Raw genomic sequence first — 72,089 nt, 5'->3', positions numbered from 1 at the left:
TGTGGTTGAAGTGGAGTTCCCATTTCATGAAGATGTTAGAAAACAGACAAAAAGTGAAAATCAGCTTTTGCTTTATACAGTAGCTAAACATTTAGGACTATATGACAAATGAGTGTCACAAACCGCTCTGTTCTAGCCTTACTCTATCTAACCTAGTTTCTGCCAATTCTATCCAAGTACATACAGGTTCCTGGTACATAACAGTTCAAGCACAGATCAGACACTTAAATAACAGTGATCAAATGAAGAAACACCTTGGTGTGCTATGTCACAATGTTACAATCTTTAAAGGAAAAATCTCTGAGAATACTGTGTTCTCCAAAATTCTTCTGCAGCCAGCCCACATAGCCTAAGAAAAATTCTAGTTTTCCCTTCTGGTTCATAGAGCAGATCCCTTCAATACCATCACTGGGCTAAGGCAAATATGTCTCTTTCATATTTCTGCTGTATGACTCTATATTATCACAGTGTATTCTGCCTAAATCTTAGCTGCAAATAAGAGCTCACGTGAGAGTTAGTTAAGCACAATAATGTTTGTGTTCCCTACTACAGTGAATTTCACTGTTGTGAGGAAGAAAAGCTACATGCATTATCACTGGAAGTCTTTAAAGACTGGTTTTAAAATCTAAATTATGTATTTTTTTAGCTCAAGTTGAATATTCGTAACTTGTAAATGTGTGCAGAACTGTAAACCTTTGTTTACATTTTTAAACCTACATATTCCACATTTTCCAGATTTTCATGTCAGCATCTTCAGGATTCTCAGTGCTATTCAAGTTTGCATTCAAGGTATACGAACCAGTGTAATTAATTATTGTTCCTTTATATCTACTTCAAGAGGCTGCAGAAATGACAGGAAGTCTTAGACTCTGTTGTAGATTTAGAAATGAGCCTACTATTCCATTCCTGCCTACACAGATCCTGGGTTTAATTCATACAAGAACCCATCAAGTGTAAGGTCTCAGTGAATGAATAGGCTAACGTCATGTGGTTAAAACAAGGCTCATACTATACTATGGAGTCTGTCAAATTAGTGTCATGAAAAGCTACTCATAGGTGTATGGTCTCTCACACATCAAGTCCTTTTTTCATCATCATTGTAGGCACAATACAGAAACTAGACTAGCTGAATTGTAAAAACCTTTGGTGACTTCATATATATTCAACTCTAACACAGACATAATAACAGTGTAGCTATCATTCCCCATAGTACTGCTAGTGATCTCCAACTAATCATTATGTAAGATACTTCCACCTTTTATATATTGATGGCCAGCTATCAAGAAGCTGAGTTATTGGAAAGATATTAAAATCTTCAAAAGCTCTTCTTGGGTTCAAATGAAGCAAAGCATTCAAGCATACACTAAATTTTAAGAGAGGTTGCTACATGCTCATGTGCTTTGGCAGTTAGTGTTGGAATTACCCATATGGTTAAAAATCCTGTGTATTCTAAGTGCCTTACTGAATTAGAGGTTTTATTTCAAATAGCCTTTATAAATTTTCTTTTTCTTTTTTTTTTTTTTTTTTTTTTTAAATTAAATTACTTCTAAAACTGCAGTCCTTTCATTTACTTTCTGGAATTTATCACCATTACCAGAGCAAGCAGATTAGAAATAGGTTCTTAAAGGCGACATGTTAATATCAGCCCTAGGTAAAAGGAATCCAGTGATAACTGGTCAACCTATGCAGGTGTCTACTTTGTAGCCTAATACCAGGAAGATTGCTGATTGCCGTGTTATTAAAATTTTAAATAATAAATTAAGTATATGCTCATGTAATGAAAGGAAAGACAAGTTTTTATCAGTTTTTTTGCGGAAGATGATTAATCTTTTGCAATTTCTGGAGTAAATGTTATTTTACAGTCTTGCATTCCAAATTGCCTACTATCATCAGTGCTATCACAAAATTGCATGGTTTGAGTTTGCTCAAAAGGTCATTTCTTTCTTTGAATGAATTTCTCTACCATGGTGTGCAAAAACCCCTATAATAATTGCTATACCCATTTAATTTCAAATAAATGTGTTTATTAGGGGATAAGTGTATGATTTATTAGGTGAACAGGACTTCTCTTTTTCAAAGGAAACTTTTTAGCTCTTTTTGTCCTTTTTGTTTTGGAAATTAGGGTTAGTCTGTCATCTTCTTCTTGCATTTCTTGTAAAAAATTCAGTTTATATAAGTGGAAGAAAAAAATTAAACATCAGTGATTACGCATCACTTAAAAGGGTGTGGAGTGTGGGCTGTGGAGGCAGATGGGGGAGTGAGGAGTGCTAGTAGAAGGAAGTGGCTGGGGAGGACGAAAATTAGGTGAGGTCATAGAATACAGCCAGGAAACATAATGTAGAAGTTGCATGCTGTAATCACTTCCACCCAGTGGCTTCATGACTATTTTCTGCCTCAAGATAAATGCTGTGAGGGGATATACTTTCCAATTTGTAAAGCAGTGGCTAAGAGATACTGTTTTTCTACAGTACTTAAAAGCTGTTGAGAACTAGCTTTGGCTGATAGTGGTGTTGGTAAGAAAATTAAACCAGAGTGGAATAACCCAAAATCCCAACACTTCCCAGCAAGTCTGAGAACAATCTCTTCTTTGGTAATACAGCTTAGATATTGAAACAATAAATTATTGGTGGGTATTTTCATGAGCACCAAACAATTTGTTTCACTTGATTTTCAATGTCTACTATTATTGCAGTAAAGGTACCCCAGCAACATGGGATATTTGAGCAGGAGATTACTTCAGGCAGATTATCTCAGATATAATATCTCAGGGCTGACACATGGAATCTAAGGAAAGTGATACGTGCGAAATTATATACAGTATAGAAAGGCGTTTTAAAAACATTTTTGTTCTGTTGGTCTGTTATTCTCCCAGCAATTCTCTGCTTAGTTTTACATGCTCCATTACACTCAAATAATGTCTCTACCACATCTACCAATGAAGTCTATGCTTTTCATCTCTCCTTGTAGCATATATATTAACCATAAACCTCCTGCCCAAATGACAGCACCCCTTGGATTGAAAAAGACAAATGCATTGATTGCATACAGAAGACCAAAAGCTATGGAAAAAAGGTACTTTGACTCAGTTTGATCAGCACCCCGAGGGTTTTGCCACCTTTACATGTTAGAAAGTAAGGCGCTTAAATTAGGTTAAAGATGCCTTTCAAAATTAATAGAACTCTTAGGTATCCGCAGCTGTTTTTAATGATTCCCGCATTATTATTAATCTCTGTAATTTAAGATAACATCCTTAGAAGTCTGTTTGCTTTGTAGTACACTGTGTAGTACACTTTCTAGTGCGCTTTGTACTGGGACACAAGTAAGCTAAAGCAAAGATAGTATTCAATTTTGGCATGTGTGTTGCAAGCTACTGATGTGTTCTCGGGGCCAGCTTTGCTCTATGTCAGATATGGTTGTATTGCCCTGACAAGGAAGTACTGCTTATTGTTCTGCTTTGTCCACCTACCTTTCTAAGCTATTAGCAACATGCTTGTCACAGAAAGGCATCTTCCAGTGGGCCTGGGTCAGAGATCATTGGAATTTGATTATTTTGATCTCCACTATGCTAGTATTTATAATTGATTCTACAGTGAGAAAAATCTGACAAACCGTACAAGGAAATATTGTTACTAAGAATACCTCTCTGGAACATGGTTATCTTAAATGCCACAGGCAAAAAAATGTAGCCATACAAATATTTGGTTGCTTGCAATTGTTTGGAGTGAAGTCCTATTTCTAAGTGAAAATCTATGCCATAACACTATGATCTCACTGGCACTTGGATTTAATCTTTAAAGTCTTAAGTACTTAAGTTATATTTGAAACTGGAACTTGGACATCAAAGTGATGCAGGTGCTGTTAAAATGGTCAGCCTTCAGGGAACATAAAAAATACAGTTTAAAGCACTCCATAAATGAAGTTCTTCCTTCAAAAATAATAATAAAAAAATAAATCAAAGACTAAAAGCTATGGGTGAAAATGGACAGTTGCCTGCTGCTAGCAAAGAATAGCAAATGACTTTTTTTTGTGTGTCATGCATTACTTAAAACACTGAACATCCCTTTGAGAAAATATTAACATCAAATTCTAACTGGCATATGTTTCTAAGGGGATTGTTGGAATCATAGAATCATAGAATCATTTAGGTTGGAAAAGACCCTTAAGATCATTGAGTCCAATGCTCAATAGTGAACCTAACACTGCCAAGTCCGCTGCTAAACCATCTCCCTCAGCAGCACATCTATGAGATGCAGTCATAGACATTGCTTGTTAATATTGAGTATTTTTCCTTTCATTTGTGTCTATCAGTGTCACTAAACAACCATTACACTTTAGAAAGCTATGGTTTTTTTCTCATTTTAAAACACTGAATTGTATTTTCCAACAGCTATACTCTGTATCTGCCAAATGTGGAACACCTCCACTGCTAATGGGGCACATAAAAAAAAATAATTTCAATGTAAAAAGTATGTGATAGGAAAAAATATATATTTTGGGAAAGTTATGGTTTCAGCACTCCAGAGGAACCACCTGTATTTTGAATATAATCACTGCTATCCACTATGCTGCCAAGCACTGCTCATGTGATCAGGCAGTGACAGCAATGGAAACCTAAAGAAACCTATTGTCGTTTATCATTGTGGTTTCTTTGCTTGTAGATGAGGAAGGCCGTCACTACAAGATCACAGGATGAAAAATTAAGAAAAAGTTATTTAATGAACCATTTACCACATGAACTCATGTATTGTCTTGTTTTTATACTGTACTGATGACAATAAAGTATCAATATTTTTTCTAGAAATGTTTCTTAAATGAAACACATTAGGTACAAACTCTCCATGTTTTCTATATTAAATGGCTTTCAGAGGTAAGTAGTTTTTTATAAATATTTTTCTATGATCTGTGCTGCTTGAAGCATAAAATCCTTTAGTACATATTTCTTAGCCACTGAAAGGCTCAAAGCACTGTTTAAGTCATAAAAAAGTTATTGTATGCTAATATTAATACTATGAACAAAAGTAAATTCCAGACTATATATCTACAAGGCAAATAGTTATTTTAAAATACAGGGATAAGTGGCATAAAACTGCTGAGCCGTCACATAAGAGTAATCTTTATTTACTGGGACCCTGCAGGAGGCAAATCTCCCCCACAGGGTTTCCTCAGGGCAAAATTTTACCTTTTTTTGTTCATGTTGAGAATAGTCTATATGGGAAGGATGACTTTGTAATTTTAATGGGACTTTTTACTGTGTACGAAAGTGGAGGCAGTGGATTATGAAGATAGATGCATTATACAGCTTTGGTGGAAAGCTGAGGCAATGTTGTCTGTTTCTTGAGCTATGAGCTACAAGGGGTTGTAATGTAGCTTGGAATGCCTAGTGCATTTGCCCCTGACTTTACACTTCAGTGACTGTACAAGGCATAAAATACATTCTTTACTGAAACTGCAAATATATTTTAAAAAATTTCTTCAGGGTTATGACTTCACAGGCAAAAAACGATGGTTTTGTAACACAGTGAAATTGCATTAGAAATCCAATATGGAGATTTTTCTTTATGATGAAGGCAGACAACTCAGAACAGATTACGTTTTTAACTATTTACATGGAGGAAAATTGTCTTTAGGCTTTTTTCCCACTAAAATTTACATGGAAAGAAGCTAGTTGGATATAAAAATCTATTGTGATTGGCAGAAAGAACACACTACTAGACAGCCACTACAAAAAAAATATTGTTGGTCACTGAATGGGAAACAAGGTATGAAAACTGGCTTTCCAAGATTTTTTTCCTTTAGTGAAGAAGGGAAGAATTTGTCACGAAAAGAACACTTAAAAAATCTGCAAATATTTTGGATTTCAACAGCCTTCTAATACAAGCTGCCTTCTTTCCCCAGCCAGTGTCAATGTTAGGAGTGCTTTTGCAATTGTGTACCTGTGAGTTGGTATGGCTAGCAGGGGTGCCAGATTTTATTCATTTTTTTCTGAGAATGACTCGCCTATAAGCTCTTATCTAAATATTCATGTTAGATTCTCTTATCTAAGCACCTAGGAGAAGTCTTCAGTTTTGCCTTGGAGAATTGACAAAGGTTCATGACTGACAGCCAGGGTCTAGAAGGGCACGCTTCTCTCTCTACTGATTCCTACGTTAAAAGAATAGTTGCCACTCTCCGTTGGCTCCTTGTTCTCACGTTGCTGAAAGCAGAAGGCAGTGCAAACTGCAGGAGACTGTCTTGGAGTTTACACTGCATCATCTGAGAGCAGAAGTAGTCCTGTAGGGGAAGGAGAGAAGGGAAGACCTTGAAGGATCAATCATGATGCTCTGCAGGGCCAGTGGCAGTTTTTAGCCCACGTGGACTCCAGACTGACAGAGGCTTGGGAGTGTGAGGCTCTGGAGAGTTGGCAGGAAGCTTTCTGTCTCCATCCAGAGTCATCACTGTTCTGATGGGTTAGCTGCAGATCAGCTGGAGGAGAAGAGAAAAAGAGGGTTGAATCCAACCACTACACAGTTGGTGCCAACTGAAAGTTTTACAACTTTAGCTGTTTGTATGGGTTAGCACTTCTGAAATCTTAACAACTCAAAAAAACGCCCCAAAACCCAACACTTAATTGCAATTGTTAAATCACTTGAAAAGAGATTCCAAAGATTAAAAAGGCACTTTCATAGTGCCAGCTACCCTCTTATGCCTCAGAAACTGTTTTTCAGGCTACATGGACAGACTTATTCTGAATACTCTCTGTTCCTAAATGGAGAGTTTTAGACTCTGCAAATTCCAGATAAACCATAAAAAATGAGAAGGTCTGTGAAGAACAAAGTAGCAGTCATAGTAGAGGTAGTTGCAGCTAGGATTCAGGGACCATGCACCTTAACATATAAATATTGATAATGTATGAATGGAAAGAGGATGTCTTAGAAATAAATATGGACGATTGCATTAGGATGACTGCAAACTTCACCCCAGACACCGCAAGGCTCCCTGTCTGAGAGTGCCACGTGGAGTAAGCACTGTCAAGAAATGCAAGTGATGCACATCTCCAGTTACATGTGTTATGCAAGGGGCTTCCCCAGCTATTCTCCCGCTGTACAAGGTTTCTGATCCATGCACAGGTAGGAGACTGATGCAGGCTCTCTCATACAACTGAGCCAAGCAGCTGGGGTTGAATGCAGAAGGCAGATCAAGGTTCAGCTCCAAGGCAGCCTGCTGGGAAACATGTTCATTCTAGGACATGGCACCTCTAAAATCAGGTGACTAGAAGCACCTATTGCGTGACCCATTGTGTGTATCTCTCTCATGCATCTAGCTTCATATACAGAGTCCAGTCATTCCTCTCCTGAGAGATGTGCCTTTATCTTCTGTTATGTTTTACTTGTCTTTGATTTCTCTTACTTCTTCTGCTCTTTTCAACTTTCAAAGTTTGTCGTGGTCTAACCTCAGCCAGCAATAAAGCACCACACAGCCACTCACTCACTTCCCCCCAGTGCGATGGGAAAGAGAATTGGAAGAGTAAAAATGAGAAAACTCATGGGCTGAGATAAAGGCACTTTAATAGGTAAAGCAAAAGCTGTGCACACAGGCAAAGCTAAACAAGAAATTCATTCACTTATTCCGATCGGCAGGCAGGTGTTCAGCCATCTCCAGGACAGCAGGGCTCCATCACGCGTAACAGTTACTTGGGAAGACAAATGCCATCACTCCCTTCCTTCTTCTTCCCCCAGCTTTATATACTGACCATGATGTCATATGGTCTGGAATACCCCTTGGGTCAGCTGGGGTCAGCTGTCCCGGCTGTGTCCCCCCCCAACTCCTTGTGCACCCCCAGCCTGCTCGCTGGTGGGCTGGGGTGAGGAGCAGAAAAGGCCTTGGCTACCGGTAAGCACTGCTCAACAACAACAAAAACATCCCTGTGTTATCAACACGGGTTCCAGCACAAATCCCAAACACAGCCCCATACTAGCTCGTGGGAAGAAAATTAACTCTGTCCCAGCCAAAACCAGCACAATGCATTAAGTAATAATGCCTTTTAGACTGTTGTCTTACTTTATAGAAACATATAGAGCAATTCCAAGGGAAAATCCATAGCTCCCAGAGAATCATTAGCAATTAATAAGCCTTTTCACAGGTAGCAGTAAGGTCAGAGCAGATGAGCTACTGATCCTATATGTGACTTGGGCTGAGCAAACTGAATATTTTTCCTAATATTATTCCAGTATTTGAAGTCTACCTTGAAGTCCAGCTTTGTGAAAAATTATACTGCCTCTCATAACTGCAACAGCCTTGACAACTCTATATTGCTTAAATCCTTTTCTAACGATTCAAGGAACAATAATATAGACAAATCAAATGTTGACATAGAAAACTTTGTCAGAGCAATATTGTTTTGCTAGTAGCTTGACTTTTCATAAGCAAACAAGAAGTAAGGCAACTAATTTATTAACTACCATTTGGCTTGCTGATCAGATTTAAGATGTATATACACACAAAAACCCCATCTATGTTCACACATACACAAGTCACTGTTTACATTTTTAGCTAGTAGGAGTTTCTTTCTCAAGCAGATGCTTTCCATTTTCAAAGTCACACACAAAAAAATAAATCACATTTGAGTTCTGTGTAACAACTTAGGACAATACTGATACAAAAAGCTGAAGCTTAACTTTTATGCAGTGTCTCATCTCACTATTGCTTCCTGCCCTTGGGATACTTAAGTTGAAAACATTGCAGAGCAATAAATTTTGCTTCGCAATATAATCAACATTATCTTTGCATTTACTGTACTGTTAGAGGGAAGAAGAGAAAATTAAGATCTCGGAGAAAACAAACACATCCTGCCCTTACCCTTGACTTCAAACATGTTTAAAATGTTCCAATGCAATTCTGAGATTGTCTACAGAGACCCCAGGCCAGGTGCTAAGGAAGTGGATCAAACAGATTTTCCCCAAATTGCACCTCAGAGATGACTCAAAGCATCTTGGTTCCAAGGAAGCAAGCCATGGTGCTGGGTTTGTGCGGAAAAAAATCTCATTAACTTATTGAAAGTTCATTGCCTGGGAAAAAAATGATTCCTATAGTTACTTTTATAAATATAGGTTTTATAAAATGGGTTGTAGCTTACATGCTTGAAATGAACATTGAGATAGGCTCAGCACTCAAATCCTGCTTTTAAAATTTACACTTCTTAAATTAAGAATGTGAGAGTAAAAAGCACACAGATCTTTTAAGAACCTAGTAGTGCTAGTGATTGGCAGAAAGATCAGATGTTAACCATACAAAGGTAATGATTTCACTTGTTTATCAAGCCCATATGCCTGGATTCTATGTCTGAGAAATGAGAAGAATGAAAAGTCATTTAACATTAACAGATGATATTGGCATTTTGTCCAGTCTCCTTAGTGTGCCTCATAGAACTGTTTCTCAAGGATCAGTGATTTAAGGATCAGTTTGATTTTTTGGTTTGCTGTCAGGATTCAGTTCCAGTTCTCTGATGCGCAGTCTTGAGCGACACAAAGGACTGTGTATTCAACAACTGCTCTGTTAGAAAAAATATGGTTTTATATTATTATACAGTAAGAAACTTTTCTCTTTACATTGCAGAGCCATGGTTTGATCTGTGGTCTAGCTCTCAATTTTTAATTACACAGTAAAAAAAAATCAGTTTATTTAGCTCAAAGGCAAGAAGGTTAAGGTGACTTAATTAGTTTATAATTACTTTGAGAGTAGAAAGTATCTAGTACTATAAAGCTTTTTTGTAGTAGTCAAAAGCATTTACAGATTTAATGGCTGAAAGTTAAATTCCTTAAAGTTGAACTAGAAAGAAAATTAAAATTATTAACAGAACACAATTGACAAGGGTGCTTTAAAAGGTGTATCATTTGAACTCAATCAGCAGTCTATCTCTTCCTAAAATAGAATCTTCAACTTAGAAAGAACTGTTGAGCAAGATGGGGAAATATTGGGTAAAATTTGTTGGTCTGTATTTTTCAGATTAGATTAAGTAATTAAAAATATCCTTTATGTCTTTAAAGTTATTGAATACTCAAATCTTTCAATTTAAGCAAAGACAAAATCATAAGAGATAACAATGAGACAAAGTTATGAGAAGAAGGCCAAAATAATACACTATGAATAGGCAAGAAATTTATATCTTGATAGTTATGATTCTTTAAGATAATGCAGAGGTGTAAATATGAAAATAATAATGGAAAATGCATTTAAATTATTTAGAAGAAAGAAGACTACTAAAAAAAGTAGAAGGAAACATAGGACCCGAGGTAGGAAGATACTTGATAGTGTCTGGCAGAAACGAGTGGCTGAGGTTTGGAATGAACTAGTTAGGGTAGTAACAGGATGATCTGTAGAAAGCCACATGTTACAAAGGGTGGTACAGTCAGGGCTTGTCTTAACTGACAAGTCAATGGCTATATAATGTAAGAAAGACATATGGCTGTGTTCATAAGAATATAGGCAAGGTCAACTGCAAGCAGGAATTCTGTTGCTGACCTCACTTAATCACTGAGATCTATGCTTCCAACAGCTTGTCTTGCTCTAGTGATTTAACAGCAGGATAATTTTGCCTTGTTTATCAACCCTGACCTTCTGAGAAGTGAAAGAAAGGTTTTCCTGGATACAATTTTAGCAGAGCTCTAAAAGACAGACTTAGTAATAGTACGTACCTCAGGGACCCATCTAGGGACCTAATTAGTTTTTGTAAAACTTGTAGAAACAGGGAAATTTAAAATCCTATCTTTTAATTGACAGGTAGCTTGTAACTACAGATTTTATTCTCACAATGTGACAGCACATAAAAGAGTGTAGCAAGATGGATTTTTTCCTAGTACTCCTAGTTTAAACCAAAAAACACCAAAGCGCAGCAAGGGAGATTTCAGTCTCACACAATCTGGTTTTTTCAAGAGATAGAATCAAAAGAAACAAGCTTGAATTCTTTTCTAACATGGTGCCTATTTGCAAGTAGTGAATGTGTGTCACACTTCAAATCAACTTATCACCTGAAAAAATAGTCAGGACTGTAAGACTGTTTACATATGAACATAAATCTTTTCTCCAAATATAGGTGTCTTTTCTTCTTTATTCTCTCCAAATATAAGAACATTCTAATGAACATTTTAAAAAATCTTATATCTACCATGACAGAATGCCATGAAAACTTTTCTGCTTTCCTGTGCTGCTTTGTATTTTGACTTAAATGAGGAAGAATTTTTATATAATGATCTGTTAAATGCATATGAAGGTGTAATTTGCAATTTTCTTTTTTCATTAAAACATGTGGCACAGGTTAGGATATATACTTCAACTCTATACATGGATTTTTATGAAAGCGACAGATAAACATGCAACAGATATCTAACAAATACCTTCCAGATTTTTTTCTCCTATCGAAAATGCCCACTCTTGTCGTATATTTTTATTTATCTTCCATTGTCTATGGAAATTTTGTTGTGCTTATTCATCTTCCTGAAGTTACAGTGCAACATCATTTAGACATTCTGCTAGACAGCTTTAAAAAGGCCCCAGTCTTTAACATTATCACAAGAACTTGGCTGCTTTGGTAAAAACAAACTCTACATAACCTATAAAATATGAAGGTAGTACTAGTCAGAAATATTCTCTTCAAGCTATAATATTATTCGAGAACGGCAGATAACATCTAGTTTGTGTTAATGGGAGTTACAGAGGAGAAAGCTGTGAACGCATCTGGTCTGGTCTTTTCTGGTCAGGTCACAAACAGTGAATGAATGTCCACAGTAACTTGCATCAGCTATTTACAACACCTATCTTCCATTTGGGGCATGTCATGGAAAGGAAGGAAGCTCACTGGAGCTTGATAGCCCATGCCGATTCCTTCCTTGGTAAGGCCCCTCAGGAATCCAGAAATCAAGAATGTTCCCTTAAACTAGCACTAACCAAACTTCAAACCCAGTTCTCACCAGACTACAGTAGCGGTCAAAATGGGTCTGGTGAGAGTGGGACAAATCATTGCGTATGCATAAACAGGAGGTTTAATGGAGGCAAACCACTGATTCCCTTCAGTATTTCTCATGGAGTCTTTCACAAGCAAGGAGGATGATTTTCTTCACTTCTCTCCTCTGGGAGTGCTGCTAGAGCTTGCTTCCAGAGCTGTTGTAGTCACATACAGAAAGTGCCCCAACACTCCTGTGGACCTGGCTTTGGGCACTGCCCTATACTCCTGATACGGTGGCTTACATGGACCTTCATGGGCAGTGCAGGAGAATCTCATCTCTGCATCCAAGCACATGCAAATTGTCTTTTAAATGATAAAGAAGTTATTCCTGTAAATAAAGATACTCATAGACATGTGTCTTTTTATAACCCAATGTATCCTGCAGATCACAATCATACCTGCTTTTCAATTAGGAAAATAGTGGTTGTAATTGATTCCAGCAGCTTCACTCTGTTCCTTTTTTCTCTCGTTAAAAGCACATTCCTTCTTTGTTAACTACCGCTTATTCTGTAGCTACACAGGTAACTGCACCACACATCCTCACTGATTTCAATTTGAATCAAAAATATTCAGTTTAAATGTGTACACTCTTTGGATATTCCAGTTTATTCCAGACATTAAATTTTCATGAAGGCTACAAAACGCAATGAATGCGCATCTCAGGTAACAGCAGAAAGGTGCAGTTGGTACTTGTGCTACCAAATTTATTCAAAACAGAACTTGCTTTGTAAGACAGATGAAAGTTTCAAGTTCTTTGGGAACACTTACAAAGGAAAGAGATATAAAACTCAAAATACAATGACATTGAGAAGACAGCAGCGTTATGTGTTTCTAGAATGCAGAATTTTTTTGAGTGATTTCACAAGTCACCAAGATTTTTATTATGTAGCTAACAATCACTGCTAAATTATCATTTCAGTTGAAATTTGAGAAAATATGCATGGAAAACAGTTGTTATGTCACTATTACGTCAACATCAGTATTTCACTTTCCTGAAGTCTCAGAATACTATTAAGAACCCTGTGAGATTGTCTATTTTTTCCCCCCTGTAATTTGTTGTGCATTAAACTTGAGAAAGATGACTGCTTAAGGGAATTAGCTGTTAGAAGTTACTGCTGTAAGGAATTAGTACAGAGCTGGATTTTAATATCCTGACTTCATAAATTGCCTTCAGTAGAACTGCTCACAATGAAAAACATTCAGTATCAGGAAGACTATCACAATGAACTCTGAAGTACTCTGCTTGTACGGTGTGTTCTATTATATATGGTGTATGAATTGTGATGTTTGTTTCCTACCATGTACTATAGACAAGAAATTAAAAATATAGGTAATACAGAGTGTTCTCTGCAGAGTGGCACTATTTTTACCTCTGAGCAAACAGAACGTGTCATGCTACCCTGAAGAATCTACCTTTCCGCATTAAAGGTAAACTCAACTGTTTTTGTAAGACAAGCGACTTAATGCTGTTTTTTTCTGACCAAGTGCTCACAGTAGAACAATAACAAAAGTTGAATCATCCTTTTGCTAGTTTGAAAAGATTGTATTAGCATTTTTGCTTTTCCAGTTGTATAACATTATAACAAGTGACTTGACTTTTTAAAAATCATCTACAGTACATCCACACACTTTGGACACATACTAGAGTATTGTAATAGAATATGCATGTAATTTATTTTTGGGTGAAATTTTGATGGCATTGATTAATTCTTCGGACAACTAAAGTAATTTCCTCTTTGGTGTTCTACTTACAAGGGCACAGGAATCAATAGTACGTACCCCTAAATCCTGTAACTTTAATAATCTGTAAAAGATTGCAGCTATTGCAGTTTAGCAGATTATGTGTTCTTATGATGTCCTTCAATAGCTGAAGAAATATTCTGACTTTTGAATTCCTGAGATTTTGAAAGCTGACCAATAGCTTTTATTGCTATGCAGACAGCAAAACAAGGCGTAATATTTTGTCAAAATCTTCAAAACCAATGGTAATATCAGATCATTTAAACGAGTACAGATACAGTAGTAATAGCACAGAGGATAAACTCTGATTAGTGCATTACAAGACAGGTAATAATAAATATAAACGAATTTTTAGCATATATAGAGAAGCTATACATGCTTAGAATGGATTTACAGAGAAGCTAAACACACTGTGGTCCAATGTTGCTTAGCTGGGACCACTCTTCTGTCTTTTAAAATTGACCTTCCTGGATCTGAAATCATTACCTTCACTTGTTCCTCTACTGTATCTCCCATACCTGATCTCCCAGTCAACAAAGTTTTTAAATGTATGAATAACAGAATGCCTTTGAAGTTTCAGTGATTGGAATGAAAAGTCACTTTGGCTTAGCTGTATAAGTATCAAGTGAAATAAATGCAGAAAACCAGCAGTGGAAATGTTTAATAGATTATTTGACCTGTATTTAAAGGTAGACACATGCTTACACTTTTGTTGAATTGAACCTGATAATTATATCAGCCTTAAGGAAAAATAAAGGCAGATTGTTCCCTGTGAAATAGCTTGATTTTCTGTAATAAGCAGTTTCAATTCAATAGTCTGGGAATAAAATGGAAAGCCCGCCATTCAAAAAAGCTGTGCAAGTTAAAAGAAGTTGGATATTGTTCCTATTTTGCAAACCAGTATCTGTAAAAGTGATATTTTGAAAATTAAGTATCCATTGTTGCCCCTGGATAGACTTTCAGAAAACTTTTTTTTTTTCCTTTTTAGGCATTTTCTTCTCTATTCCTATTTCTATCACTGGTTTTGGCTTGTCAACAGGTTCTCCACCTTCCCCTGTGCATTGATCCTGACTGCAAGACCATTGCATAGCGAGGAGTTAGTGATCCACAGAAAAGTTACCCTGAGTGTGGCCAGGCCTGTGCTGCGCTGCACATCCAGCACGGCCTTCAGGACTGCGTGGTGCGGCACAAATCCCTTGCCCGCAGGATGACCTCGGCCAGCTCCCACTCGGTGCTGGTGACGACACCACCTGCGTGGCCTTGCCTTTATCTAAAAGCACAGCAAGAAGTTCTCATGTGAACATCACTTCTGTTTGACTGTAGAAATGACAGAGTGAGTCATTTCCTTGTAAGAACAGCCAATAATAGCTCAAATGACCACAAGAGGAGAATCTCTTCTATGGACGGGGTCTGCATTGCACGCTGCAGGTGGGTTCCCAGCAGCTAAGGGGACGTAAGATTATCTATGCTATTCTCTTCTTATAGTTTTAGCTCTGATAAAAGGCATTTAAAATGATACCTTACAGAGTCTGGGTGCCTTTCTTACGGGGACCATAATGGACCAGCACCTCCCATTGCAGAACACCCTGTAAGACAAGAATTCTATTTGCACTTTTTCCCAGGATTACCTTAAAGGAATAAACTATAAACAATTATTTTAAAGATAAACGTAGTTGGAGTGTGCCAACTTTCAAGAAATCACTTAAGGGGAAAGTTAAGAGAGAGATTAAAAATCTTAGCAAAAAAAAAGCATTTACTTCTAGAAAGTAGTAAGACAGTAAGGAAAAAGGAGATCCCACATCACTCCTGTTGAAATGGGAATTGATTCAAGCCTCAAGACACGTAAGTTACTCAGATATGTAACACGTATTTCCACAAATGCAAGGGGAAAGCTGTGTGATAAGGTATGGCTATATTGCATGTCTTTCTGTATGACTACTGTGAAATACTGAAGAATTTCCAGGATTTGGGCTGTTCTTGTAAGATGCTAACTCAGCTAACAGAGATTGGTACAACCTACTTTAACTTTTCTAGTAGAGGAAACTGTGTCAAATGCCCCAGGAAGGGAAAGTCTAGGCTTCCACACTTGTACCAGTTAAATGAAGGACTAGAAATCAGTTCCTTCTCAGGCCAGCAATAAAGTCCATTACATGCCTATTCCCCTTGGGGTTCTGTTGTGAACTTGTAATTCTGTGCTGAGGCCACAAATTGTCCTCCCCTGCCCCCAAGTAATTCTCAAAAGTTGTCTTTTCTTATTAACAGCCTGTCTAGGGGTTTTTGTTTGCTTGTTCATTTAGTGACTTTGAGGGAAAAAATGAGTAGAGAACATCTTTAAATCAAATGTGGTAATTGTGCATAGCTGGCAACCTTTTAATAACATGCAAAGTGGATTTTCCATCCACGTTTACACTCTTCTAGTGTTAAAACAGGACAAAGCAGGCACAGCTGATGTTATTTTTAGATCTGGAGCAGGCCTTGCAGAGTGTACTGTAGAGCCGAGACTGCCACAAACTGAGGAATAATTGCAATCAAGCTCATGAAATTTTAACACAGAAGTGGCTGCATTATTTAGAACATGAATGTGGTTTCAGGAAAAAAGTAATTACTGGTTATCTATTGCCAGAGACATCATTTGCTGTCTAACTCCAGGGGTGCTGTTTATGTAGGAATTAATGCAAATCGTTTCAAATATTTTAAGTCAATCTACAGTAAATATTTTTTTGTGTGCTTCAACTGTCTTTGGTTGAAGAAACTGGACTGGTACCAAACAGAATACACGCAATTTCTCCCTAATTATGGTGAATCATATTTCTTTCAGTTTTCTAAAGTGATTTACATTGAAGAATTTCCCCCATTATAACAAATTCCTCCATAAATCTGTTAGCATGCCAAGCTGAGAAAAATCTTGGGCTGCTCAATGCATGAGGCTGTATCAGCAATAAGAAAAAAAACAATAGGTAGCTACTCCCACTTGCAGATTTTGGCCACTTGAAAGATGAAGAAAATGTGTCCTTCCTCATATTTTTGTGGTTTAGAGCAACTTCCAAAGCACAGCAAGAGATTTAAAAGTTTGGAATATATGGAATTAGTCCATGTGCCTGCACCTGGGTGTGGGGTGAGAGAGGGAGAAAGAGATGCTGCAGGGTTCTCTCTTCATCTCAAAGAAGAAAGGTCCAAGAACAAACAGTGTAGCAAGATAGCTGTTTTGATAAGATAGAATACAAATGTTGATAGTGAATAAATCTTACCTTGCCTCACGTGCTGGGAACCCCATGTTCCTGTAGCACCAGATGGACCCTGAACGGCTTTCCCATGGCATGCTGCACAGATCTCCATGGAGAGGAGCTCCTCCGTTTTGGTCATTCAAGCTATTACACAAGTTTCACACAAGGAAACAACTCTATTCATAAAGGATGTTTGCATGAAGACCTCTTACTGCACTTTTAAATAAAACCAAGGGCATTTTTATCTAAAAACAAGGCCGTGCATGCTCAAGTCCCCATGCTTACATTTGACAGTTACATGGGACAAATGTGAAGTCACTGTTTTCCTTATGTCCTTGCTTGAACTGGCAGCTAAGACTGCCAGGTGTGCAGCAGTGAGCACGCTTCCCAGGGAACTACTCCCAGCACCCACGGAATAGCCGCTGGACCAGGCTTCTGTGACATGAAACTCTAAGCTGTTGCATCACTGCTAATTTCAGTTTAGACACCACAAAATGAGCTTCTGTATTTTTAGTAAATATGTATCTGATGTGTGCCTGACCCAGTTAGAAGTACTGTACTGCAGCTTCTGTTCTACATACTAGAAAGTTGACAGATCTTGTTCTAGACCTTTCTTATCTTTCTTTTTTTACATTTTTTTTCTTCATTAACACTATTTGTAATCTAATGAAAAGAATGAAGAATTATGATGTTAAGAAAATACCACCCCCCCCAGCACTGGCTAGAGCTGCTTGAAAACACTACATTGGAGAGGTTTCCATTAGAAATTGCTGATGTGTTAAACAAAAACATTCCAAGGGAACATGTCAATTCAGATAAAGTCAGAAGTAAATTAAGCTTATTGCCTGTTGGAAACACATTTTGATTCCTGATTAGATCTAATGTCAATAACATTATGACTTTCTTAAATTATGCATTACTTTATTTTTATAGTGGCCTAACTGAGCTCATTTTGTTATTGCAGGTGGCTTTTATTAACGTCAGATAGCATACACTAAATGTGGGTAGTGAAGCAGTTCATAAAAGGATTTCCAGTTTTCCACTCCTTGTCCCAGAAGCATACTACAATTTATTTTTTTTTTTAATTTCCCATTGAAAAGAATGTTTTTTAATTTTTTTCTTAATACTGCTTCAGCTGTATTGGTCTCCATTAAATAAATATGTAACCTAACAGTAGCAAAACTGTGAAAAATCCCTGCTCTTCAGTAGAGATAATTTTTTATATGTTTTAATTTTTTAGCATCAAATTGTCTTGAAATTTGACACGCAAAATTTTTTGCCTGAAACTTACTTTCCACTCTGGCCTCTGATGCTATGTTTTAGAGATCCAAACAAAGAATGGTAATGTTCTTGAGTCAAAAAATTAGTTAACATTGAACATTCTCTGTGCAGCTGGAATCTAGTGTTTGTCCTCTCTTATTTTGAAAAAAGTTTACTGCTGGTAGGTAAAACATGCATTAAAGATGATATGAAGCTGTAGAGAATATAAACAAGAAAGGAGAAAAGTGGCACAGAAGGACGATGAGGAGTCTGAAACTTAAGTGTTATTCAGCTTCATTTAAAGTATGCCCTGTAAAGTGATCTGCATTATGTAAAGCTGCTACACAGTTTAACAGATAGTTCCACAGAGATCTTCAGTGAGTTTAAATGTGCAGTTACTTAATAAAAGGAGGTATAAATGATGAAACCAAAGTTCATCACTAACTGTTCATCAGATTACAGCATTAAAATGTCGCATAAGTAATAGACACGTAAGAATTTAAACTGGCCTATAATGATTTAGACTAGCTACAGATGCACCAGCAGAACTGATTAAGCCCCTGCCAAGAATTACTTGCATCACCCATTTCGTTGTGCTAACACACCAGTTTTTACATCTGCATGGTGAACAGTCAGGGAACAGTCAGGGTTATATTGAAAAATAACCTAGTGAGAAAGAAAAAAGAAAAATGTAATTTCCTGATTTTGTTTATGATGAGGTCTTAGAAATTGTTCCAGAAAAACAGAGGAAATTGGGATTTATTAAACCAGTCTTTCTGCAAAAAAACCTTCCGCATATCTGCAACCGTGCAGAAATATTCCGTTGTAGGATTTGACTGCAACAGAACTCTTCTTCACTTCTGACACTGCATTGTTAACACTTATGTTCTTATTACTCATCTTGTGAGTCTTAAAGCACCCCTTGGATGCATCTAACAGATTCTCAACTTTACTGTATTAAAAGGAGATTTTCTCAGTCCTTATGGCTTTATAAAAATTAAGCTCAGCTGAAGAATATTGAATCCTAAGAGCAACGCTGAAAAATAAAAGATTATTCAAAAACTCCTTGAAAACTGACTTGGTATTTCTGGACATTTAGAGCTGGCAATACTGCTGATGCTCATATGTGGGTGAACAGTTAGGTCAGAGCTATTTTATGGACTGGCTACTATGACAGCTTTATACCACCTGGAGAGTTTCTTTCTGCCAACTGCCTGCTGACAGCACAACTTGACAGGAACAAAGGACTAAAGTCTCATTCCTCATTTTAGCCAATTTAACCAAAAAACTGCTGTAACATCTTCACTGAATGGAAAACTCCTCTGTGACACTCTCCCCAAAAGATTATTATTTTTTTTTTTTTAAAAGCAGAATGCTAATGAAATACAATGATAGTTGCAAGCTATTGAACATTTTTTTGCCTTTATGTTGCATGAAGAAAGCAATAGGTGACCCAATTATTTTGGAACTTTAGCCTTCTGTGAACTCTGAGGAAGAAATGATTATGCTGATGCTAATTCCAATAACCAGGCTTAAAGACTTCATCTAAGTTACTAATTAATTTAACCAAAGTGAACCTTCTGACAATTCTTGCTGTTTAATTGTATTACTGACTGTGTATACACAACAGTATTATGAAGATTTTGGTTACAATTCTGTAGCAAAAGGTATTATCAGTCTTTATCCTTGTGTTTTATCTTTCAAGTTAGTCCTAAATAATTTTCTTAAACTGTAAATGGTGAAATCTGGTATCTGTTTTAACGTGAGTGAGTAAGATTTTCAGAACCCGACTCTGTGGTGCTCTAACAGACCAGAAGTGGAGCAGTATGTTAGAAACATTTTTCCTGAAGCCATTAAAGTTTAAGTGCTATCACAACCCTTTTGAGCAAAGGTGGCTGGTAAGGCAGACAAATGAACCTTGACATAAGAGGGAATGACGAAAGAAAGAGTTTTGAAGAAGGAAGAGAAAAATATTTTGGTATCTTAGATGAGACTGAAGGTCAAAAGCTGTAGAAGAGACCCTCTCTGTACCTCACGTTACATGGTCTCATATTGAGCTGGTCATCAGATATTGCATAGTCATAGAAGACTGATAGTCTCTTAGAAAATACTCAAGAACTGTGCAGGAATTGTCCATATATTATTGTTGACTTTATCTACATCTTTATAGCATACTTGTAAGAAAGAACACTCCAGCTATGCTTTCATATTACAATTTTGGCCTCCACACATAGAACTTGAACACATCTAATATCTGGACCAGCATACAATGAAGCAAATCCACACAGATATTTTTTTCATTGTCTCATGTACAGACTTGAAGTTGGCTGGATGAGTCTGATCTGCAAACCAAAGGGCCTGTACCCATTTAACACGGAGAGCTCACAGCTAACAATGTTAGAAAGGAACTTCTGACATCATGTGCCAAGAAACTCAGGGCACAGCGGAGGCTGGTCTTTGTGAGAGACAGGAAAGCTGCAAGCAGATGGAGTCCATTGGATGGAACTCAAATGCTACAGATGATTGACTACCTAAAAATGAGTCTTTGGCCAGGGCTTTGACAAATTTGCAGACAACTTTTCACTGAATAGCTTATTTTGATCCCTGTCATTTTATCTTTCTTAAAGGATTGCATTTTTTTGGCTACAGTTATGCTTAGTAACACTAACATTTTATCTTCTTTTGTAAGATTCTGGATGTATAGACTAAAAAGTGTTTGCATGGAAAACCCCCGTACTCTTCTATTAAAATCAAAAGCAAGTTTGCATGCATTTTGACTTCTAATGAAAAATATGTTCTAGAATGTAAAAAAACCTGTTCATGAAATTATCATATGCTAACATAGTAGACATTTTCAATGATTTCTGAAAGTGAAGTACTATTTTCCTACAGCTATAAGCTGTAGTAATCTCCTCTGTCAAAAAAACCACATTTGTCAGTTAGAAAATAATATTTTATGTCAAATTCATGTTTACAGAAGAAAAAAAGCTTTTTCATCCAAGTTGCTATATAAAGGATTCATTCTGATCACACCTCATGACCTTTTGGGATCTTTGGGAGATTTTCTTTCCTAGGCAGTTAAAAATGAGAGATGTGTTGTAAAAGCAGTAGCAAAATGAAGAAGCAGGAAGGGATCCTGTGACATGTTAACTCAAATGGGTGCTTTCAGGAGGTATTGAGTTATGCTAAAGACACCTACCCATATGCTGTATGCACATTTCTAAATAAAGTACTGGAGAAGACACTATTTTTCTACAGATTAAATCTGTTTTACACTTATGGCATGCTGCTCCATAAATTATTTTGCCTGGTAGCATTGCTGATTAATGAATTATTTTCACCCCTGACTCCATTGGAAAGACTTTAGAGTTCGTAGACACCATTTTGCTGTTGAAGTGATAGGAAAATATCTGACAAATAAAAGAATATGTCATCTTTCTTATTAAAGGTTTATGAATAAAAGAGTACTGAATGACTGAAATATATTAAGCACATTATAGAAAATCGTAGCAGATTATAAAGCATTTAGAAGTATAAAAGTAGAAAGTTTTACAAATATTAGAAGCCGTGGGTGTTAACCGATTAGATACAGAGAATTCCGAATATGTTACATAAACTGGCTCATTCAGTAGTATTTTCAGTATCTTTAGATTACTGCACTCTGCCAAGTTAGTGTACATTCAAACCTTTTTAGGCTGAGAGATGTGTGTATGTGTATAGAACATTTTGTTTGGGGTGTTAGATGGTCCTTTAACTCTATGGTGTACATGTATTACAAGGAATTAGTTTAGAATATACATCAGGCTTCAGCAATAGTCTTGAAAAGACTTGGACATCCCCTGGCTATGCTCCTTTTGCTAGCAGCTGGAACAAAAGTATGGTTAAATAAGCTTCAGCTGTAGACTAGGAAAGTAAATATATTTGAACACAGTTCTCATTTTGTAGTTAGAAATGCAAATTGAGACACTCTAATTATGGTTACCATATGACACAGATTTCCATTAATGATAATTTTAGGGGTTTGTTTTTGTTGAATTAATATTAATAAATCATGACTTATTCTTGCAGAGAGCATTAAGTATCAGACAGTTGCTTTTGGTATCATTATTGTTCTGATGCAATGATTTACAGTTAAAAACCAAATGTCCCACCTGCCCTCCCACTGGGTCTGGTTCCCAGTATCTATCTATACATAACTAGATAAAAGAGGGTTAACCTAAGCAATAGCACTTAAATAAAGCTATGCTTTCCAGAATCGTTATGGTGCTGTGTCTTGCAGCACTCCTTGACAGCACATGCTCTATATTGCATGCTGATGTGCACAGGCATACCCAGACTGGGTTGACTGATGCTGGGTAAAGGAGGAGTTCCTGGAAGCCTCAGGTTTGCACTGTACTCATGATTCCTTCTTTCTGCTTTTATTGCAGTTGATTAAACTGGCAGACTAATTTTACAGAAGATCTGGCATATTGACAGTAGCTCATTTCAATGAAGAATCACTCCTTTCATGGTGAGTTTACGTTGTAGTAACTTTTACTATTACAATTTGATATCACTGCAGGTTAATACTAGAAATAGTTTGGACCCGGTACTTAAGTGCGATTTCTTTGTTTCGTTTGCTTGGGTTTTGGTGTTTTTTTTGGTTTGGGTTTTTTTGTTGATTTGGTTTTGGGTTTTTTTTGGGGGGGGGGGTGTTTTGGGTTTTTGGTTTTTTTTTTTTGGGGGGGGGGGTCGTTTGTTTGTTTTTTTTTAACTGATGCCATTAGTTGAACAATCACTAAGGAGAAAAGTAATTTAAGTAGAAGAGTAACATGTAAGTGGGTTCTTGAGTTAAATATAGGCTCTCGAAGACTACCTTAACCGTCATAGGTTGCTTTCACTGTTTTCCAGCTACTTTTCTGTAACTGTCTAGACTCGGTGGCTTGCTGTAGTGGATGGAATGAATGACCTAAACTAGCTCTGCATGGCTCATTTCAACCTACATTGTTGGTGACAACGGAAAGAAAGCCTCAGGAACTTTTGGAAAAAAAAAAAAAAAAAAAAGGCAGTTTATATCTTTCTTTTCTGATCCAGTTATGTTATCTCTTTGTAAAAGAGACATTTTTCTTTAATTATGAACATTTCTAAATATTTGAGCTGGTATTTTAGTTAAGATAACTAGGGAATTCATATAATTTTTATGAATATATGAAATCTGGGTGAGCAACACTAAGAAGAGAAAATTAGGTATTTTAAAATCATGTCTTTCTAAGGAATAGGAAACTTGTTTTCATGAATAAATTGTAAATTGTGTGAATGACTGTAAACTTAATTTCTCTCAAAATGAAAGGTTTTTGATCTCTAAAGAAGTGTCAGAATTTGAGCACAGATGTACAAGAAACAGGTTTTGACTTGACTGTGGAGTTATTCATTGATACAGGGAAAAACCTGTGAATCAGAAAGCTCATCATAGAATGGTTACATGAGTATCTTCTTCCATGACAAAAAGTAGAAACACAATCAATCAAGTCAGTCCCTTTTGTCTGATTAGGCTTGTTCTGAATTCAGCATAATTGCTTATTCGTTATTAGACACTTGACTTAGTAGACTTATTTCAATATGTACTTGCCACTATTGGGTAAGAAGCTCTCTACGGTAATGAAGGTATGCAATGAACTTCTTTTATATAATATATTAGTGCTCTAAATCTCGTGTGTGAATAAAGACACTTTGCAAGGTTACTGTGTTTGGAAAAGCACTGCAAATGTTTTGACTTTGAAATTTGTCTATAAAAAATACATAATCTACCTCATCCACTTCCTAGTATACTGAAAACTGTTACACCATGATATAGTCTAAATCTTTCTCTCACTGAATTTCACCTGAAATGACAACAGTATTAGACCTCATCTATTAAGGAAGTTTAAAATCTAGTATTTCTGTAGAACATAGAATAGATTCAGGTAGCACCCTCCTTTCTCCTGGACAAGTTCCAAAAGATCCTGAGACAGTTACAGGTATTTCACTTATGAAGAGAATATGAAAAATTATTTCATCTGGAGGTCCAAGAGTGGAATATCAAAGGGAACAGCATAAAACAAGGCTGTGGTATGTGGAGGCAGGTTGCGGTTTAAACGTCAGAAAAAAAATTTCTGGTATCTATCATAGTTTGGAAAAAATGTAATTAACTGTAAATATTGACTTGCCTGGAAGATCCAAACAAAGCAAAAGACCTTTGAGTCCCTTTAGAAAAGGCCCGGGTTGAAATTTATTTGGAAAATAGCAGTGTTTCAGCTTGCACAAGTTTTATGGAATTAATATTTCAATTAATGCTTCATTTCTAAGGTTAAATATTCCTTAGAAAAAATCCCAAGCTTTTCTGATGAAATAGGTAAAAACCCCAAGGACTGCAGTCTAGCGTGCAAATTTTTTCATAGAACACTGTGAATGAAAATATCTCACTCCATCCTTAGGAGGAATAGGAGCTTCTTTAGAAAGATTAAACAGACGATTCAAGTACTTCAGGATTTCAGGATTCAGAAATTATTTTTTAGCTTGAGGAAAAAATCTGACCTCATTCCTTTCCCATGATACTTTAATCAGGGTTTTTTGGGGGTTTGGGTTTGTAGGGGGGAAAGTTTAGTATATGTAGAGCATAGAAAGTTCTTCCACAGTTAGACTGCTACTATGGTATCATAATGCCATACTTCAAAATTCCTGGTTGGTATAAAAAGATGAGGAGAAGAATTTCAGTCTGATGTAGGAATATAAAAGTGCTCTTTTGCTAGGAACTTAATTAATACATTGCTTTGTCATGAATAGTAAAGGCAATTTTCTTGAGCAAGTGACAGAAATAAACAAATGAATCTAAACTTTTGCATCTCTTTCATGTAAAACATGTTGAGTTAAATTATGCTGAGGAAAGACTAAAAAAATTAAAAAATAAACCAAACCAAAAAAGATTTAACAAGACAGAAATAAATTGATGAAATGCTTTTAAGAATGCTTTCTACCACAGTGTCTACTGGTTACTGTTGATATCTGTCAGATTTTACTCTGACAGGACATTACCTGACCTGAGAGTAGCATTTCGGGTTGCCTAGTCATGCATTAGTTAGTCTAGCTTGAGAGACACCCTTGAAGGCTATAAGTGGTGTCAATGTAATGGTATTTTTCCATTATTTGGACTAGACATTGCAGCTAACAAATTAATGTATTTTTCCAGGAATGTTTATTATTTGTACAATAAGATAGCTAAAATGAAGATATTTTGTTTCTTTCTATATTTTGGGATTGATGAGGTATTTGCTTCATACCCGTTTACTAAATGGGGAAAAAAATGAGGACTATTAGAAGACAGATTGTGTTTCTTTTCATCCAGGCTTGTAGTTCTCAATATCAAATATTTTACTAAAAACGTTCTGAAATCAGTGTTATCTCTAATTAAGTCCAACCTGGAGGTTTGTGTTTTTGAAGAGTCACTTTGACTGTAAAATATATATATTCCTTTCCACTGGAGGAAATATATGTTCTTAATAGTCAGCATGTATTTTCAAGGTACTCTCAACATTTAGTACTCAGTCACTTTTCTGCAGAAATGAGATTCTGCATAATTTTGCATTCAGTGTTTCCTTTATTAAATTTGACCAATTTATCACTGTCTGTTCTCATTGTAGTGCAAACAGCTTTTAGCTATATACTGGCCATGCAGTGATTATCAGTCTATTCAGTAGCAAGCATTAGAAGCAACCATTATACTAATTTAAGAAATAGAAAAGGTTTTAGAATTTTCATTGAACTACTATTTTTAGCAAAACTAATTTTTTGAAGAAATTATACTCTTTGCAATAAGTCTACTGCAAGTGATATCTAGAAACCCATTTGGTAACTTTAGCTCCAGAAGAAAGAAAACCTTTGCTTGAAAATTACATTCTTTGGATAGGCATTTTGTTGCTTTATATTACTGTCAGTATTTTTCCATTTTTTCATAATGTCTTAGTTGCAAATTGTTGCGGATGGAGTGATGCACTTCACTCACAAGAAAGAAGCAATGATGCATTTTATTGATATAGGGCAGTTAGTTAATAGGAGTTAACAAAGTTCAATGGTAAATGTGACAGTGGTTTAACAAGATTCGATGGCAAGGTACACTTGATTATTTGCTGCATAGAAAACAGGGTCAGACAAAACTGTCAGGGAGACCTTCCCGTTGAGGCATGAGGTTTGGAAAGGACCCCCTTGTGTTCTAAACTCCTTCTCAGAGGGAGTTTAGGTGCAAGTGGATCCAGACTTAGTCCCAGACTTGGTCAACAGTTTATGTCTAAAGGATTATATGTGCACAATCAATCCTTGATATCGCTTAGCTAAGATTTCAAAGTTTCAGCATGCTTATTCCGAATTCGCTTGCTGAGTATCTGATGCGATAAGGATTCTCTCAGCCTCGAGAAGTAACCTTGAGAGGCATCCCTACTCAAGGGGAGATCCTGGTGTGCAACCTGTCGCCATGCAGGAGAGCTCAGTGGGTCCTGGGCTGTCCATTGTTTGTGGAGTAATATAATTGACTTATGGCCATATTTACATAGCGACTACAGGTGTTATTTCTTCCAAATTTGGCTTGAGTTGGACATTGACCAGCACTGTGGTGAGGTGGGTGGGTGCATTCTTCAAATTGGCCCTTGGTTATTGTATTGTTATCTGTGTCCCCCAAATCCACTTTGAGACAGATGCAGTCATCACAACCAGACGCAGCCGTTAAGGGTCGCCACTGGCTTTATCAGGATTATGGGAAATACAGGTCAGATTGTGGTGGGCGAGAGAGCACACCGCCACACAAGTGCATATAGTAACTATCATGTCACTTTATGTCCTATGGTATAAATTTGGAATCAATCTATTTCAAAACATGAATGGTTCCCACAAACAGAAACTCTTAGTCTCACTTAAGTCTAATTACAAGTGTAAAATGCATTCAATATTTTTTTTTCTTTTACAGGGAATAAAATTGGATAATAATATATAATTAATAATGGAGCATCCATCTCCTATACCGCATAAAACATTGTAGTTTTATATACCTAATGAGGAGGAGAAAGGTAATTTCTGCTTGCACAAGGAGAAAGATGATGTGGAAATATTGGGGGAATTTCTGAGGATAATGGAATTGCAAAATCCAGAGTTGACCCTAACGGACTGCTGAGGTTGGACCCTTAATGCATACTGCTGTCTCCATGCCTCTACATTCATTTCTCTTTTTCCAAACAACATGTGTCCAACAGAAACTATACTTTAAACAGGATTTCCATTCCACTGTATTTTTGTTGACATTGGTTTTACATCTTCAGCAGTACAGCTGTTATTTTAATTCTGCTACCAATGGCCTTGCATAAGCATACAAACCTTCCAGCTGTTTCCCTGGGCTTCATCTGACATTCTAACCTGACGGAGTACTGATTCACTCAGTCTGTTTTCTACCTTACTACTTCTCTCAACAGCATTACTTATGTTGCCTATATATCTATTATTTGTTCCTTTCCTGATCCACCTGTTTTAATTTTCTTAAAAGCAGCATGGAAATTACAGAAAAACCTCTTCCTCTCCTTTTCCAGATTCTATCAGTGGTGTCAACCTCTATTCAAAGTATGAACCCAGGTGATAAATTTCTAATTAATCCTGGTGACATTATCCATAAAGATGAGATCCTTTTTTTCCCACTCATTTCCCAAATAACTCCTTAAAGCTTTCTCGGAGCATCAACCTTTAATCTTATTCTTCATGCTAATCTTCATGTTCATGCAATGTTTTTTTCATTTTTTTTTTTTTCTTTAGGGAAAGAAGGCAAAAAATGAAAATAATTCACGGGACATTTTATCCACCTTGACCTAGTCATCCTTCATCTGGCCAAGTAGTGTTTTGCACAAAGGTGAGGGAAAATCAGTAGATCTTTTTCCAGGTCCCAGTATGTTTTTTAAGACTCATGGCTATACCTGCAAATGTTCTTCTGGTCACTCACCACATATTCCCTTTCATGAGCTTCAAATGTAAATATTTTTTGTTAAGTGCCCACTAGCATACTTAGGAATCTCTCCTTTGTTCTTTCACATGACAACAGTAACAGTGCCTGTGTTGTTATTACAATGTTTAAATGCAGTAGCAAAAAACCAAAGAGTCAACAGAATTAATTTAAAACGCATCACGATAGTGCAGAAGAATGTACCTTGGCATCTTGACTCCTCACGTCAACGTTCTGCACTGGGGGTGAGTGAGGGAGAGACATGGTGCAGGGTTTTTATGAGATCTCAACAAGAAAAGCCTGACAACAAATGGCATAACAAAATTACCATTTTACTAAGAGACAATAAAAAGAGAAGTATAGATAGCAAATAATTCTTATGTCCTTTCAGATGCTGGGAATCCTGCATTTGTGCAGCATCAGACAGACCCCACATGATTTTTCCACGGCACGCTGTGCAGATCCCATCCGTGAAAAGTTTCCTCCTCCCTCCTATACTGTGGTACCTTTTATTCTGTGTAACAGACAAAATCATATGTTTTCTCCTGACAGGTGGGAACGCCGTCTCTGCCATAACAGCCACCAGCGTGTAGCACAGGCCAGCGTGGGGTGTTCCAGCAGGCTCCCTTACAGCAGCTGCTCGTGTTAACAGGCTTCTCAAGCCTGAAGTACGAGGCCCAATAGAACAGGCATGGTTTGCTCAAGATCACTGATTCCTCGAATACAATGAATTCCACAAAGCTCCAATTATGAAATTTTCATTTTATAGACCATTTTGTGAGAAATAAGTTTTCTCAGCTTTTTTTTCTTTCTTTTTTTTTTTCCTGACAGTATCAAAATGGAACTCAATCATTTTGTGCAAATTTAACACTCTAGCGATGGGTATTCAATAGCCCCTTTTTTCAGTACTCAGACAATTAGTTGAGCTAGCATTGTCTAAAACTATTAAAGGCATAGGACAATTGATATGCTTGCTTCTATTAGACAGTTCTTCCATTGGGCTAACTTTGGCTATATTCACTTTGACTTTTTCATTTCACTGTTAGTGGTACGGAGAAGTGTTTAGTACAATGGAATAAATAAGTGACCTGGTACTTTAGATTTGTACATGTTTCTATAAATTTTAATGGTCCAAGCAGTATTCAGAGAAAAAACAGGAGTAAATCCTCTGGGAAAGAGCTCTTTAACTTCCTTCCTTCCTTCCTTCCTTCCTTCCTTCCTTCCTTCCTTCCTTCCTTCCTTCCTTCCTTCCTTCCTTCCTTCCTTCCTTCCAGAAATGGCTTTAAGGGAGCTGTATGCTCAGATGCACCTAACAAAAACAGGCACTCTCAATGGAATTAAGTATTCTGGGCTACTTAATTAGTTTTTAAATGCAGGAGTTGTGTATTCAATTTAAATGAGTCACACTGGCAGGCAGATAGATTTCTTTAGAAATGTGGGAAAGAACTTTAGAATACAAGAACACATATACATGAAACGATGAGAGGATGAGAGGAAATGGCCTCAGGTTGTGCCAGGGGAGGTTTAGATTGGCTATTAGAAAAAATTTCTTTACTGAAAGGATTGTCAGCCATTGGAACAGGCTGCCCAAGGAAGTGGTGAAGTCACCATCCCTGGAGGTGTTCAAAAAACACTTAGAAGTGGCACTTCAGGACATGGTTTAGTGGGCATGGTGGTGTTGGGTTGGCTGTTGGACTCGATGACCTTAAAGGTCTTTTCCAAGCTAATCGATTCTATGATTCTATGAAAATGGGAGGATGTGAAAATTATGTGTGTTTCTTTTTTCTTTTAGACACCAGGCAGGATTTTTGAGTGAGTCAATGGAAAAAGAATGGAAAGGGAAAACAGGGACCTTCAGCAAGGGAAGTAATGCTTTAAAATGTGGAAGGATAAGAAGAAACCATGAATGCAAAGTATCTTGCTGAGTTATACATTGCTTTTTTGTTTGTTTGTTTGGGGGAGGGTGTTGGTTTTTTTAAAGAATAGCACAAGCTCTGTTAGTCTTAAAAAAATCTGAAAAGGACAAAGATAGGATAAGTTTAAAAGCACATCTAAGACTAAAACCCAATCTTATAGTAGGACTTCAGAACAACTTTTAAAGGAAATTAAGAAATTCCGTGGAGGTAGCTGGAGAATGGACTAAACTGAAGTTGGAGTTTATTAAAGCAGAAGTCCACAGAAAAAATGTAAGGCACAGAAGACAGTAGAATAAATCATGTTGTACTGAAAAGGGAGTTGAGTAGAAGGTTACTTCTGGGAACCATTATACAACTTTCACTAATCACATTGGCTGAAAACCTGGGATCTTATCAGTTAGAAATGACAGATAATCTAATTATCCTAAATGCGCCAGCACTGATGGCAGAGGTCAGTGGCAAAGAAGAAAAAGGTTTACTATGGGGAACTTGTGATGAAAGTAAATTAATTTTAAAACTCTAGATGAACAAATCATCAATGAATGCATTTATCTTTAAGCAAAGAAATAAGTCCTATCTGAAGTTAAATCTTCAATTAGGTAGGTAGTTAAATAGTACTAATGAGACAGAAGTAGGAAGGAATTTACAGAGCTGTAGACATTGGTAAAGGGGAAAAAAATCTGTACGAGCTCCAGAAAGGCTCTGAGCGAATGAACTGGGTTCCTTCTGTGGACAAAGAGCCTTAACTGTCTCACCGATGATGTAAGTAGTCCTCTTCTTTTCAATAAAACATGAACAGTTTGAAGCCTCCCTCCCCTTTAACTTTCCCAGTGCCTATTCATACTCTGTGTGCTTTGTATACAAAATATATTTTGAATTCTGAATGTATTTATTTGTTGTCGGCACAAATTTTCTGTATACTTATCAGATTTATCAACATAACATATTTTAAAACAAGAGTCTGAAAACTTAATTGGATAATGCACTGATCTCTAAAAACATATATCTGATACTTGATTTCAAATTGCAATTGATAGCCTGGACTGAAATCTTAACTGCCTTCCAGGGAACACTACTTTTTTTTTTCAGTTAGGGTTACCAAATATAGATGACAGCCATTATTTATTAGCTGTTATTAATTGCTGTGTATTTCAGTTCAGAGATCTCTGGAGATGGGGATTTTTAATTCAGCATTTATTAGACATGACAGATGCTAGAGGTGTTTGCCATTACTGTTTCAGGAAATCTACTGATAATGACTCTGCAATTATAACACACCACCTTGGGGAAGATTTTACTAATAAAAAAGCAGGAAACCTCTGCAACATGATGATGTACTAGTCATTAACAAAGAATGAAGTTCTTTTCTATGTTTCTACATATATCTATAAGATTTAGATGTTGTAGCTTGCTCATAAGACTTCAGCATGAACTGGTATGCGTTGTAAAAAACCTGTGCAAAGCGTTTGACACTGTCCACATGACAACCTTGTCTCTAGATTGGAGAGACGTGGATCTGACAGATGGACCACTTGGTGGATAAGGAATTGCCTGGATGGTCACAGTCAAAGAGTTGTGGTCAACGGCTTGATGTCCAAGTGGAGACCAGTGACGAGAGGTGTTCCTCAGGGGTTGCCTGTTGCAACTGGTGCTGTTTAAGATCTTTTTTGGCAACATGGACAGTGGCATTGTGTGCACCCTCAGAATGTTTGCCAATGACACCAAGCTGTGCGGTGCGGTCAACGTGCTGGACGGAAGGGATGGCATCCAGAGGGACCTTGACAGGCTTGAGAGGTGGGACTGTGCAAAACTCTTGAAGTTCAACAAGGCCAAGTGCAACGTCTCACATGTGGGTTGGGGCAACCCCAAGCACAAATACAGGCTGGGCAGAGAATGGATTGAGAGCAGCCCTGAGAAGGACTTGGGAGTGTTGGTTGATGAGAAACTCAGCATGACCCAGCAATATGTGTTTGCAGCCCAGAAAGCCAACTGTATCCTGGGCTGCATCAAAAGAAGCATGACCAGCAGGCCAAGCAAGGTGGTTCTCCCCCTCTACTCTGCTCTCATGAGACCCCACCTGCGCTACTACATTCAGCTCTGGGGCTCCCAACATAAGAAGGATATTGACCTGTTGGAGTGAGTCCAGAGGAGGGCCACAATGGTGATTAGAGAGCTGGAGCACACCTCCTACCTCCATAGGAAGCCATAAAAATGGTCAAGGGGCTGGAGCACCTCCCCTGTGAAGACAGGCTGACAGAGTTGGGATTGTTCAGCCTGGAGAAGAGAAGGCTCCAGGGAGACCTTATAGCAGCCTTCCAGTACCTAAAGGGACCTACAAGAAAGCTGGAGAGGGAGTTTTTACAAGGGCATGTAGTGATAGGACAAGGGGTAATGGCTTTAAACTGAAAGAGGGTAGATTTAGATGAGATATTAAGAATAAATTTTTTACTGTCAGGGTGGTGAGGCACTGGAGCAGGTTGCCCAGAGTGGTTGTGGATGCCCCATCCCTGGCAGTGTTCCAGGCCAGGGTGGATGGGGCTTTGAGCAACCTCATCTAATGAAAGATGTCCCTGCCCATGGCAGGGGGGTTGGAACTAGATGATCTTTAAGGTCCCTTCCAACACAAACCATTCTATGATTCTATAATTTTCACCATCAGCTTTCCTATCTCTGCAAACTTGCTTGCTTTCTGCTAGAGTATGAGACAAAAGCTGTTAACGGACCCACAAAGGAACACAGAGCGACAACAGCAGGTGGGGGAGCTGAAGTAATACCATGCCCTGGCTCCTCCCAGGCCCACCATAGGAGCCACCTGCCATCCAAGGTGCATCTCCACCAGCCGAGAGGAGCACGTTTACATTGGACCTTAGGGAACTTTCATACATTGGGTAATATATCCATACCATAGTTTAATATGACAGAAGCCAGACTATTAAATGCCAGACTTAGATCAAAGGTTCTCAGTAATGTGAAAACAGTTTTGCAGTGTTAGAAGCAGCAGTCATCCTCCACAAGCATTTTGGGAGCCCAAGACACGAGGCCCGAAGAGCTTCTTGACCTTAATATGGGGCTGACAAAGTTCTGTTGCCAGTATTCAAGTCCCACTCTGCACCTGTGCTCCTGACCAGGCATACAAGATTATCTATGTCTTCCTCATGTCTGCTGGAATTTGCGATTTTACTTTCTATTAGCTACTGTACTCAGTTGCCCACTTTTCCAGTACCTAAGACCAGTCTTATTATAACCAGCATATAAGTAATATAAGTAAGCTGGATGATTTAAATAATATGCCCAACGTCCCAAAGCTAGGAGTGGAAGCAATGATTATGTGAATCCCAGTCAAGTGCTTCAACCACATCATTATATTCTACATGTTTTCAAAACAATATTGAAGTTAACATCACATTAATGATATCTTTGGAGGCTATTATGTAATTCCATTGATATAGGAAATGAAACTTACCTCTGAGCTTCTTTGCTTTCTGTGGCTTAAAACAACCTGTTTGTTGGAGGCAGAAATTTGCTTAGAAAGTAAATAAATTCAGTGAATGCAAAAAAAAAAAAAAAAAAAAAAAAAGGCTTACTTCATCAAAGATCATACAGCAGAGTGCATAAGTCCATTCTTTTGATGTAAAATTTTTGAAAGTTCCCTCTTTCAGCTTTTCAGCTTCTGAATATTGGAACTATAATAATCAGCACATAGGGTGAAAAGAATAACTGAGCACAATTTTTCAGAAGAGAAAGAAACTGTAAATTAAAAAGGCATTGGTAAATAATGGCATTCTGAAGAGGATAATTATGACATGAGAAAAGAGAGGTAATATTATTTTAATAATATCCTAAAAATAGAAAAATATCATTACTAATGGCATTTAAGCCAAAAGCTACCCTACGGAGGAATATTTCATTATTTAGCTGTACCAGTAGTTGTACATAACAATATGCAGTCCAAATATGACCTGTAAAAAGGACTACATGCTTCAGAACATACCAATGTGATAGTTGAATTCAGGCACAGAGCAAATGCTGGTTTCATCCAAACCAGCAGGTAACTGACACAGGAAGGCACATGAATTGCATCAAATGGCATAAAGGAACCAAAATCCTCTGAATATTTCAGGATCGACCATTATCACTTTATCTCCTTCTTTGTTATGGTCTTCATTCAAAGTACATCAGCATTTGCCAAGGTGTTTGCCCTAATTACAGTTACCATCAGAAGAATTCCTAAATCAGCTGGTGGTTATAATGGATCCTGCTGAAAACACAAAAACCCCTAGTCATAAAGCACTAGTGGGAAAGAAAGAAGTTGTTGCTGGAAATTTGTCTTTAAGCATCTGTCCGATGATAACCAAAACTTGCTCTGTAACAATGGGAACCAGCCAGATTGTTATTCTTCCTGGTGAAAGTGCATTCAGCAGAAGAGTATGACAACAGCTATAGCTTGATTAGAAATCACATGATATGGTGAAAATGAGCAATATATCGCTACTTAAAAGCTTTAGGAGCACTTGTCTCTTGTTTTGGGGCATGGCTCTGAGATTTCTGAAAGAGCAGTGATGTATAAATTCACCATCATGGCTGTGTTCGGGTTCAGTGTCTGTGCTCTTAGTGCTAGCTGTGTTCTGTAAGAAATAACCCTTTATTCTGGATATGCTGACAAATAAGTGCCTACAGTAAGAAGAAAGTGAATACATCTGCACTGCATCTTAGAGACTTCATTCAGGCAGTCCTCAATATCAGGATCATGTGCCATATAGATGATAAGCCTATAAGCATGGTCCCAGGCATGGCTAGAGGCTTCTTTCAATAGCAAATGAGACTCCATGTACATGGAAGACTAACACTGTAAAAGACAGCAAGTAGGTAGGTTTCAAAGTATATTCTACATATAACTCCTTCTTTCTGCCAATCAAATGCTGTCTAGGTACACTTTGGAGTGCCTAATTTTTCCATCCAGGGCATTGGCATAATTTGTCCTCAGCAATTCATGTTGTCTTAATAATAACAGCGAAGTTGTCCAATTGATTTGTTTTTTCCCCTAGCTGGTATGAAGTATTTTAGCACTGCAGTCACCATTTTATTAGATAATTTACAATCTGATACAATTTCTTTTCAGAATTGTTAGTATCTGTAAAACAGTGAGGGTAATTAATAACTGACACAGCCATGTTCTTCATTACTTGGTGACTTTAATTAAAACTGGATTTCTTTCTAGAAGTACGGAAGTAAATTTTCAACACACTTACAGCACTTAGACTCCTGATTTCCAGTTTTGAAACTCTTGTGCACTCTAGTGGGGGGAATATCAAATGTTTTGACAGCACCACAGACAGTCTGATTGACTGGTGCCAATCAGAAAAAAGTGTCAGGCTGCTTCAAGTGATTGCTGCTACTGTCAGCTGAACCGTGAAACAGACTATAACACCAATGTAAAACTTAACGTTCAGCTATGTGCTTGACTCCTGGACTGTACTTCTTTGATTTCACATCTTATATTGTGAAGTAAGATGTGAAATTATGAACATTAACTGACACTCTCTGAAGACACTTAAACAGTTAAATCTGGAAATGTGAACTGCCTCATTTATCTCAATCAGGGACTTGGTATCTTGTTTACCAGCCAAGTTTTTCTGTCCAGCTGGTATAAGCATCAATTACAAGTAAGCACGTTTTGTTTCTCTCAGCTGCCAGAGTCCAAGTGCATAACCTTTGCCAAGGCTCAAAAGCCCCCTGTCTATATAGGATACAAGGAAGTTTCTGGCATGTTTCAATGATCACTACAGGACAGATATGACCACATTTCTTCAGTCTTTAAGTCTGGAGAGGAGAAATAAGTTCTTGCCAAACTGTGTTTTAACTAAGACTTGATAGTAATTTATTCCCAGTAGTTTCCACATGCAATCACAGAATGGTTGAGGTTGGAAGGGACACCTGGAGAACCTGTAGTCCAACCCAACTGGCTCAACCAGTGTCAGCTATAGCAGGTTGCCCAGGACTGTATCCAACTGAGTTTTGAACATCTCCAAGGATGGAGACTCCACAACCTCTCTGGGCAACTTCTTCCAGTGTTGGACCATCCTTACAGTTTTTTTCTTAAGTTTAAATGGAATTTCCTGGTTTTCAGTTTGTACCCATTGCCTCTTGTCCTCTCACTGTGTACCACTGAGAAAAATCTGGTGGTATCATTTTTTCTTAGTCCTTTTTGGTACCTACACACATTGATAAGTGCCTCCCCTTTCCCAGAGATGTCCTCTCCGAGTTAAAAAATCCCTGTCCCTTCAGCCTCTCCTTATATGACAGTTGCTCCAATCCCCTAATCATTTTAGTGGCCCTATGTGTATACGCTTTCTCCTGTAATGGCTCTGCCTTTATCCCTCACAGCAGTTGTTCATTTTGTACCAGAACTTTGAAAAGAAAGGTGGTGTTCTCAGTCAATAAATCATTCGTGTGGCCAAAAATGGTTCAAAGCATTGGTTCCACACAACCTGCATCTCTATTAATTTTGGACTATTTTCACAAAGCATTGACCCTTAAGTAAAAAGCCTCTATGAATTATTTATTTCTGTGCTTGCAGAGAAAGTTGAGATGGCATATTGGCATGTTGTAAGTAATGGAGAAATGCATCTAAGTATAGAATTAATGTAATTTCTGTTGTAGGACTTGAAAAATGCACTAGAAGTTTCTCATGTATAACACCAAAAATAACTCATAATTTGAAAGGAAATTTTTTAAATCTTTAGCCTTCTGAAGCATGGTTGTCTTGTTCATATATTCACTCACATGCAGAATCACAGTCATCACTTATGCTCAAGAAGTGAACCACATGAGAAAGGAACTTCTGATTCAAAACTGTATGGATAATTGGAACTGTGTCATTGCAGCTTCCAAGGACTTATTTTGCTTTTCAGCTGAAACCTGTATTATCTTTTTGTCTGTTTGTTTAAGTGGTGGTAGGCTTGTTTTGAAAATATTTGGAATTTTTTTTAACATCTCACAAGGAACTGAATCCCAAAGTATTCAGGGTCAAACTATATCTTCCTCCTTAGTCATATTTTCAATAGCTTTTATAGACAGTGTTGTGTCAGGAAATTCTACTTTGGCAAGGACAACTATCATTATACATTTTGAAAGATAGTTTCCAACCAAATTGCTGTTACCAAGCAACCTGGCAGTTTTTCCCCGTTTCATAAAGCGTTTCTTATAAAATTTTTTAACAAAAACAAAAACCCACCAAAATGCTTTGAAAGCAAATTCTTACCAGCTTATGGTTTTGAAGTTCAAATGATTTAATTAAAAGCTTCAGTTTATAAATTTGATTTGGAATAAACATAATGACATATAATACAATTCTGAAATAACTTTCATAGTAATTCCGTTAAACTGGCTTTCTTTCTCAGATATTTTGATTCTACTTTGGGTTGAAATGGTTGAATCTCACACTTGTATTTTTCTGTAATCAATATGTGCATTCTTTGGCTGTTTGTCCTAAGTTCCGTATGTAATCTTTATGTTGATGAACTTTTTTCTTAATGACTATCAAGAAGCTTTTTATATTGAACTTCCTTGGAGGCAAAGCATGGCTATTTGTCTTGTTGGCAGACAGCAGAACCTGTTATAAAATTCTAGTATTGAGTATAACTCCTCATTTGAAGTAAGATCTAACCAGATTGTATTCTGAAAAGGGGGAAGGATGGGAACATCTCAGGTGCTCATAGTGCAAACACCAATCACCATAAACGGTGGTATGTTTTATGTTACATTTAACCAATAAAGTCTGCAGGTGCTAGTGAATAAAATAGCATATAGAAAACAGTGCCAGGTCTGGAAATGAAGAGCTGAATCTGCTAAGGAGTGATTTTCCTGCCCTATTTCTTGCTTTGAAAGGTCAAGCATACCAAGGAGTCACCACACCCCATGGACACAAAGAAAAGCAGTGTTGAAGGGATAATGTTCAAAGGAAGATGAACGTGAAGGATTCCAGAGCCAAAGGATGTCCTCTGTAGCTGTACTGAGCTCCTCTATCTATGTGCAACTTGGTGCACCTCTTGTTGAAGATAGTGAGAGCATATGAGACACATCAAATAAATCTACGGTGAGATGCAAGACTGCCTGACCTCCTGCAGGCACTGTTGCAACACTCTTTGCACAAAGGTCATGGTGTAAGAATTGAAATGAACTCCCTGTTCCCCTTCCTGTGCTCACTGCATTGTCTCTCCTCTTCATAACCTACTGCAAGTGTGCCTTCAAACAGTGGGCCTCAACAGGCTTTCTTTGCAATCAGTAATATGCCAGTGTTGGCAAGGCTCTATAATTGCCTCCTGCTCTGCTATGAGACAGGAAGGCTTTATCCATACAGCAGAATTACCACCACAGAGAATGGTGGCTTCGAGCGACATGACAGTATAGTTGCAGTATTTAATTTCCTTCTCCCGTACATTTAGTTCAGGGTGACAACCATTCAGAACAAGGAGGATGAAAGCTTGGCTCCTGACTATTCATTTACAGTAGCTCATTCCATTTCCCTTCATCCCGTTTTAGCTTCTTAGCTATAATGAAACCCCATCCTGGGTAAGAAGAAAAGAGCTGTCAGTAATAACATGACTTTAAAAAGTGGAAGGAGAAGAAAAATTAAAAACTGAAGCAGAAACTCCAGCAAGAGCAGATGGCTATGAATCCTTTATCTGGATTTGACTTAGAAAGGAAAAAAACATGGAAACTAATAATCTTTTAATCCAAGGGTTCTAAGGATCACTAAGAGTGAGATTTTTTTCAATTCTTTTTCTCACTGGCAAATATATAAATAAATATTGAATAAGCACTATTTTATATGATACTGTAGGAAGTTATAGTGATGTAGATTTGGAGTAACACTGATGTTGCACCATGGCACCAATGTTACAACTGAAAATACAATGAGGATTCTTTATGTAGACCCATAGTAGCCTAGTTTAATTCCTTGAATATTGCAATGAGTATTTCTTTTTATATACTCAATTACAACATTAGTTAGATTTTTCTTTAATTTTATGAATTTTGACATTACCGTTGGAAGTATAGCATAGCTCGGGTTGCCTTCTTGTACTCAAAGAGGCTGTGTAACAAACAAATTTGCCTTGAAGACTGAGTTGATATCGTAGTGGAAAATAATCACTCCAATGATTAACTGCTGTGAAATGGACCCGCTGTTTTTTGGAAAGGAATTTCTAGAGGTCATTAAACAAATATTTGGGTTTCCAGTATGCTATGTAACTCTCAAGGCAAGAAGCAATACTAATAAGAAAGGCAAACCCATATCTGCTAAAAATGGTCCATTAAAATAAAAATATACACTTATCTGGAAGATTTTTTTGAGTTCCTGTGCATAAAGGCCAGATAATATTTCCACATTTTTCCATTTTCCCAGGAAAATTCAAGTTTTTAATCCTACCAAACAAAAAAATCTTTTAAGGTTCAATGATTTTTTTTTTTCTTTTGTTTCTGTTAAGGCACATGAAGTTGGCCCCTCAGTCTCTGGGAATATTATACAGCATCAGAGAGAAATTAGAACAGGTCCAGATTTGGCTCTGATATGACATGTTTACTTTGAATCACAGTGAACAGAGACAAACCACTGTAATATGTTCTTCATCTATGTCCTTTGTCTTCTCCATCTTCCATCTCCATATATTTGGCTTCTCCTCTGTCTGAGAGGATCTGAGCAATATGTGGTAGACTTCTTACATATCAGCTCTGTACTGAAGATATTTTCTCAGCAGGGAACTATTCTTGCTCTTCTTCAGACACCTATATACCATTAAACTTGTATAAAAGAACAGCAACATAACAGAGAATTAGCTCTTCAGTCTTTTGACGTAGATAAGTAGATACGTAGGTAAGTAGATATGAATAAAGTAAAAATTGGTACTGACTTGCTCTTTGGATATGGTTCAAATCAGACCCTTGAGATTAAATGAAGGCTGCTGCACTTTTCTAAAAAAAAATAATAATAATAATAAAAAATAATACTATTCCTCTGCTCTGGTTTTGGCTGAGATCAGAACATGAAATTTTAAGGGACTCCTGAGCCATATTCCCAGCTTAATCCAAAGCCAATATGTACTACAGCATCTGTAAAAAACCTCTCTTTGTGGGATTGTAACCATTTTAAAATGTAACTGTATCAGATCTATTTCCAGAACTGTTGAGCTTTGTCCATGAGTTCTTGTACCCGGGATATAAGAAAAAAACAAAAGGAAAAAAAAAGGGAAGAAGAAGAAAATAGGATGGTGATGGTCATCTTATTCAATATGAGAAAAATATGCATGATGAAATTGCCAGACTGTAAAGCACAATGGAGTAAAGAAAGACTTTTGCCAAGTTTTACCGTTGAACAAAGAATTCATTACCATATGCTCTGATTTAACTGTTACTAACAAGGTTTATTTTGGTCTAATAAAAGAATAGTTTTGGAACTTCAGACTGCAGGAAAAATATGATGAATATGAGTCCCTACATTTTATTCAGGTTAATTACTTTAATCTTGCTTGAATCTGTCTGAAAAATATAGAAAATTATAATAGTTGACACCAAAAAGAAAATTCTCGAGGAATGTAGGAGTTCAGGAAATAAATATAAGAGATTTTGACCAGTATGAGAAACTATTTTCTGCAAAGGTACATATTTGGGTACAAAAAACTCCATTCAGGCTTCTGGTTATTGGTTCATTCTTTACTGTATACTTTTTGTTTTGATTTGTAACCCGGAACAGGGATGGGCTATTTCTAGAAAAGGGGCATTAGACATTATGGACTATTATTGTTGCCTTTTCCAAACTTAAAAATTGGAATGGTTAATCAAATTACTTAAACTAACCAGAACACTGCTCCAAAATACCTATGTGAACATGGTTGAAGTATTTCCTTTTGCAAGTTAAGATTCACATGTTTGGACTGGTTCATGTTCTTGTGTAAAGGACTGCTGCCTTTCAAACTCAATGAAATACTTTTTCTAACTAACTTTTCAAACATTTGACTATTTCTCAATACCAAATTTCCATGAGCAACATTCCACATTTGTTTCAGCCTCTTGAAGGTTTGCAATTGTTAGCTGATCTGCTTTTCATCATAAGCCTTAATCAATGCATCTCATCAGCTGGAGAAAGAAAAAAAAGGATCTCTTAAGACAAATTAAGGATCCCAAAATTGCAGTATGTGATTGAGTTCATAATTTCACACAATGTAAAGTTCCCCTGAGAAATTTCAGCTCAGAATATTGCACTATGACACAAAAGATATCTTTTCCATCTATCCAACTACTATTCAAACAACACAGAAATCATTTGTGTTCTGGAAATTGACTCTTCTGCAATCAATGATATGAGTGATGGACTGTATGAATGAGCTGTAACTGCATAGAGTCATCACGTAATCACTGATTGCAGTTGGAAGATGGAGAAGCAATCCAATTAGCTTCAGAGAAGTTAAACATTAAAGTTTGTATTAACAGCTTCTTTAGCCAATAGAGAAAGTGTAGCAGCACTCTTAGAAACTTAAGAGGTTCTTGTGTCAGAACTTATAAATAGAGTGATTATTATAAAAATAAAGGAGAAAAAATTTATTATGGAGAAAAATCTGTGTGAGCCCTCTCTATTGGCCAGGCTAACATTAATAGCAAGTGCTTCAAACCAGAAAGTTGTTAAATCTGTTAAACAGAAAGACTGTGTTCTAGGAACACAAGAGTGACACACGCAACTCCATCCTGGTAGACCAGGTATACATGTTTGCATAACATTTTAGTCAGAGCATGCATCAGGAAGTGGGGATAAGATCATTGTTCATCCTTTCCCAAATTTGCATTGCAGGGACCACAGCAGGGATAGATGTGCTTCATGCCTCACTACAGCCATAAGTAGGTGGCACCATTTCTTGCCAGAAATGACTCTGGAAGCTGGGGAAGGTTCTCAGCAGGAACAGGGCAGTGGTGCAGAGAAGTGCTATAGCATTTGGAATAGAATTGCTCTGGTACTGCTCATCTTAAGCATTCAAAAGTCATGACGAAAGTTGCGTAGAAATCATGAGAAGGCATAAAATAATCAGATACAAACAAACAAGCAAACAGCTTGTAGAAGTGGATGGAATTTTAATTAGCCCCCTGCCTGGGAATCTTTCAGGTTCACTGAGGTCATGTAGTCTAGCTTATTTTGGCAGCTGCAGAAGCTAAAAACACTTTTTAAAATGAAAACTTATGTATTCATACAGGCAGCAACTGCCTTGAGGGGTTCAGCCTTAAGTAATACACAAGCAGTTTGCAAGGAATACTAACAGTTTTTCTTACTCTAGTATTTTGTTCAGTATAGAAGAGAAATACTCTTTTTCCCTTGCTTTCCTCACAGCTGATGTTGGCAAAGAACGTCCTTGCATCATTTAAAAAGGAGTGTTAATTGCCTTTAAATAAGCTTTCTGAACAACTCTGGTCATCTTCTGCCTGTCTCTGTCCTCCACAGGCAGATTCTTTCAGGCATCTGTCTCCTGGGTATGAAAGAAGCAGCACTTGATTCTCTCTCTAGATAGTGCATTGCTGTATTTCAAAAAGTATAAAGAGCTACTGAAGTGTATGTTACTGGGAATGTTTCTCCTTATGGAAGTTTAAAATGAATAATAATAAAAGAATTGAATAGTTGATTTCTCTAGATGCAGATGAAAACATGTCTGGAAACTGCTGAAAAGTTACTTACTTTCCTGTTTTTGTTTTTTTTTGTTTGTTTGTTTGTTTTTGTTTTTTTTTTGTTTTGTTTTTGTTTTTTTTTTTTAATAATTTCTTTACACTGTTTTATAAATGTCAATTGTTCATGTACTCTAATGAAAATTCAGGAAGGTACCAAATCACTGTGTTTCTGTAGTGTATAATTCTTTATACACTTCTCAGTGGCATCTGTAGTGGCATTTATGTATCATACATTAGACAAACAGATCCTTCAATTTTCAATATGTAATACTTCTGTTAGGCCACAACTACCATCACAAAATGGGGAAATCTCTTTCTATTGGTCTCTACTGCACAGTAGAGTGTTTTCTAAAAAAAAAAACAAACCAGGAAAAATTAAAAGAAGATTTCCCAACACTTTGCAAGTAAATGATGATTTTAACAAACGGGAAGAACTATACAAGATAAAGAACTGAAAATACTCAAACCCCTATTATCCCCTCTCCCTCTTTACTGAAGTATATTACTAATACTTTGAGTCCTTTTTCCATGTGTTACTGCTTATGTAAGTGGGTTTCTGCCTTCTGCTGGCTGGGGTTAAATGATGACATTTCTCTATATTCTATAAATTTCAGTTCTATAAATGATACTGACTTTTTTTGGGGTGTATACATAAATCAAGCCTGAGTACTCTACCACCAATTTGAGATGAGGCTGTGATTAAGAACCTACTTACTGGCTCTGAAAGTGAGCAAAGTGTAGGACTGATCAGCTCATTTTTGTCATCAACTCTTCTTTACTCCTTGCTCCTACTAATCTCTTTGGCTAGTTACTCACTCATTTCAGGCTATAACTCTGTAATTTCAGTTCCTTGGCAGAAATATCACCATATGGACCATATCCATGTAGTCCTTGCTTTAAGAGGGACTCACTGCCAATGAAATTTTGTTGATCCTGCATTGATGGGAAACTCTCCAAGTTAAAATGACACCCTCAGCTGTGACAGATGGGTTGACCAAGCATTTCATAATAGAAATATACCTCTAATTCCCTCAGATTCCTTCCTTCCTTCCTTCCTTCCTTCCTTCCTTCCTTCCTTCCTTCCTTCCTTCCTTCCTTCCTTCCTTCCTTCCTTCCTTCTTTGCTTTCTCCCTCCCTCCATCCCTTCCATGTTTTTTTCAGGTAATTAAAGTATGTAGGACTAATATTTTGATGCAAGTTTATGGTGGATGGTAATGATGTATACATAATTCTCATACCATAAGAGTTTATCCATAATATCCAATGTTTAAATAAGGCCTGAGTTTTTAAGGTACTAGGGCTCTTGATTTCCTTGCGATCAATGCCACCTTTTCAGTGGTACCTTTCTTAATAATAAATATGACTGTGTGTATTATGACACCAGTAAATTTCACTGCGAGAAGCAAGTCAAAATTCCTTGGAGCAAAGAACATTCAGGCCTAGCCCTGCCCAGATTAAGTGGGTGAGGTGCAACACCTTCTTTAAAAGTATGTTTGAAGAACACTATTTGCGGAATAATGAAATGATTTTGGATAAATAATCAGGAAGCATCCTATTTTATGGTAACTGCACTTGAACATATGGGGAGCCATTTACAAACCATAAGTAATTGTTTCTCAGCATATCCATTAGAAATCACCATATTCAAGTGTTTATACCTGGTCATAAAAATGCGTAACAGGCTTGAAACACAAGGTCACATCATGAAAGTGAGTGTATTATTACATGGTGGAAGTAGTTTTATAAATCAGCTTTCTATAACCTTGCAACAGAAAACTAAATTGAACACTGATTAGGCCAGGCTGGAGATTATTTTTTAAGCAACAGATTAATTCACTTTAAGAAGAGTCAATAATTTCACGCAGACTTTTATTTTTTTGGCTCAACTGCACAAAGAACACATTCAAATTCCTGCAGAATTAACAGAATTACTCTCAAGCATTCAAGCTTAGATCTTCAAAGGCACTAAGGGTATCAGTGGAAGTTGGTCACCTAAAAGTCTTTGAGGATATTGATAGAACAGAATAGAACAGAACATTTCAGTTGGAAGGGGCCTATAATTATCATCTAGTCCAACTGCCTGACAACTTCAGGGCTGACCGGAAGTTAAAGCATGTTATTTTAAGGGTATTGTCTAAATGCTTCTTAAACTCTAACAGGCTTGGGGCATCAACCAAGCCCCAATGGTCTTGAGATACTTCAGAGATAAGTGTAGATTAGACAGACAAAACTACAGAGAAAGCTACTGTGCAGAAAGCAGGATTCTGAGCACATTGAGCTTTGCTGCTCTATCCTTAGCTGTGTGAAAATGCAGATATCATAGCTTTTTAAGAGCTCATGTAATATAGTTTTAATATACAGATATTACAAATTACTTGGTTCCTGCAGTGTCCCTCATAGAAGTATTTATCAGACCTGAAGTCTGTCAAAGCTGGGGATCATAGAATCATAAAATCACAGAAGAGTTTGTGTTAGAAGAGACCTTTAAAGGTCATCTAGTCCAACCCCCCTGCAATGAGCAGGAACATCTTCAACCAGATCAGGTTGCTGAGAGCCCCGTCCAACCTGACCTTGAATGTTTCCAGGGATGGAGCATCTACCACCTCTCTGGGCAACCTGCTCCGGTGTTGCATCAGCCTCATCATAAAAAATTTCTTCCTTATATCTAGTCTGCATCTACCCTCTTTCAGTTCAGAACCATTACCTCTACTAAAACCATAGTGTTCAGTTCAAAACCATAGGCCCTACTAAAAAGTCTGTCCCCATCTTTCTTATAAGCCTCCTTTAAGTGCTGGAAGGCTGCCATAAGGTCTCTCCAGAGCCTTCTCTTCTCCAGGCTGAACAAGACCAACTCTTTCAGCCTTTCCTCCCAGGAGAGGTGTACCAGCACCTGATCATTTTTGTGGCCGTCATCTGATCCCGCTCCAACAGGTCCATGTCTTTCCTGTGCTGAGGGCTCCAGAACTGGACACAGTACTGCGGGTGGGGTCTCACCAGAGCGGAGCAGAGGGGTAGAATCCCCTCCCTTGACCTGCTGGCCACGCTGCTTTTGATGCAACCCAGGATACGGTTGGCTTTCTGGGCTGCAAGCACACATTGGTGGCTCATGTCCAGCTTTTCCTCCACTAGTACCCCCAAGCCTTCCTTGGCAGGGCTGTTCTCAATCCTTTCATCCCCCAGCCTGTATTGTTACCGGGGTTGCTCTGACTCAGGTGCAGAACCTTGCACTTGGCCTTGTTGAACCTCCTGAGGTTCACATGGACCCACTTCTTGAGCTTACATTGAGCCATCACTTTCTGGATGGCGTCCTGTCCCTCAGGTGTGTCAACTGCACCACTCAGGTTGGTGTCATCTGCAAACTTGCTGAGGGTGCACTCAGTCCCACTGTCTGTGTCGTTGATGAAGATATTAAACAGTACTGATCCCAATACAGACCCCTGAGGGACAAAATCACATAGCAGATCTATTCTTACAACAGGCTACTTCATGTTAAAAACATTCTGAAAGACTTAGCAATAATGCAGCCATGTTTAGTATACTAAAATCATTACCTGAATGGCTGACACTAGAGAGGTCTTGAGATTGTATGTACCGTCGTGGTTTAACCCCAGCCAGCAACTGGCAGTGCATGGGAAACTGAAAAATCCTTAACTTAGGGTAAGTGCTACTTAGCAACAACTAAAACATCAGTGTGTTATCAACGTTATTCTCACAATAAAACCAAAACACGCTGTACCAGCTACTAAGAAGAAAATTAACTCTATCCCAGCTGAAACCAGGACAATGTACAAAGGATGACATTTACAATATTCAGACAAACCAGCCAAAACCCGTTTCCTTCTAATGTTCAGTTGTTTTAAATATTTAAAAAAAGTTTAAATGATAAATTTATGTTAAAAATAAAACTGCTGGAGATTTCTTAGTGAAACATGAAGTTCAAGGCCAAAGTCAGTCTTTGTACAAGTATTGGACAAAAATGAGTCACGACTACCTAGCATGCCATTCTATATTTAACCTGCAGTGAAAACTAGCACAATGGGATTTTGAAGATGAACTTGGAGGTTTACCACTATTTGTTTAATGCTAGCATTTTGCATGTTATTAACACAATTAATAATGGCGAATACACTGTGCAGTGGGCAAACAATCATATGAAAGTGCAGCCTGGGCAAGTTACCATAGAGAATGAGCAGTGCTGTTGTAACCTGTAATGCAAATATTTACCAACGTACGTCAATTTAGCTGGTACCTTGCCAGAGTTGTTAGGCAGTTGTGTAACTTAAAACCATGGGTGTACTTAGAAAGATTGTAAATATTTTTTTTAAAGTATTTCTTCTGTTCTAAAATTTTGTATTACTTTCCAAGGCCTCAGCAACAGTCATCAGAAATTTCCTTTTACTGCTCGCATTCTAAAGTCTCTCTGCACAATGGAACACTGTAGCTCCAAGGGTTGTATACTTATATTTTATGTGTCATTTCATTGAGAAAAAGAAAAGGTTTTCTATATAATGTACCTTCATGTGATAGTACCTATGAGGCAAAGTCTGTTAATTGATTGTTAAGTTAGAGATGACGAGCTGTCCATCTGTCTATCTATGGGAAAAAGAAGATAAACTACATACGTGAAATTTAGAGCTTAATAACTTTTCAAGAACTAGAGTGTTCAGTAATAAATAATGCTTTTTTAACATATTTTTCTAAATGTGCATGTTGATTCAGCCACCTGGGTCCTTAAATTGCCTGATGATATGGACCCAGCCAGTAGCTCGAGAAAGTACAAACTGGTAGAGATTGCAGTATTAGTGAGATCAAAGCCCTTTCACACCAGTATTTTCCTGACTTAGTAGGAAGAATCCAAAACCTTGTTTCCAATGAAAAAAATTACATGAATTGTAATAAAAGAAGCACTAAAATAACAATAGAAGGAATTTATCGTTATTCTAACCATTTGTAACGGTGTCACAGCCAAGAGGACATGGGTTTCCAGTCACTTTTCAGACAGATTGTCTCTGAAACAGTTTAAGTGTTTTGCTTTAATTTTTACACTGATGAAACATTATTTATATTAGTTTTTTACCTTGATGAAACATTATAAACAAAATGGGAATTCTGAAGCAAATTTTGATTTTTTTACTCTTTGGTTAATTAAGATCACAAGTTCTGAAAGAAGATTTGAATTTTCTCCATTTTTTGAGGGAATAAAACTGCTTACAGTAACTGCTGGAGTTTTCACTCCTTGCCATGTGCTCAACAGCTGTGTAAGCTCAGAGGAGTTAAGTAAGGTTTTCTTAGCAGATAATTTCGTATTGAGTGTTTTAAAAATATCTGGTGATTACAGAAGGATAGGCCCAGAGCTCCTCATAAAAAAAAACCCCAAAACCAAACCCCCCAAAACCCCATTTAGGAATATGCTGCATTGGAAAATCTCATGTCCCTCTGCTTTCACTTGCGGAGAAGCTGGTCACTTATCTGACTTCCTATTTCTCTTGTATCTCATACAGGGAAGAGTTAAAGGAGTAAATATTATTAAATGAGAAAGTTTAACTTAGAATCTAGTATGCCTAAATTTCAGACTTCTGATGAAGAAAACTTACTACTCAGGACCTATTAAGGAGTATTAGCTCCCTCTTGTGGAAAAATGTCTTTGTTTCTCCAACTTTTTAATACGGTGACTTACTGAAAGCTTATACATCATATAAAAAAACATGGATGTCGGCGGAATATTTATATAAAAAGAGGAAAAAAAATTAAGCATCGTTGGTTTGGCAAGACTATCTGTCAGCAGTCATTACATATATTCAACTAACACTAACTTACTGCTTGAGTATCTGCTTGTGTGTATGAGCAGGAATCAATCATGGTTTTTTCAGTCCTTTCCTTGAAAAGATCCTGCTGTGCTGCTGAGTGCCTAGAGCTGGTGGAACCACCACTGATAATTATCCCTTCGGAGTTCTTTTGAAAAGAATTCTGGTTTTAGAAGAGATGGTTTGAAAAATTCAAAGGGAATGGGAATCATGTTTTATTAAAATAATTAGACTGTTTACTTTGTGTTTATTATAAGATCTACTGATTAGGTGGAACTAAAGTTGAAGTTTAAGGCATTTCTGTCAATAACACTAAAGAAAATTTCTTTTAATGAAAAGATCTATTCTTTTCTATTCTAATGTATTGCATTAAAATACACAGTGTAATACCATTTACTGAAAAGGTATTTAATCTAAGATTCAGAGGAGTGAAACCAAATATATAATGCAATTTGGCTGGCCCAAATCAGCAAAGCAGAAAAATCCCATTGCCAGCTCATTCCAACAAGGACATGACAATTTCATAGTGTGTAAGGACCTTTTAAAAGAAGTTCACTCTTCGTTGGATCGGTATTTGGAAATACAGTTTGTGGTGATCTGTCTGGCAGTCAACTGATATAATGAGGCAGTAAGGATTTCAGACACTGAAAAATGGTGTTCTGGACCTCATATTTTACAATTAAGGAATGTAAATTGCAAGTATCATTCTAACAGCCTACTTTGGGAGAAGCCCAATCTTAATTGGTTGCATTGCATAATTAGCCATATTTTCCTGAGACGTAGTCTTGCAAAATCCAGTTGAACTGCAGCGAACATTTCATTAAAAAGCACCCTGTAAAATGTAGTCCAACATATGGTTCTATGTTAAATATATGAATTTAAATAGCTCCTACCCTGAATGTTTTCTCTTTTGTGTACTTACAGAAAAACACCCCTACTAGTAATTGGTGAGCTGAACAACTCTTTTAGCTTCTTTTTGTATGGCAAGGTCATAATTTTGGTGATCATTATGGAGGTCCCTTCTTTGTGTTTCTTTCAGGTTCAATCAATCTATTCTAAATAACAGCAATTAGAATTATGCATTTTATGCTAAATTTAGTTTCAGTAAAGCCTTATACAGTGCAGTACTGTTCTTTTTTAAATAATATGAGTGAGATAATTGACAAATTATATTTGCTTTTGTAATGCTGGTTTCATATTGGCAGCTCACAGCCATTTTGAGATCAGCTGGCGCAGTCAGATTTTTCTCCTTTATAGTGCTTCAAATAAGTTTCAAGGTTATAGATGGGTTTTTTGTTATGAATCCGCAAGTATACAGCCTTGTATTTCAGTTCACACTGTAAATTTCTGTCTTCTTGTCTCCAGCTCTAAACTATCACAAATCAAACTCATATTTCTCTCCAATTTAGGAAGATATTAAGATCTGTTTCAGAACAAATAACTTCGCTGTGAGTGATGTTTTCTTTAATAGCATCATCTGATCTGATCTCTTTCGGCTGAGTTTCTTACCAAACTTAGCATTCACCCACTAGTCTCTATTTTCCATAGTTAATTTATAATGTCTTATTATTCTAATTATATCACTAACATTACAGATACAGAATCTTACTTCAGTAGAAGTATACATTGCACGATGAGAAAAGTTCCTCTGGGACATACCCATACAAAACCCCTGAACTGAAGGAGACATTTCATAAGCAGAGCAGAAAAGAAAATGTAACACAGTTATGACTACAAGAGAGATCTGGTAAAGATTATGTGATAGAGCAATAATGTTATGAGGCTTTCTCTTTTATTTTCAGTTTGCAAACATATTGTGTGTCAAAGAACATCTTTGTTTATAGTAAAACATGGGTCATTTGATATATGTGCACACATTAATACACTTTTCCTTCATAAAGATGCATTCCAATCACGTATTAGCAAGGACCTACAGATTCTGTTGCATATAGAATAAAATTTCCAAGGTATCACAATTAAAAGATAAAAGAGGTAAAAGAAATTGCAGAGTTAAATGGTGCCTATAAACACGCATAGGCCCGGATTCCTCATTTGTTTTGGTAAGACTAGCACTTAAGAAGCACAGCCATTGATTAGATTTTTTTTTTAATTTAGTTTTATTCACCTGTTTGTGTTTTTCTACACTGTTAAAGTTCATTTCCATAGCTATAACCGGGAAAGAGAAAAACACATGCAGAAGAAGGTAGCAGGCATTGCCTGCATCATTCACCGCATATTGCAGAGAGGCTCCCACCAACTCCCTCTGGTGGGCAAAGCGTAAAGCTGCTACACCATTGCTGGATTTCTCCGAAGAAATTACGCAAAAAATAAACAACCCCCTCCCCCCCCCCCCCCCCCCCCCCCCCAATCTTCCTAAACCCACAAAACCCTGTAAGCAAAGCTGAGCAGGTAATTGGAGATATTTTCATGTATTTAAATACTAAAACCTAACTTTTAAGTATTACTCCTCATCTAAGTATAGGAAATCCACTATTTATTTTTATAAGCAAACATTTTAGGATTAAGAAATAATTGTGACAGTATAAAATCCCCTTATTCTGAGAGACAATAGACATGTTCTAGTTAAGCGTACAAGGAATACTTTTTCTCATTCTTCTTTTACTCCACATCAGAAGAACATTTTACTGAAGAAAGCTTAAAGAATAAATATTTTTTTTTTTTTTTTAAATTTCCTGAATCATCAAGAAGACTAGTGTGTTTGGATTGTTTAAATGATACCATTGCCAATATGTGCTTTGAGAGTTATCATCCCAGCTGTGAAAGACACTGCTTTTGCCCATCTAGCCATTTGCTGGATGGCAGCTGCTCTATTTTGCAGGACAAAATTTATACAGAACCTATCTGATGTTATTGAACACAATAGTCCATGCATGCAAAGCTGATTGTAAAGCAGTGATGTAAAGCTTAAGAACAGTCATGGTGAGGGGGAAAGTTTTTCTAAGTCTTCAACTGGCTGATAAGAAACAAATAGGAAAGAACTGGGAGAACAGGGCTACCAAAACCATCTCTTGGTCTGCAGTTCAGTGCTTTACTGAGAGAGAGATTGTGTCTTTAATAGCTCTTGATAAGCACATTATTGACTTACACGGTTAGTCTATAATTACATTTTCTACTTTGTTCTGTACTAGTCTTCCTAATATTCAGATTGTGTTTCTGACTTATCACTGAGAATTGAACTGATGTTCTTGTAGAGCCATAGTAATTCTAAGGTCTCTTATCTGACTGGTAATAACTTGTTTAGAGCTCATGCTTTCAAGTATACAGTTAGGTAGGGTTTTTTCCGTGCATAACACATTTATAGAAATTGAACGCCATCTGCCATTTTATCGTCCATACACTCAGCACTGCAAGTTCTTTCTGCAGGTCTCCATGGCCAGCTTCCTGTAAAACATGCTGGTGTATTTTTTTCCATTGACCTTTACATTTGAATCAGTGTGAAGATGAATCTTGATATCATATCATTTCACTGGCAAATATTGACGAATTTTGGAGTAAAAAAGACAGCAAGGGCCTCTTTGGCCTGTAACAGTTTGCTGGCTAGAGACAGTGTCTCACATAAGTGAAATGAGGACATTGAGCTTTACATGTGGTGTCTGTCCCACACCAGAAGTTTAAAAGAATGATTGTTCCCTCTGTTGTTCAATGACATAATAGATTTGATGATTTTAAGATAATTAGAATAGAAAGTATATTATAACTGTAAATGGCTGTATTTTGAACTTAGAAGAGATTGAATGAAGACAAACATTGAGATGAAAGAAATCAAAACAAAATCCAGTTTAAAAAACCCTACAACCTTCTTCCAAAACAGGAAAAAATAAGCTTTCAGGTGTTTAACGAAGCTCTTAGTCACGCGACATAAGATTCCACTGTGATCTGCACAATGATCCTAGAAATATCACTCTCCTCTATGTGCTTTTTGGTTGTACATGATTTTTTGGCATCTAGTTTATGGGTACTTCCCATTTTTTTCAGCTGAAGTTATATTTCTGAAGAAGACTGAAATGTTGACTGTGCTTAATTTAGCTCTTTTTCTGTGGAAAATTTTGGGTTTGTGAGAAAGCCCAAACTGTCCAATTCCCAGCATATTTAGAAAGTGTTGCTGTAGGCCCATAGTGGTCTTATGACCACATTTTTCTCTGCGGCCCATCCTTTTCTTTATTGTTAAGGACTCCCAGGATTCACAACCTCCCTTACAGAGATGGAGACACTGCACAACGCTGCGTGACATGGAAGGTTTCTACTGACAAGAACTGGAGAAATACGACACTGAACTACAGCATTTTCCAGTAAAAATCCTTTTTGGCTGAATGTTTATCAGCCAAGGTATATACTTTTCATCGACACCTGAGATGAAGACCACTTTTATCATTCTCATTGAATTTCTCCACAAAGAATAAAATGTTTTCAAACATTTGCCATGCAGAGAGGTGAAAATTATTCCAGCCAGCCAAAGTAATTCCTTTTGTCACATCTGTAATCATGACGCTGTTTCACTATTGAACCAAGTGAAACTAAGTGAAAACAAACCCCCCCGAAACTCCAAATACATACTTAAAAAAAAAAAAAAATGATTGCTTGTTTCATTTCTGTTCTTCTTTCATTCATTGTCTTCCACAAATCAAATTAATTTGTAACTGTAGACACACTCTTAGCCCCTCTCAGCTTTCCTAAGCTTTCAGAAATATTACTACATCTTTATTTGAGTGTGCAGTAACTAATACAAACTTAGGATACACCTATATCAATGATTTTTGATCACTCTCCTTCCTCCAAATTTTTGAGAAACTTTGCTTGTAATATTAACAGTGAAACCCTGTACTCATGAATATGTATGTGGGCCTGAAGACAATATTGTACTATTTTTGGTTTAGATTAGTTGCATCTAAGAGAAGATTTGGAAGAGCCATTACACTGTTTCCAAGAAAGGAGCAGGGATTCACTCCAGAGGATACTATACAGATAAAAGAAATAGGTATAATGTTGCGTAACTGAAACTTATAACTGTAAACCAATTATTTCAAGTACTCTTGCATGCTTCTATTGTTTGGAGTTACCTTATATGACAGCAATGTTACATAACCACTCCAAAATCTTCCACACAGATGGATAATTTGTGTATATCTGAAGGTATGGTATTTACTTTCATTGTATTCTGACAGCTACCCATATGATTATGCATTATGATTATTCAGTATCTCAAAGCTGTTATCAGCGACTGCAGTTTACCCAAAATCATTGCTTTCTGGTCTCTTGCCTGTAATTCTGTTTTCCCCAAACAGTAAATGCAGCCAAACAAATCTGTAATATTCCTTGGCATTTTGTTCTTTGGCAGAGCTACTGAGTTATTTAAAAAAATAAATAAACCCTAAATCATAAAAATAAATGGGATGTAAATATAAGAAAGAATGCTAAAAGTTTCATTTACAAACAAGGTGAATTTGAAAATTTTAGGGAAAAATATTCCTTGTTTACCTAGCAGTCTTCAAATATGGTGTGTTTTCCCCTCTTGGTAAGCATCTTGAAGGGCATCCAAGGAAATACTACTGTAGTATTTTGTATGCTAGGATCCCGAGCAATTGAATTATGAACCAATCCCTTCTCAATGGACTGGTTTCCAGCTGGGAAAATTACTTTGAATGAAAATCCAGCCAATGTCAGGGATGGGGATGTGAATTGCCTCCTATCCTATTGCTGTGAGACATAACTATAATGTAGGTTATACTATTTGCAATAAATAACTGGGCATCTTTTGTAGCACATGCAGACTGCTTGTAATTTTTTCCTGTAATGAAGACTTGGCCTTCTGCAGTCCAATGGATTACAGTGGTATGTCTTAAGAATGGCACAGAAGAAGTAAGTAAAAAAGGTTATTACCTATCTTTTGCTTTACAAGAAGTAGAGGTTATCCTACTGAACAGAATACAGGGTTTTTTCACATATCAATAATAGTTTACACTATTAAAATATGAAACTCATTGCTAGTGGATGAACTCAAAAGTATTGCTGAGTTTGCAAATGGACTTATTTCCTTATTTTGAAATTGAATCAGTACTCAGTCAGTGTCTATGAAACAAGATGGTCCCAATTCAGCCTCCAAGTTAGGGAACATCTACAGTGCTGCTTGCAAGAGGCTGGGAGGGAAAACCAGTGAAAAGGAAGATCTATATATTCCTGGTTTCCTATGTGTTTTTTTCCCTAAGCATCTGCTACTGGACACTACTGAAAAAAGATGCAAGACAAGAAGAACCTTTGGTTTGACCCTGTTCTTGTCTTCATATTTTATCTGCTGTATGCTGTTAAATAACCATCTTAGTAAAAAGTGTGTCTGGAAGAGCAGAGCTCATTTATTTTATCTCACTACAGGGGTGCTGACAGAATGGCTGTCTCCTCCTCATAAATTAGATACAGACAGCAAAGGATTATAGTATCCTTTGAGAGAGGGAAAATACTGTCAGCAGATTGACTGTGTCCCAGAAAGTTACCATAAAGGACCTAGATTGCTATGTATACAAAAGCATGCTGTTGCTGTCCAATACTGCTGATCTAATGTATGTCCCTGGGCATCAGAGAAAGTAAAATGATTAATGTTTTTAATGTCATTGAAATCTCAGTTACTGAAATACTTGTTTCCCTATCAATTAACCTTTGGACATCTCTGATGCTGGTTTTATGAGGGTACTCAAGTGAAAATGAGGATTTGTGAGAGTATTCATTCTAGTATGCAGTATAATAGGTCTATGAATGCTAGGTGTTGAATTTTATGAATTTCTGAATTAATTTAGCTTAAAAGTATGGTCTGATGTAGGCTAAATTTAATGAAGACAAAAGAGAAAGCTTCTTCATACGCAACAGCTCATGTACTTTTCACTTGAGGAACTAATTACTTTCCAGATTTCAAAAACTTGCACACATTTCTACCTACAGGATTAAGGAATGACTCAACATTCTACTTCAGCGACCTTCAGTTACTGTAGAATTTCTACAGATAAATAGTTTTTCTCACTTCAACTCTAGATAAATTTACTAAGAAAACATCTAATGTTTCAAAATCTAGATCTCAGGTGCATATAGGTTCAATATCGTATAGGCTATTTTGACTGAGAAAGGATTGACCCACTAAAAAATAATGGTAATTTACTAAATTTTGCCTTCAGAATGAACTGCGAGCACTCACAAAGTTGCTCTGGCCAGGGACGTTGTTTGGAAAGAGTGCCCGTCTGCACTCCCTTAGTCATAGCTTTCCTGGGTTTCTGAAAGGACCTGGCTCACAGGGAGCACCCTCAGGACTAGCAGAGTGGGTTTTTGTCACAGAGTTTGAAAGCTTCCCCACACCTTTTATAATCTTCTGTTCTCTCTGTTACTCTGCAAAGCCTTGCAAGGCTCAGGTTACTCTTGCAGAGCCTCAGGAACTCATGACCTCTTTCACATTCTGATGTTGTTCAACACTTTCCTTATTATTTCAGCTCACTAGTAGTATTCAGCAGTTGTCACAGTCCTGCCTTGTAGAGTGTTTGCACCTATACGCTACCCCAGTGTATCTTTGAAAAACAAATTCTAGCAACTGCTTTTCAGACTCATCAGGTTTTAGACTTCTCCAGAATTTATATCCATTTGAAACTCACATTCCTCTGTCTGAATCCTAATCGTATCTACTAAGCTGTCAGTTCATTGAAATGATCCTGTTCTCTCTCAATAAATATACACACATGCAATTTTTATTTACTAAAAACCACCAAATTTCTTTCAATATTTTTCTATTGCTTCTCAGAGCCACTTGACTTTTCCGATTCCTCTTCTAAATCCTTTCTGTAATTTAAAGAAGAAAAATCAAATACCTTGCATCATATTTCTCTGCTTTCATTCCCTTACCTGCACTTACCTACATTTACACTATGCTTTAAATGAAACAAGTATTTTTTGGAATTAAAACTGGGGATCAACTGTGCTTGTGAGTTTGGAAGACTTTGTGCATGCTATAGCAGTAAAGCAAACTGTCAGAAACTGTCATTAATAAAATTATTCCTGAAAAATACCAGATTTCAGTTTCATTTCGCTGTATTAATGAATAGATCTCCATTTACAATGGCATTTAAGTAGTTAAGGGACAGAAACTTTTACTTTACATTGTATTTAATGCATGCTTGCTTGGCTGTAGTTAAATCTGTAAGTTGTGCTGACTTGCACCAATCAAGCTTTTTTATGAGTTTTATTTTATCAGCTGATTGTGTCAAATCAATTGCAGTGTTTCTGCTAAGTACAGCGGGCTCACCGTACTTTTTTTTTTTTAGGAAACTGAGATATTTGAATTTAAGGTACGATTTCTCAATAGGTGGTGAAAAATTTGGAACTTATCAAGAAGAAAGCAATGTCCCTATGGGGAAATGAAAAATAAGTGTTTTCAAGCGCTAAAATGTAGTTTATCTTGCATTTAACATTTCAGAGAGCTTGTTACCCATTGCAACATCAGACAGTAAGAAACAAAAGGACAGAGCCCAGACTGTGACTTATGTAGCAGAGACTTAACTTTTAGTGTCTTTCTTTTCAGCTTGCTGATTATTCAGTGATTTTTGTATTTGTTTTTTCAACTGAGTGTAGTTCCCCTTCATTTCTTCCCCCTTCTTAGTTACCCACTTAGGAGCAGAAGTTCTCATCCAACTTTAGTATCTGGAGGCTGAAAAAGAAGTAACACTTTGACTTCTCTAATGTATTGGAGATCTGTTTAGCATGGTTTTTCATAGGTCAGATGAAGAAAGCAACAGAGAAGGTAAGGAGCGTGGCTACTTTAGAGCCTTGTAGCACAGAAAGGATGACCATTACTAGCGGGTAAAGGCCCTGGGACTGACCTTTTTCATAGGAGAATCCAGTGGAGGGAGACAAATATAGAAAAAAGCTGAGATTTGTTCTGAAGTTTTTCAGCAAGCAGAAGTTTGTTTTCTACGAAACAAGGTTTCTTCTACAGGAAGAGAGAGAGAAAAGATGTGCCCTTTCTAACTCTGCAAGGGCAGAGAGGTACCCTGTCGTGAGTTATCTTTCTGGAGAGACTCCTCCAGAGAGACGATGTTGTTTGATGACTGTAGATCCTCCCCTCTGCCCCCCCAGCTCCATATCCAGGTATGCACACACATGCATGCACACATCACCCACTGTCAGTAAGACTTGCAGCTTGTCAGTCTGAGATACTTTTCCCTCATTCTCTGTTTCTTTTCTTCATCTGTTCTCTTTTTCATCTCAGAGAGACTGTGGAATAACTATTCCTGAAGATTTTCAAAAGTTGTCTTGACAAGGCTCTGAGCAAACTGATCTCCTATCAAAGTTAGTCCCGCTTTCAACAGAGATGGAGTTCATGACCTCCAGAGATCCCTTCCAACCTAAATTATTCTATGGTTTTTTATGTCTGAGATGCGTTCTCTCTTGTATGAAATGATGCATGCCACTTCACTGTATGATTCTACACGATATAACAGAATCACCTGCTACCTTCTTCTGCAGTCTTCCCTTGTGGGAACTGATTTTCATTTCTGAATATGAGCACAACTGGGAATCGTTGTCTTGCAGGGAAGGAAATTACATAAGTGTCTTTGGTGCAAGAGATCAGCTTCAACGACTGTTCATTATGTGTTCAAAATAAGAAGAGCACTGGAATGGTACAGAAAAGAATCTGACCAGACAGATAACTCATCCCTAGATCATTTCACTTGTACGTGTTGCCTACGTTCATCTTTGTATCTTACTGTTCCCTGTTCTTGGGGCACTTGGTTCATTGTGACATTAATTTTCATTGTTAGCAATAAAAAGGTATGTAAGTGCATTTTTCAGATACAAGTTCATTACAGGCAAGAGACAGTATGGAACAACCTTTCCTGAGCAGTCACGGAAGAAAAAGAGTACCTATCTAGCTGTAAGGTAGAATAGCATTATAGATGGGATTGTCTTAGATAGGGGGGGAGTGGGCTTGATATTCAGAGCTGGGGCTTAGGCTTCCTCTGTTAAGACAATGAGAGTTTTGCAGCTAACTTTAATGGAAATGGAGTTAACCCGTAAGGAAGATTTTTGCTTCTCAATTAAAATCTTCACTGGCAGTCTTGCTGCGGTTTTATTTTATTTATTATTTATTTATGGTCTGCTCCTGATGCAATGCAGTGCTGGGACAGCCTGCCATCTAGTGCCTGCGGGGGAGAGCCGGGGGCTGCCGAGTTCGTGATTTGCATGGATGCGGAGAGAATCGTAATTCTTGCTCTCTACTACTAGGAGGGCTTTCTTACTGCCTCAGTTCTAAGACTGCAATTAACCTTATGGAAACTTGCCTTTTATAAGGACAAACCCCTGTCAGGAATGAATACAAGTGTGCACGGGAGGGGGCTGAGGACAAGGGACGGGGCAGGGGGAGAGAAAAATAAGCGATAAACAAGGCTGCAGGCAGCAACCAGACAAAAACCCACACTGATTACGGTTGCAGCTGTCTTGCTGCTCAAAGAATCAGAACAAGTGCAGTGGAGTGGCCATCTGAACCAGAATAAATACAGCGAGGGATGTAAGTGGAGAGTATCGTGCCCTTGAAGGGAGCACCAAAGGTACGTAGAGAGAAAAGATGAGGGAGAAGTGTTTGTGCACTCACAGAAGGGTTTGTGATTTAAATGGCAGCTTAGTTATTGGCTAAATAATACAAATAATTCTTATTTTCCAATTAGTGCTTTAATAAATAAATATGCATGCATTGATGCAACTAAAATTAATCAAAGTCATTAAAGACTGCTCAGTCAACTAGCTTCACATCTGCAAAATGCCTAGATTCCCCCAAACAGTCAAAGATCTCAAGTGCGGGAGAAAGCCATGCACATAAGAGACCATTCAAAATAACGATACAGCGCACAGTAAGGGTCTCCCAAAACATGCTGCATATCATTGTAAACATATCATAACTCATTATACTTAATTACAATAGAGATAAGAAAAAGACTTTGAATTCTGATGACAAAATACAAACAAGGGTGTATGATTACTTTTCCCTTCCTCAAAAAAACTGAAAAAGAAGAGCATTAAAAAAAAAAAGCTATGCATTTGCATATACATTCTCTTTTGAAATATAATTTTAAAGGATGTTTATTCTTCCCCAAAATTAAGAATACAGTTTTGATAAAGCCATCTTTCAACATACGCAAACCTGTACAATCCCTCTTGGCAATTTGCTGTTATTAAAATTACTACTTAATCATAAGCAATGTTTTTTATGAGCTGTCCTTACTTATCAAAATAAAGAACAATATTTATTTTTAATTGATTTTTTTCTTGAGTTGCAAAATTAAAACTATGCCTTTATTTTTAGATATTTAGATCTAGAAATATACTTGTTATTACTTCTTTTACTGAAATAAAATAATATGCAGACAAAGCAACATATGGCACCCTAAACAGGTTCAGAGTATTCAAAATTTTTTTATTTCCCCCCCACAGACAGGCAGCAGACAGGCACATGCACACCATACATAGAGACTTGTCTAAGGTGAAAATGAAAGTTCTCAGGCAATATAGAAAAAGCCTACATTGGAAAAGCCAATATTTTTCTCAGAATGTAATTACACAGTGCCAAAAACGTATTGTTGTCAATCATTCCATTAGATAGGACTTTAAAATACCAGTTTGAGATTATAAATGTAGAGCATATTCCTTCAAATAAGGAGAAGATTATACTTCAATATTGCCTTATTGATATAAAATATTTGGATCTACCAAACTGAAATTGATTTCAAATGGACACAAATGTACCTACTGAGCTATAAACATTATATAAAGTTTAACAGTATTCACAGAGAAATTAAAGAAATAAAGATATTTTTTCCTTAGAAGTTTTAAGAACTACTATGGTGGTGTTTGAAAAACAGCTTCCTTCTTCACATGTCTTGGGAATATATTAACAAATAACTATATAGTGGGTATCATTTTCTTACCTATGCCATTTTTCAGGAGACATCATGTATTGTGTACCTGCTTTTTGTGTTGTAGAAATGGGTCACAATTGTTTTAAGCTTTCCCCTATAAAGGCAATTGTTTTATCCAACTGTGCAGATCTCAATAGGAGCTACAAAACCTCCAAAAATATGAGCTTTCTTGTGTTGTGAAATGTCATAAATCAGAATTGTGAGAGCCACAGAGGGTGCTGTCTCTCACCAGGAAAAGGCAGCAGTTCCATAGAATAACAAAAAAGTTAATGACAGCTTTGCCTATGGAAAGCTGTTAGCATGGAAGGACGCGATTGTCCTTTTCCATCCTCTGAGGCCGTGTTTCTATTAACAGCCTTGGTGAAACTGCTCAGATACATAACAAGTGTCTGCAAAAACCAGGCTGCAAAATAACGTATACTCAAGTCCCTTGTTTGTGCGAGAGGCATTATTTACAGAGACAGTTATGGTTTCCGAGACCAACTGAGATTCGTTATTGTTGTGTTACTGTTCTTCCCTTTGACCCTTTTTATTTTTCATGCACAGAAGATACCCTTTCTCGGTTAAGAGCTAACCAGAATTATTAGGGAATAAACATGACTAACAGTTTTGAGAACCACCTGAATGCCAAGCCATGTCTAGCTGAGACAAATTTAATTGATAATGGAAACAATTCTGATTACCCTCCACATTTATCTTACCAGTAAATAACAATCCAAACAAAACCTCCTAAGTGCTGCTCCAGTATCAGCAAAGTTAGTTTTGCAGTAGACATTGGCACCAATCACTTCTTAAAAGCCAGGGTAGCACTCAAATCCTCATGACTCTGCTCCTACCAACTGTTAGCATTCAAAATCATCAGCTGAACCATAAATATCTTTAGCTTTCCATGTTGAACAATATTGTCATAAAAGTCTTGACAATGAATTTGTAATTAGCAAGGAGTTTTAACAGACATAATGAAAAGGTCATATGAATAATTTGCTCATAATCTGTGTTAGAACAGTCAAAAGGTAAAGGAAGCATCACAATGATGATAAATTAGCTATGTACCATGCATTTTAGATGGTAATGGGATTCTCAATAGCGCAAATAGTACAGAAAAAAAGGAGCATAAAAATGAAGATGCTTCTGTAGTTTTAAAAATTGACTGGTAGTACTCAATGGGAGTCAGTAAAGGTGCCAGAATGTGCCTGGAGCTAGAATCCTATACAGCTGTATTTTTTATTTTTTTTTATTTTTTTTAAATTAAATGTTTCTGTGCCTATCTGTTCACATTAATTGCACTTCTATGGACTGCTGAAGGCACTATACAAAACAGAGTGAATAAAGCTTGAAAACTTATCTTCCTAAAAGACACATTCTCTCTAGACCCAATACTGAAGTTATTGCAATGGCATTTGGAATTTGGCCACAGTTTTGAGAATGGTTGTTTTGCTCTCATTTTGAGGACTTGTTTAGCCGAGGCAGAGTGCAGATAGTCTCCTGGTTCCTGATCCAAGGTTACAGACTTCACTGAAACGTCTCCCTTTTATGGGAGCTAGTGCTTTTACTTCTCCTTAGACTTTTATACTGCTCATAAGAGTGCAAGTAACCTAGCTTGGATGATGACTGCTAGAGAACTTCTTCTCCTGCTTCCGAGTTAATGTGTAAGTCATCGTTGCCCTAACTCTGTTGATATTGGGTACCTGTGTTTCTCCTTTCTGTCATGTCTCACCTTTTCTGAAAGGATTGTCAGCATAACATTGTGCAGACCCCTTTGATTTAATGTTGCCTTCAAAGATGTCAAAGTCATGCTGAACAGCTCAGGTTCGTATATACCACTCCTAAAATAATATAGATTTTTTTTCCGGACACTTCAGATGAAGCCAGTGGTGTCCCCATTCTTGGCTATTATTTCAGGTACTCCAGAGAACAGTTATTCACTGGTGAAGACACGGAATAGACAATTTTATGTGGTTTTCCATGATGTGTGGTTTCTTGAATCATTTTGAATCAATCTGAAGAGACCACTGTTGACAGTGCAAACCTCAAGCTTATCGGCTTTAGTCTTAACCAGGTAGTAGATACTGAATGTTTTGGACTAAGTCAGCTTGGAAAACTAACTGAGAAGAAATAGTCTTTTGTTCTTCAGAACAATTTTTTTGCATGCACTTACATCTCTTTCTGTTCTTTTTTTTTTTTATTTCCCATTCTAAAAATCATTTTACTAGCAAGAATACATAGAAACAGCAAGTTTTATGTATGTATTGCAGAAAGCTTACAGACTTTCAAACCGCACTTGCATGTACGCATAGGCACTTCAGAGTCAAATGTATGTCTTCTGCTGTATGTCTTGCTGTACAACTGGTTTGGGACCTGTTTGGGATTCTCTTGGCACTACTTGAGTTTTAGCAGTTGTGCTCACCCACATAGGGAGCAGACATATCTTTAACTAAGGAATTTAAATGTATAATTCTTCCAACTAATTGCTCGTGAATGAGTTACAGATCAAGAATAATTCACAAACCCTATTCCACAGATAATGATAAATTCTAGAAAATTGCAGTCAAATCACATATAATTCCTGAATGGAAAAAGAACTGAAACAAATCAGTGAACCAATTTGTTATGATTATTTTCTCCTCTTTCTAACATATCTGAAATCTGTTATTGAATGTTATTATGCAACATTCAGATACATCTACAGTAAAGACTGCATCCAGTACTCGAAAGATATCTTTAGTAACGGTTGCACTTAACATCCATATCCTACACTGCTGGAGGATTTAATATAGCACAGAAAACTGTGGTCCTTGGCAGAGTGAAGATAATTGCTTAACTTTTCTGCTTCTTAAAGTTACCTAAACTGGCAAGGAAACAAGATAATGGTCTGGTCCTTGTGACAGAAAGTTCAGGATCTAGCCCAGTCTTATTTCTCACTGTAACAGACTACCTTTCAGCAGCTTCAGTTTGCTAGTCAGGCTAAAAATATTAAAAAGATCACAGCATCATTTCTAAATAAAATTACTTTCAGTAAAATTAGCAAAAGGCTTACAGACCAATTTCAAGCAACCACACTAAGCTGAAGTAAGAGTCCTTTTCTTTCTATAAGTTCCCAATGGACAAAATACCCTTTGAATTCCATGGTCATCTCACAGACCTTTGCATAGTAAGACATTTTTCACACAAGATGTCTGGCTATTTGGATACAGTTCAAAAAGAGGCTTATGCTTCAAAGAGCAGGAAAGCTGACTTAAGCTTTAGAGTAAATACCAAAATCTCTTATCTTTCCATATTTGTCATATGTTATAATCCTTGCAAGAGTGGCCTCTGCAATAATAGGAAAAAAATTCTTAAGATTGGCTTGACAGACTAACAAAGGCATTATACATAAATGCTGGTTGGGGAACAATTATGGGGGTTTTAAGCTTTAGAAATGATAAATGCTCATTTATATTAAAATGTACATGAATTTCCAGTGGGAATGTTTCATGACACATAAAAGTCCTGCTTCTGAGAACTGATTTATTCTCTAGCATATATGAAGAAGAAAGTCCCCCCTGGGTACTACCAGGGCAAGGACAGAGAGTTCCTGTGTCCAAGAATATTTTTTTTAGTGGGTTTTTTTTTTTATATTAGGTACTATTTTTATGGCAAAACCTGTACTTGATGGATGCATAACTCTAAACAGGCTGGTCCTCCTTCCAAATATTGTCTTGCCAAAGAAATGGCCAGTGACAATTCTCTGAATGCAGTACTAGGGAGATATTTCACACTGATTCTATAGTTTGGCTATAGGTGTGATGGCTTATACACTGTGATTAAACTCTAGCCTTTTTTTCTTCCTATTACCTGAATTAGTTTAGTTTCCACGTTAAACCACTAATGCTTTAAAATAGATTTGTATTTTCCTAAGATAATTTAACATTTATTTTAAAGGAAACAGTTGAAAGTGATTCAGTTTAGGAAATACCTCCCTTGAAAAATAACACTCTTGAAATATCAATTATACAAGCTCACCTGACCTCCATCCGATTCCCATGCTAATTTCCATAACAGAACACTTTTCAGATGTGTCACTGATTCATAAAGAACTGCTGCTTTTATATAGCATAACTAAATATAACTCCTTGAGGTATTCTCCAAACAGACATCTTTACCTTAACATCTTCCTCCTACATCCTAGAATTATGCTGCCTTGAAGCTGACCTGAAGAGTCAGCCGAGAAGCCCTGGGAAATTCATGATCCCTGTGAGGAAGCAAGGTGTGTACTCCCTCTTCCCAGCATCATCTTTACTTGCCTTTGCCTTTCTCTGCGAGTAAAGAGGATGCAGACGATTTAGCCAGCGAAGAACTAGAAGAGTCAGTGATTGAAATGAACTTAAGTAACTGTAACTTTTATGTTACCATACTTATGTATTTAGTTGCATTTAGGAAAATTTTAACGCAACAATATTTGGATAAAGTTTCATCCTGATGATAGCAGATGTAAGTTGCCATAGGTTTTGACACAGTGGTGGTAAGTATTCTTAAACCAATATTATCCTTTATCGTTATTATTATTTCTAAAATGAAAATGTGATTATTGTATACTTACAATAGATATTGAATAAATGTTGCACATCAGTTTTCATGTGCTAAGATACACTCTACAGAGTGCCAGCAGAAACTACAGGAAAAGAACACAGGAAGGTTGATAGAGCTGTCCCTTTTTTCCTGCACATTACTTCTCATCCATCACTTATTTAACAATTAATACTAATATTTTTCTAGGATTTTTTCTTTTTTTTTTCTTTTTTTTTTCTTTTTTTTTTTTTTAGGTTGCTATCTGCAGTTATATAAGGAATACATTTTCTTATGATGTTTTCCTTTCATAAGTAACATCTCACTAATATACCACAAAGAGGTGCTGTAAACCCACAGTAGCTATTGAGAGCAACTTTACCAAGAACAGATACGACTGCTGTAAGTTCGCCTCAAGGTAGGTGTTTCTGATTTTAGTACTCTCGTTTGGTTTTTTTCTTTTTTTTTTTTTTTTTTCAAATATTTCTCATGGCAGTCATTGCAATAAAACTTGTGTCCAGCAGTCAGAACTTAAAATAATGAGATTCATAGCTGTCACCACATTAACAAGTCAGGTGAGATTTATTCCATGGAATAGATTCAGGCAGAATACTCAGCTATCCATCATCTCATTTTTCATAAATAATCTATTCAGTTGAATAGACTGTCTTTTTCCCTGCAGTAATAACTATGTAACAAGTGAAATGTTTGGCACTATTTTATAGAGGATTCTGTCCTGACAATTGTGGTGCGTGTGTTTAAAATACGATTTTTGTGAAATATTCTGTTGACTCCAGCTGGTTTATTTGCACAAGTAAAGATGAGCATATGTACTAGTCTTCACACAATCAGGGCTGAAGAAATAAATTTCCCTTGAGATCTGATTTCTAAATCTTCCTTTAATCCAAATGAAATTAGTTTTGTAATCCCAGATTAGTTTTAACAAATTTTCTGAATCCCAGCACCGTTCTGGTTGCCAGAGAGGACAAGTGTGGCTGAGGCACAGAACTCTGAACACTGTGTTATTCCTTGTCTGCATTACTTCATACTAAAACAGATGGGAATGAAACTTGATTGCAGTCTCTGCAAGAAGTATATGGCTTTGACCTATTCAATCAAAAGAAGATTCACCTGCTGTAACGGCATTGTCTGAGGGGTCTTCCTGTAGGTCTACAATTACATGGAGGCCACTGGAGGTGAAAAATCTGAAATTCTGATTCTTCTTGAAAACTGTACCTATACGTACCACTGAAGAAGCATTTGTCCATTTTGAGTTTGGGGAAGTCTGGATCTGAACAGAGATGAAAGTTTATAGTTCAAGTTTATTTGGAAACACTACTTGAACAGCCCCATTTTTAGTCTTCATTTATTTCTGAATATAATATAGAAAGCAATGTACATAATACAGTGTATGTCACCTTCTGATCTGTGTTCATTTTGTCTTATGTTTTTAAAAACTTTATGTTTTTATTGGCTTGATAACAGTTCTCCCCAAAAAGCTCTTTAATTATGAAGACATAAGTTTCATTCTCAAGATGCCTGAATGTGAGCTTCAAAATTCAGCTCTGTATTTGTAGTCCAATGTGAAAATATTTGGATGCTTTGGAGCATTTCAATTTGAAAGATTTCAGAGGTGATTTACATTTTGGTTCCATATTATTTATAGTGTAAAGAATCAATTCTGTATTTTGAAAGTGTACTGTCTGCAGTAATCAATATTTATAAATGTTTAAGAAAGAAAGAACGAAAGAACTTCCAAAATGGTGTTCCTGCCAATATGATCTATATTTAATAAATGACTTTTCAAGCAGGTTTGATTTTTACTTCAGCAGGCTCTGCCCATCTATAATTGAAATATCACTTGTGCTTGTCAAGGTCTGCATGGTGCTATAATTGTTTTTAGAGCTATACAGCATTGGAACACACAATTTGCTTTGGGACTGCTAGATAAGTAGGTAATTCAATTTGAATTCTTCAATCTAAAATATACAAATATACAGACTTACTGTACAGGTTCCAGCTAAACACAGGATAGATGAAGCACAATTGTTGAGAGAGAAGAATGGTAAGATTAGAGATATTGAAACAATTTTTGTAATTGAAGTGAAGGAAGATAAACATTAACCTTAGATATAGTTTTCAGACTGTAGATATGCCTCAAATATAGGAATGATCATGCTGTGTTAGTATTTTTGCTTTGTTACCCTCGTCAGGTCTCTTTTTAAGTGCTTATTAAATATTTTCTTCCGTTATCTTTTATAACTAGATGCTTGCTAATTGGAGGTTCTTTAAAAGCTGTGGTGAATAGTCTCTGACTATAGAAAGCTTAGGCTGCTATCAGGAGTACTGCATAGCCCAAGTTGCATCAAGCTCAGCCTCATCAGCATTCAGTACCGCCGCCATGGTGTAAAGCCTAGAAGTGGGAAAAATACCTACTGAAACATAAGAAGAGAAGATGAAAAGAGGCCAGCAAGCAGAAAGAAAAGCTCCTTATGTCTGTTCTGAAGCTTCTTTTTCTAATGGATCCGCCTCCCAAGCAATGTTGCAAGTAGTAGGTGATGTGTTCTGCAAATAGATCAGCAATGTCACTTCTAAAATTGCACTTTTTGGCATTCAGGTGTTAAACCCAGCCAGCTGGTAGCCAGGCTTTACCTGAGGCTGTATTATAGAAAAAGAGTATATGTTAGATCATCTAGCAGCAATTACAGTATAACACCTCTGGCTTGAGCCAGAATCACTGGTACTGTTGCTTCCTGCAGTGAATTCTGTCACTATCATATTTGCTTCCTTTTTCACTCCCAGGTGTCAAATATATTTGGCTAGAATTATTTTTCTGGGCTGAGTTTGTTCCACAACTTCTCTAGAAACTAAAGTGATTTTTAGCTCTCCAACAGTTCTCAAACATTGAGATCTCAGTGAAAAATTGCAAAGATATATATCAGATTATATTTTGAAAAGTATCACGAAATGCATTAAATAAATGATGAGATATCCATTGTTAGACCTGCTCTAGTCACGGATGTAATATTTTTCTTCTTTCCTTTTTTCCTTTCACCATAATAATCACTGCAGCAAGTTGTAAATGCAATGAAACCCCCTGCTATCTATGATGGAGAGAACACAGAAATTGATTTATGATATTTTACTGTGCAAAGCTCAGGTGCAGTCATAAAATCATGCTAGTTTCAGAAGTCTCTAGAAAGACAGAAAGAAAGGAGGAAAGGAAGAATAAAAAGAAAGATTCAAAGGAAGAAAGCATAGAAAGAGAAAGGAAGAAAAACAGAATACTCCCTTTCTCACATGTAAAAAGTTTAAGGGCAATTTGTACGTCCACATATACTGTCACAGAATATTCAGTTATTATTTGCCGTTTGTATAATTGGTGCTCATCACATTAATTGTCTAAGGAAGAGGTTTGTCTGCTACTGTTACTGCCAGTTAGTGTTGCTACCTGTATAATTCTCTGCGGTTTAGGTATTAATGTTCAGTTGTAGCTTAAGCCCTGTGCAGCTTCATGAATTATTTTGCACAGGCTTTCTGAAGAACTGAGAAATGCTGTGAGGAAAACCTACTCTTCGTCCATGAGGTCTTTCCCCATGGTGTCTTTCAAGGGCTTCAAGAGCTGGGGAACAGAGCTACCGTCTTGGGAGAAATGTGGGGCAATGCTTGAAGCACAGGTGACACTGTCACGAGGTGACTAGATTATGTGCAGAGGTTGAGTGGCGGTGTGAAGGCTTGCAGGTGTGGCAGAGAGAGATTTAGGAAGTGTAGGAAGAAAGGGGTTTGTTAAGAAAAGTGAGGAAAAGGAATAATGACAATATTCACATAAAATGGGGAAAGAAATGAGGGGTCCTCTAAGGGTTTTCCTCTTTAGCTTCTCCCCTGACCTTTAGTGCAAATCACTGTCTTGGCTTCCTAGATATAACGACATCTCTGTGTTCTTGATGGCAGAGTGATGAAGGCAGAGTTCCTTTGCTCCTATTCACGTCTGCATTCCACCAAGGTCTGACATTGCTTAGAAGGCAGAGAACAACCTTGTTGAGCCAGACCAACTGCCTTTCATATCTGTAAGAAAAGCGTATTAGAAGTCTCTGATTTCTCATTCCATCAGCAGGTATAAAATGCTGGAGGGAACTACTGGTCAGCTCCTCATTAGGGAAAGTGTGATTGCCTACAGTCTTCCAAAAAATCAATAGGAAGTACCCACAGTATTCCAGGAGAATGGATTAAAAGATTTTTCTGTTAGTTTATTGAGGTCTTCGAAGAGTTGATTCAGCTCTAGCAGCAGTTATTCCAAGGGAATATCCCAAGGGAAGGGAAAAAGCCTTATTCCAAGGGAAAGATCAGTCTGAGAGCAAGGCTTATGTTGGAGCTTAGAGATTTTTATTTTGTGATTTTCTATTCTCATTTAAATAACTGATGCAAACAGATGTATTTTTTCTATTTCCAATTCATTCCTGCCCGTTCACTATCAAAATGCAAATTTTAGTCTTGGCTCAGGCTCTAGCCACTTGCACTTTGAAGAATGAAAATGACCATAGTCATCATGCTGTCAAACTTTCAACTGAAAATGTGCAGGAAACTTCTCCTTCCTCTTTCCCTTTCAGTAATGATCTTTCTCATCTGTATCAGAGCCAGGGACCTGCTTTTTCAATAAGTAATGGTCAATGCTAAAAAGAAGCTTTCTTTGGGTCTGTGCTCATTTCACCCATCTCAACAGCTCTCTGTTGGTAGGGGGATAAAACAAGAGTACACACATACTGACGTGTTATCAAAGCCAAGATTGAAACGTGTTTAGGCCCTCCCCCAAAAATCCAGGTTTACTCTAACCATACAAAATGTAAACAATTTAGTGACTGTCCTGAAAAGTGAATGTCCTTTTGTTCCAATATTCTGTGAGTCATGTTTTATTTTTTATTAATGGAAGTATTATTTTCTCAGACACTGAAGTGCCATTTATGTAAATTTTAAAATCAAGTGTAATCCACCAACCAACCAACCAACTAGCAGAACATGATTGCCCCTGCTTGGTTTGATTTCATATTTCCACAACTAGCTTACATATAAATATTCACCTTTTCACTTTCTGCAGAAATTTATATGTAATTGTTTTAAAAACTAGCTTTAATTAGGTATGAAATAAAAAAGAATAGGACCAAGAACTGTAAATTCAAAAAGCTTTAGAGCTGATATTTTGAGTTTAGCATAGTTTTAATGACTGGTGGATTGAACATGATTGCTTGTGTGGTCTGGAGTCTTATATGCATAGGACAACTACGCATGTGAAGGGTCTACAAGTCAGTCAGAATCTATAAGGCACTGATGCAGGAATGAAATTTCAGTACAGGAGCCATGTGTGATGAGAGCTGTTCAGATTAAAAGTGGAAACCTAAACCAGTTTTTGATTCACACAGAAACTGCGTTTTACTTACTGATAACGGTAACTCTTTGATCAGCAATGACATAGCCTTTCTTATGAGGTTATTCTCTGATTGGTTGGATGATACAAGAAGATTGTTCCCTTAAAAAAATCAAATGCTGCTTTTTAACACTATTACATTAAGCAATTTATTTCTACTGAACCAAGATCCATTAGAGAAAATTATTAAATCTACATGCATCATTTGATACAACAGAAATGAAATCCCGACAGTAGAATGCTTCCTTGGGAGCAATGTTTCTCAGCGTGCCTCAACATTTACTTTCACTAGGCGTTTGGCATTTCTCTGCCTATACATCTTTTTAACAATAAGCTACAACCATGCTATGACAATGTCATAAACTCATCCAGGTTTTCCTGTGAATTTTAAAATACGTTTATTACTAAACATATTAATAACAAGATCTGGCCTGATAAATAACTGAAGATGACCAACACATTTTCACTTTAATCAGTGTGTGAATCTAACAAGATATTGATACCACTTACCAAAATTTCCACTCTGTATTCAGAACAAGTTTATTCTTCAACAAGTCTGAGCTAACTAAGGGGATAGGAAGGATGATATGCTCTTTATAATGTCCTTCCAGTTACTTGAGTCAGCATACTGGAAATGGGACCAGTGCCTCTACAGTAGTTTTCAGAATGTTTTTATCTAGCTCACATAGAGAAGCAGAGTGAATCGTTCAATCTCATTTCAAATTATTGGTATCAATATTAGAGCTGACTACTACAATGCTTTGAATTGTCCAGGACTACAATTAACTAAGACTATTACTTCCTGAATAAGTCATCCAGGAATGCTGACAGGAAAGGGAAACAGATGTTAGAGTCCAGTCCTCCACAATAAAGCCATATTATAGCACGAAAGATGGGCCTAGAAAAGGACTTTCTTTACAGGTGAATAAAGTACAACTTTCTACATGAATTTTCTATTCTGATTCATTTTTTTTACACTTATCAATATTGCACTTTAGTATCTTCCAGTAAAGTACCAAACAATGGGACTAACATCTGTTACTTGGTAAAAATAATATTCCTGCTTCTTGCTGCTGAGTGAGTTTGGTTTCTTTCTCTGTCATTGTACAGATGTACATCCTAGATATGATTCAGTGTCTTTTTGAAAACAGTGATTTTCATTTTTCTGTATGAATTGGTAACTTTACCCGCTTCAAGTTGCAGTTCTAAGCAAAGAAAAAGGCAATCACATAGCTGTGTGCCAGCTGCTAGGACCTGATGCACCATTTTAGCATTCAGCATAAAATACGGTCTATTTGCAGTTAATCTGAACTTAATATGTAATATGAGTGAGTCAGCAGCACCCTCTTTATAAAGCAAAGTAGTGAGGCAACCAGTTTTTGAATGTTGCAAAACATTCTAACAATTTTAATAATTTCTAAATAAAAACCATGTTCTTTCAATTATTGCAAATTAATGCAGAATGTGAGATGAAAGGAAGGAGAAAGAATTTAAGATCTAGCATTTTCCACTCCTGTCCAGTCTTGCCTAAATAAGCTCCTGATAATCTCT

This window comes from Accipiter gentilis, chromosome 22, assembly GCF_929443795.1.
Source record: "Accipiter gentilis chromosome 22, bAccGen1.1, whole genome shotgun sequence".
Taxonomy (NCBI): domain Eukaryota; kingdom Metazoa; phylum Chordata; class Aves; order Accipitriformes; family Accipitridae; genus Astur; species Astur gentilis.
This window is presented reverse-complemented; position numbering follows the sequence as displayed.